General features: G+C 34.1%; 3 protein-coding genes across 3 annotated transcripts; 2 read left to right on the plus strand and 1 right to left on the minus strand.

The window, feature by feature from the left end:
- Positions 1-7,929: 7,929 nt before the first annotated feature.
- Positions 7,930-8,805, minus strand: LOC111390237 (uncharacterized mitochondrial protein AtMg00810-like). Its single transcript, XM_023015243.1, has 3 exons — positions 8,713-8,805; positions 8,412-8,586; positions 7,930-8,219 (listed from the first exon to the last, which is right to left on the minus strand). The coding sequence occupies exons 1-3, from the start codon at positions 8,803-8,805 to the stop codon at positions 7,930-7,932; spliced, it is 558 nt and encodes a 185-aa protein (XP_022871011.1).
- Positions 8,806-19,928: 11,123 nt separating this feature from the next.
- On the plus strand, positions 19,929-20,623 carry LOC111390241 (non-specific lipid-transfer protein 2P-like). Its single transcript, XM_023015254.1, has one exon. The coding sequence runs from the start codon at positions 19,954-19,956 to the stop codon at positions 20,317-20,319; it is 366 nt and encodes a 121-aa protein (XP_022871022.1). The 5' UTR covers positions 19,929-19,953; the 3' UTR covers positions 20,320-20,623.
- Positions 20,624-55,555: 34,932 nt separating this feature from the next.
- LOC111390243 (non-specific lipid-transfer protein 2-like) lies at positions 55,556-56,150 on the plus strand. The gene has a single exon (XM_023015256.1). It carries the CDS (start codon positions 55,601-55,603, stop codon positions 55,880-55,882), a length of 282 nt encoding a protein of 93 aa, XP_022871024.1. The 5' UTR covers positions 55,556-55,600; the 3' UTR covers positions 55,883-56,150.
- Positions 56,151-72,089: the final 15,939 nt, after the last annotated feature.

The raw sequence follows: 72,089 nt of genomic DNA on the forward strand, positions 1-72,089 counted from the left end.
ATGTCATGACATGCCAACAGCAAGTCATTCACAAAAAGGAGTAGATAAAGAGAATTTTCTCCACCATTTCGTTTGTAGTAAAAATAGGTATAAAAGATACTTCTCTTAAAACCAAGTCCAAGTACAAAAGTATCAAATCTTTTGTACCATTCCCTTGGAGCTTGTTTTAAGCAATATAGGGATTTTTTAAGAACGCATATTAAGTCAGCTTTCTGGTTTATTTCAAAGCCTTTAGGTCGTTTCATGTAAGTGGATTCATCAAGATCATGATTTGAAAAGTTTGTTTTAACATCCATTGATTTCGTTCTTAATTAAATTGTGTAGCCAAGGCATTATCCTAACAGTTGTAAATTTTACAACTGGAGAATAGATTTCATTGAAATCAACTTCTTCTTTTTGAGTAAAGCTGTTCGCCACAAATCTGGCTTTATATCTGATGTTATTTTCACTTTATTCTCTTCTTTTAATTTTGAAAATTCATTTACAATCAACAACCCTTTTTCCCTCAAGTCTTTTAACTAGAACTCATTAAGGGATTGCATTTCATCTTGCATTACTACAGGCCAATGATTAGAGTCGTTACTACTCATGGGTTCTTCATAGGACTCAGGCTCATTTTTAACCATACTTTGATAAAATAGCAATGGGACATCTTTATCAAACCTTACATGAGGTCTTATTTGTCTTCTTTGCCTATCTCTAGCAAGTTGATAGTCATCTAAAGATTTATTTATTTCTGAATCAACTTCTAGTTCATCAATAGGAGCTCCATCATCAGGAGTTTCCTCATTTCTCTCAATGGGGTGTGCATCAGTCTAATGAATTTCATCATCAGCTCTACCTCAATTTCAATCCATTTCTACACATTTTCAGTCTAACTAAAGAGTTCTATTTGTTTTTCAATTTTAAGGTAGGGTAGATCATCTTAATTAAATACAACATTTCTAATAATTATGATCTTATAACCTTTGGTTTTCCTTACCTATAATCTATACCCCTTAACTCTATCTCCATAATCTAAGAATACACACTTAAGGGCCCTACGTTCTCATTTTCTTTTAGATTGATATGCAAAGGCTGTACATCCAAAACTCTCAAGTTATTGAAGTCAACAGGTTTTCCATTCCACACCTCTTCAAGAGTTTTAAAGTGTATAGTAATAGCAGGGCTTTTATTAATAAGACATCTTGCAGTTTTAATAGCTTTACCCCAAAATATCTTAGGCAGGATAGAACTTAAAAGCATGCATCTCGCTTTTTTAAGAATAGTTCTATTCATTCTTTCAGCCAAACCATTTTGTTGTGGAGTGTGTGTCACAGTTCTGTGTCTTAAAAATTAGAGGATTTGCACAACTTATCAAATTCAAGATTGTAGAATTCCAAACCATTATCGGTTCTTAAAACTTTAATCCTTTTATCAGTTTGGTTTCAATCATAGTTTTCCATTCTTTGAAAAAATTGAAAGTCTCTGACTTTGATTTTAGAAGAAATGTCCAATTTTTCTAGAAAAATCATCAATATTGACAAAAAGTATTTAAAGCCGGTATGAGTTGGGACAATAACTGGTCTCCAAAGATCAGTATGCAAATATTCAAGTATAGACACAGATTTATGCATTCTAGGCCAGAAATGTAATCTATTACGCTTTCCTAGAATATAATAATCAATAAAACTAAGTTTCTATAAGTAATCTTTTCCAAAGGCACGCTATATTTTAAAATCTATAACCCTTTGTCACTAATATAACCCAATCTTTTGTGCCATATTTGTGACTTATCATTCTGAGATGAGATTTCAGCTGAAGTAGAATCACAATGTATAGTTTTATCTCTTGGGGCTTCAACAACCAGTTTTGAGTCCTTCAAGATTTTAGTGTATCCCTTTTTAATCTATATGTTATGGTTTAGGTCATCTAAAACCCCTAGGAAAATAAGATTTCTTTGTAAATCAGGGGCATATCTAGTTTTCTCCAAAACAAGTCCATTATTAGCCTTTGCCTTTAAAGTGATAGTTCCTATTCCCTTTACCTGACATGTCATATGATTGCCCATTAAAACTCGACCACCACATTTTCAAACTCAGTAAACCACTCTCTATTTGGACATATGTGAAATATGCAGCCTGAGTTAAGAATCTATTCTTGACTAGGTAGATTGTTTATAGCAACATAAACTTCATCAATGTTGGCTTCATTATTCTATGCCAAGGTCGCAACACCATCAATTTTGGACTTATAACTCATATCATTAAGACTTTTGGGACAATCTTTGACAAAATGGTCCTCTCCTTGACAGTAAGTACATCTTTTCCTTTTGTTTTTCCTTTCATTTTATCTTTAAGATTTCCCTTTTTCTTGTGTCATAATTTCTTATTGAAGTTAATACTCTTGGGATTAAATTTGGATTTTTAGCCATCAAGTTTTCCCCCACTAATAGATTCTTTCCATTCAGACCTTACCTCTAATTCTTTGTTTCTCAAGGCATTGTTTATCACATTAGTAATTAGAGTTTCCCTTCCATATTCAATAGCATTTTTAACATCTTTATATTTATTACCAATTAAATTCAATAAAACCAGAACCAACTGATCTTTTTAGAGTTTCTCATCATATTTGCTAGGTCATGGGTCAATCTGTTGAATCTATCAATATTAACTTCAAGATCAAGAGATGGGTCTAGTTTAAAACCAAAAAAAATAAAAAATAAAACAAATAAAATAGAATAAATTGTTTTAGAAGATACACTTTATTTGGAATGATTTTATTCAAGTATGTATTTTCTAAATTTTTCCACAGTTTTGCAGCAGTCTTTGTTTCTCCAATTTCTCAAACTACATTGTTGGACAAATGTTTAAATAATAATAATAATAATAATAATAAATTGAGCTCCATGCAGTTTCATCAAGTTCATTTTTCTTGTTTTCTTCTAATTCATCTAGCCATGTCTCATCAATAGCCTTCGCACATTTTTGTTGAAGTAAAATTGTTCTCATTTTCTGCCTCCGGAGGCTAAAATTTCCCTTACCATTAAAGATATCCAATTCAAATCATTGATACTACAAGATTATATACAACTTGTATAAACAATGGTACATTAATGTCACGGCAATTTATTCCAAAAAAGAGTTCGGTCAGTAAAGAGTATATATCACAAAGAACAAGTACAAGTCACTGTATGTTATACACAATAATCAAGAACACATGTAGAGGATTTAAGTCTAGATCTTTGATCAGGACAACCATAAGATTCCAGACAACTTGAGGGTTTCTAGACAAAGAAATTGCCAAGAATCTCTCAGATCTAGCATTTTAAACATGTTTGCAAAGGGATTCAAGTATAAGCACGTCTTTTGTACTGTAAATCTTAAAATAAGAATTCAAAGAACAAGTACAAGTCACTGTATGTTATACACAATAATCAAGAACACATGTAGAGGATTTAAGTCTAGATCTTTGATCAGGACAACCATAAGATTCCAGACAACTTGAGGGTTTCTAGACAAAGAAATTGCCAAGAATGTCTCAGATCTAGCATTTTAAACATGTTTGCAAAGGGATTCAAGTATAAGCACGTCTTTTGTACTGTAAATCTTAAAATAAGAATGCTCTCTCCAGATCCCTTTATTAGGGTTTCAGGAAATAGCAGAAACACTATTGAACAAGTATCAAACTTTTAGATCTATCGTAATCGGGACCAAGAACCACCGTCTAACTGCTCTGATACCACTGTTAAGATTAGTTTCAATCAATTAGCCAACTTTACCTACGAATACATAAATTAAAACCTGCAAGAAAATTAAAAATTGAAAAATATAAAAGATTTTTCACCCTAAGACAAAAGGTTCAGAACAAATCGAAAGAAACCGTTGGATTAAAATGGAACCAAAGAAACAGTCCAAAGTTACACTTTTAGAGCACTTTAAATGAATCACTCAAGATTACATCACATAAGTCCCTTGATCTATACATTTGTTCACTCAAGAACACATTATTCTACTGATCACTCAAGATGTACATTCAATTGAGAACGGTTACAAAAATTTTCTTTCCAGAAAAAAAGAAAAAGACGAGAGAACTTCAAGAGTCAATCAAAAAAATGAAAAATGGATTCAAATATTCAAGACCTTAGGCAAATGAACGGTCAAATAAGAAATCACCAGAATGTCAGCCATCCAACTGTTGTTAGGGTTGACACTTGGCATCATCTTATACATCAAGCTCATTAAGAAAATCGCAATTCATAAAACACATTTTTGTAAAGATGTAAATGTTGTCAACTACAAACCAACTATTTGATCAAAATTTCAACCAACAATCCAGTCGGCAGCCTAATGATCATTGTGCACATTTCTCCGCACTCTTGTAATAGTTCCAACTTCCAAATCGTTAAAGTGAATAGTGACTCTTAGATAATCTCTAGCGAATTCAAATATATGACTATTTTGTCTGAGGAATTCAACATTTTGTACAACAAGTCACAAGACACTGTGCCAATCCCAAGTCAACACAAATTATGTACAATATACTTTGGTTAAATAATCAAACAACGTTGGGATGCAGTGACATCTTTCAATTATGTATTGACGACTAGTTTGTAGGTTCAAGAGGCCAAATTACACTGGAAGAATGATAGATCAATATCATTAGTAGTATGTTATCCCGCCTCATTCAAAAATATTTAATTTTAAATTAAGTGTTGGTTCTATCACATTAAAGGCTTGTGGAAGCTTGTATTTTATTCCTCATTCATTACAATCAATAAACTATAAAACATATACATCTTACAATGGTGAATTACGATAATAATCGCCAAAGGAAAGCAAATAAAATCTCAATCAAATCCTTTATATAAAGGGATTATAGATTTGTAAATATACAGCAAGGATTATTTCTAAAGTTAAGTTGTTGTAATCTTGGCCAATCTTAACACTCCCCCTCAAGTTGGAACATGTATATCCAACATGTTCAACTTGCTTCTTAGTTCCTTAAATGCATTTCCTCCAAGGACTTTCGTAAAAACATCCACCAACTGCAAGTATGATGGAACAAATTATGTGATAATTTGACCATCTTGTATCTTTTCTCTTACAACATGATAGTCGGGTTCTATATGCTTGGTGCGCTCATGATATACTGGATTTGCTGCTATGTGAAGTGTGTTGGATGGAAGATGGGTTTACTAACTTGGATTAGCTAAGGCTTTTAAGAGGACAACACTAATAGGAAGAAGGAAGTGAAAAAAGGAAAGTTGTATTTCTCAAATTCAAGACTTTACACACTTTTTGGCTTGTTACAAAATGGAGGGCACTACTCCTTTATGTAGTGTTTACAAGAAGATTCTAGTCCACACATTTTCTAAAGATACCTAGACCACATATCAAGATATTTTCCTAGAATTCTCTAGATATTCTTTATAAAACTACATATCTTACTTCGATATTTATATAGATTTTTCTAGTAGATATTTATATAGATTTTTCTAGATAATGCTTCTAGAAATGCTATGCATGTTGGGCCTTTTAATTGATTTGGGCCTATAAGCAAAATCCTTAAGCCCATATTATTTAGTCCAAAAATCAAGTTTACTACTCAACATCCCCCCTTAAACTTGATTTTGCTACTCCAAGTAGAGTTCTTAACTTGCGGAACACATCATGCTTGAGTGGCTTAGTGAGAATGCCGGCGATCTGTTCCTGGGAGGTCACATATTTTAGCTGCACTTCTTTCTTTGCAATGCTTTCTCTTATGAAGTGATATCTTGTATCAATGTGCTTGCTTCTATCATGGAATACTGGGTTCTTTGCCAATGCCAATGCCGATTTGTTATCAACATGGATTTCGATTGGCTCTTCTTGTGATACTCCAAGCGTCTTCAACAAGTTTCTAAGCCAAATCGCATGGCAGACACTTGATGTAGCTTCAACATATTCAGCTTCACATGTAGATAGTGCTACGATCGATTGTTTCTTTGAGCTCCAAGTGAAAGCTGTGTCGCCCAAGTAAAACACGTACCCAGTCGTACTCTTTCTATCATCACTATCTCCGCCCCAATCGCTGTCACTATATCCAACAAGTTTGAACTCATTAGATGATGAATAGACTAAGCCATAATCAAGCGTACCTTTGATGTAGCGAAGAATTCTCTTTGCAGTTTTCATATGGGTCATAGTAGGTGTCTCCATATAGTGACTGATGAGCCCAACTCTAAAAAGGATATCGGGTCTTGTGCACGTCAAATATCTTAGACTTCCAACAAGACTCTTAAAAAGTGTTGGATTTACTTTTTCACCTTCATCATTCTTCGACAACTTGATTCCGCATTCGACAGGGGTGCATACGGGCTTACAGTCCTCCATATTGAATTTCTTTAGAATTTCTTTCGCATATCCTTCTTGTGAGATGAAAATGCAGTCCTCCATTTGCTTTACCTCTATCCCAAGATAGTAGGCCATATGGCCGATATCCGTCATCTCAAATTCTTGAGCCATGACCTTCTTAAACTCATGAAGTCACATATGAACTTAAACTTTGTCTATAATGTGAAAATATAATACATCATGAATTGTGTTAATTTATTACACGAAATTTAAGCTGGAAGAAATCAAAATAAACTTATAAAAATAGATAAATGCTAAAAAATCCATTTAACAAAATGCGAAAATGAAGGTTCTGCAGATTTGATGGTTCGTTGGAGAAACGAAAATGATTTTAAGTACATAAGAAGCAAGTTCGAACAATTCTGCAGCCAAAAAGTAAAACCGAAAAAGAAAACTTACTTTAAGTGTAGAAAAAAGGAAAAAATACCGAAGTCTATTCTTGTAATGTAGTATTTCTCATGTTAATGGAAAGTATGACAACATACAAAAGTATAGAGATGAATCATGAAAAAGAAGAATGCAAAACTTCATGAACAAAAAAGGAGTTAAAAAGAAAAAGAAAAATGATATTAAAAAAATGAGCAGATCTAAAAAAAATGACAAACAAGAAATTTCATAGCATAGCTTTGGAATTAAACGTCAATCTAAACAAAAGATGTAACTCAAAATTACAGTAATTTAGTTTGCCCTTACATAATATTGTAGAAAACATTAGGAAAATCATTAGTGAGAAAATAAGTAAAAAACCATCATCTGTTGAGGTGCTGATTGATTCTAGAAAGTTTGTTTTGTCCTGTTAAAGAGGATGTTAGATATAGTAATGTAAATGGATTTATAAATATATGTTTGATGTGGATACCAAAGCTTTTCTTTCATCAGTGTGAGTGCGGAGCATTGTAAGAACTTCTCTGGGGTTTTCCTATAATTGTTGCATCAATAGATGCTGATGAATCTTGCGATCGGATAGAAACTCTTGCTCTATGGGAACATAACATACCAGTTTGTTGGATGGAAGATGAGTTTACTAACTTGGATTAGCTAAGGCTTTTAAGAGGACAACACTAATAGGAAGAAGGAAGTGAAAAAAGGAAAGTTGTATTTCTCAAATTCAAGACTTTACAAACTTTTTAGCTTGTTATAAAATGGAGGGCACTACCCCTTTATATAGTGTTTACAAGAAGATTCTAGTCCACACATTTTCTAGAGATACCTAGACCACATATCAAGATATTTTCCTAGAATTCTCTAGATATTCTTTATAAAACTACATATCTTACTTAGATATTTATATAGATTTTTCTAGTAGATATTTATATAGATTTTTCTAGATAATGCTTCTAGAAATGCTATGCATGTTGGGCCTTTTAATTGATTTGGGCCTATAAGCAAAATCCTTAAGCCCATATTATTTAGTCCAAAAATCAAGTTTACTACTCAACAAAGTGCAGCTTGATTATCACAGAGTAGCTTTGCTAGTCCTATTGAAATGTGCATGTCATTTAGCAAAAATGGGAGCTAAGTTAGTTCACAAGTTGGGGCTGCCATGGAGCTGTATTCAGCTTCTGTTGATGATCTTGAGACTGTTTTCTATTTCTTTGCTTTTCCATGAGATCAGTGAATTTCCCAAGAATGCATAATAACCTGTAGTTGATCTTCTAGTCATAAGACAGTTTGCCCAATTTGCATCGCAATAAGCCTTCAAGTTGAAAGAATTTCTTGATGAAAACAATAGGCCCAGACCTAGACTACCTTTAAGATTTTTAATGATGTGAAGAACGGCATCCCAATGAGGCTTTCTTGGCGCATGCATAAATTGACTTAGAATGTTAATTGAGTGTGTAGTATCTGGTCTTGTGATTGTAAGATAGATTAGCTATCCAACTAATCTCCTATGGCGCTCCGGATTATGTAGAAAGCCACCTCGATCATTCTTGAGCTTCAGGTTCACTTCCATTGGGAAATTTGAAGGCTAAGCACCTAAGTAACCAACATAATTTATAATCTCTGAAGTGTATTTTCTTTGAGAGATAACAATACCTGCTTTGGATCTTGTAACTTCCAACCCAAGAAAGAATTTTAGAGGGCCTAGATCCTTGATATAAGATTGTTTGTGTGGAAAATGTTTCAAACTTTGTATAGCAGCATTATCATTGCCCGTTATCACTATGCCATCTACATAGATAAGCACCATAGTTGTGGATGCACCTTTAGTCTTCACAAATAAGGAATAATCTGAATGTGATTGAATAAAGCCAGTCGTGATAGCTTGAGAGAATTTCGCAAACCAGTTTCAATGGTCTTGTTTAAGTCCATAGAGGGACTTATGTAGTCTATATACAAGTCTCTCCCCGTGTTGACAAAGACTCGATGATGGAGTCATGTATACCTCTTCTTCTAAATCACCATGAAGAAAGGCATTTGTTGCATCCATTTGATGCAATGGCCATTATTTGGCTGCAACAACAGCAAGAACACGTTGAATTGTTGTCAACTTGGTAACAGGAGCAAATGTTTCAGTATAATCTAGGCTTCTTGCTGAGAAAATCCTTTAGCAACTAATCGAGCTTTGTAACGTTCGATCGTACCATTAGAATTGTACTTGATATGATATACCCATATCTAACCAATGGGACGATGACTAGAGGGTAATGGAACCAAAGAGCAAGTCTTTTGAGCATTAAATGCATCAAGTTCAAGCCGCATGGCCTCTTGCCATTTAGGATCTGTGGCTGCCTATGTATAAGAAGTAGGTTCTAGAATGCTGAAAATAGTGTTAACGAAATGTTTATGTTGAGATGACAATGAATCATAGGAAATGTAGTTACTTAAAGGATACTGAGTACCTAACTTAGTTGAAGAATCCTAGATTAGAGATGTAGTTAGTGGTGATGTACTAGCATGTCCACAGTGAAAATCTTGAAGGCGAATGGATGCTTTTCTGGTGCATTCACTTCTATGAAGAGGAGCTGTTGCAGATGTCATTGGGGAAAGGAGAATGAGAAATAGGAGTGATCTTAAGTAATGGCGATTTTGTTCCATTGGGAAGAGGAGGTGAATCGATGTGGTATTCAGTTAACTCAGGTTGTGAGATAGTATTTTTTGTTGAGATTTTGGAATCATGGAAAGCAAAAACTTCCTCATGAAAAATGACATCATGGCTGGAAAAAAAATTGGTAATTGTTGAGGTCATATTAATGGTAGGCTTTTTGTTCTATGGGTAACCAACAAAGGTGCATTTTCTTGCATGAGAATCAAATTTATGCGATGGGTACAAATTTGTTGCATAACAAAGACAATCAAAAACTCTTAAATTAGAATAATTTGGTGGTTTGTTATACAACATTTCATATGGAGATTTGTAGTGAAACACTGGAGTGGGAAGACAATTAATCAGGTATGTAGCAATAAGTAAATTCTCTCCCCAAAATTGTAAGGAAAGATTAGCATGAAGTCTTAAGGCCTTGCCAATGTTTAAAAGTTGCCGATGTTTTCGTTCAACCACACCATTTTCTTGAGGTGTAGATGGACAAAAACTTTGGAATAAAATACCAAAACTAGAAAAATATGACTTCATCGATGTGAATTTTGAGCCATTAGCACTTCGAATGCATTTAATTTGGCAATTAACTGAGCGTTAAAAAAAGAGATAAAGGTTTTTAGCAACCCTTACGTTTCAGATTTGAACTTCATTAAAAATATCCAAGTGTAGTGGGTATAATCATCAACGAAAGTTTAAAAATAATGAATGGCAAGTTTCGCAAGAATACTTAGGATCAAATACAATAGATGGAACAACATGACTTAAAAAGTGTAAACGTCTCCTTGATGGATTTCCTAACAGTCGGTGCCATGGAATTTCAGTGGTAGAGTCCACGTGGTAAGTGTTTGGAGGACAATGTAGATGTTACTGGAGGCACAAAATAGTACAAGCCATTAACTTGCTTCCCCAAACCAATCATCTTCTCCAAGGTTAGGTCTTGCAATAGACAAAAAGTATGATAGAAGTGGATTGAACAATTCATGGTAGCTGTGAGTTGACTAACAGACAACAAATTGACATTGAAGGAAGGAGCACAGAGGATGTTTTTAACATGTATGTGATCTGAAAGCTGTGTAAAACCAATGCCAATTATTTTAGAGTGAGCGCCATTAGGCAAGGTCACTTAATAAGAGAAGGAAGAGGTAATAGAGAGAAATGTGGCTATGTGATTAGTGTCACCACTATCCATAATCCAGCGTTCAAAGTTGTCTTTTGTATGATAAAGGAGGAGCAGAAAGGAAAAAGGATACCTGCATAATTTGCTTGAGAAGAGTTTTTACCATTGAGAAGGGCTTTGATTTGAGTGAGTTTTTCACTAGTAAATTGAGGAGCAACATTAATGGAAGCCTTGTAGGGTTCGTAACTGATCTGAGAGCTTGCTTGTTGTGTAGCAAGTCTTCTGCTCTGATCCAACGGCTAAACTTTTTTTTCCATGAAGTTTATGACTAGGTGGAAAACCATTCAGATAATAGCAACGGTCCATAATATGGATAGTGCCTTTATAGTAAGAGAACAATTGTGATTTTCGATCCCTTTGTGACCTTGAATGAGAGGCTGACCATTGTTTCTGTTGGCATGAAGAAGCAGATTGTTTTTCCTTAGAATTATCATAAGTATTGATATTCATGGCATGAATAAGATCGCTGCTCTTTGTTTCAACGAGACCTCGCTGCTTTTCTTCTTCACATAGGAGAGAGTATGCTTTTTTTTTTTTTTTTTTTTTTTTTTTTTTACAGTTGGTAAAGGTTGCATGAGCATGATTTGTCCCCGAATAGCAAAGTATGTTTCATTTAATCCCATAAGGAATTGTCCAAGTCGAATTCTCTCTTCTTCGCCTTTTAAATCTTTTTGTGCTCCATAGGTACAATTAATTGAGGGACTGCAAGTGGCAAGTTCATCCCACAACATTTTCATCTTTGTGTAATAAGAGGAAATTAATTTTTGGTCTTGTTCAGTTCAACAATGGATCTTTGAATTTGATAATTGTGAGAAGAAGAGAAGCTGGGAAGAAAGGGAGGAGAAGGGGCTGGTTCTGCCGGGCGCCCCGACTGTGGAGCCAAGGCAGAATGTTGGCGCCTAGGCGCCACACCCGGCGTGTATATATATATTGCCATTTTTCCCTCTTTCATAATACAAGACCTAGAGAGAAAATTAGAGAGAAAACTTGGTGAGAATTTTACAAGTTGAAGGTTGTTCATCTTGGGTACACATTCTAAGTTATTTTCTTTCTTGGGAATTAACTTGAGGCTTGTTCAAGTAATCCAAACACATTGATCTTCATATATTCCATTGGAAATCATTTCTTCCTCATTTTCTTGTTCTTCAAGTGGATTGGAAATTTTCACATTGTCAACTTGTTTGATCTTTTGGGCTATCTTTGGGAGGTGTTTTCCCAACAATAATGATAAGAAAAATCACCTTGAGAGAATCGCTCTTGAAGTCCAGACTTCTGAAGGCATTTCAGCATATAGCACACTGCTTGTTAGCTCCGGACTTAGAGAGTTGAATATCCAATACAACATATCATTGTAGTGTTGCCATAGAGGATATTTTGGATCTTTTTCATCTGGGATGGGTACAATTCCATTGATGAATCCTAACTTGTTCTTGGCGCTGAGACTTCTCAGCATGGATCTTTTCCACATGGCATAATTTGTTCCATCCAATACTTTGGAATGAGGATCATGCCGAGATGATCATAAGGGTGAAGGAATAATGGATCTCTGGGATCAGTTGTTGGGATAGACATGATCAGAAAGGGCGAAAATTTTCAGCAGTAATGGATCAATGCTTTGATACCATATCAGATTAAAGGCTTGTGGAAGCTTGTATTTTATTCCTCATTCATTACAATCAATAAACTGCAAAATATATACATCTTACAATGGTGAATTACGATAATAATCACCAAAGGAAACAAATAAGATCTCAATCAATTCTCTTAAATAAAGAGAATACAGATTCCTAAATATACAACAATGATTATTTCGAAAGTTGAGTCGCTGTAATCTTGGCAAATCTTAACATGTTCATCCTTGAAGTCATCATTTCGGATTTTGATTTTATTTCTTAAAGAATGATGAACTTGTGAATTATATAGATTGTCATGATAAACTGGCTTAAATACTGTTGAATAAACTCTTAAACTTTAAATTCTTTTCATTCAAATTCCTGAGATCGATTTTGAATTTTTCTGTAATTCAACAGTGCAATATATTAGTTGTACTTTTGATGTTGGATTTCACTTGCTGAAATTAGAATCAACTGGGAATGGAATATTTTGACCTATATTGGTGTCTAATCATAATCATTATTTCCCTGGCTTATGCATATTTCCTGATTAACATAGATATGTTTATTATGTTGAATTTAACATATTTAAGTATGGGGAAAAACTTATGACAGATTCAATAATTGTTGCATTTAATCAAAGTAGTCGAGCATATCAATTTTTTTCGTCATTCTTTCTACCCAAGTGCTTCACTTTTAATTACATAGTAGAATTGAGACTTGATTGGCCATTTGGAAAAGAAGAGTTTTCTATGTACTTTTTACATTTGTTTGAAAAAGTAGACACTGTGGCTTAGTTAGTTGTGTACCAATTTTTTAATATACCCTAAGTTCTTTGTTCTATGTTATTTTTAGTATAAAATTCTAACATTGATCTTTTGACCTAGGGACATGATTTTATATTATTTTTTAATTTTTTCTGAACTCTAATTAGATGAGAAAAGCTTTGATATGATAGTCATATATGCACATGTTGTACATTTCTCTTTGTAAACTCGACATTTTTCAAAGTACAACATTTATACTAGTGAGTAACGTACAATATTTTTTCAAAGTTTAGTGACCAAAACTCGACATTTTAAACGTTTATGAATAATCAAAGAGACGAAGACATGGATCTAAATTCAGTAATCAAAATTCAATATTTTAAATTTTAATGACCAATCATAGACATGGACATAAATTGTGTGACCATTGGAACAACTAATTCCCATTATAATGATGACAAGTATTTTTGTGTTGTAATTAAATTTTATTTTATTTTCTCTTTTTCATAAACCTTCCATTCAAGTTTTTTCTCTTAAAATTCAACTAGCATATCAAATCACAATAAATGATAGCCATATGTGTGTGTGTAGAATCGATTTTGGATAGCCAAACATGTTCTTGTTCTGCACCCAAAGACCAATTGAAGGCAATAAACACAACTTTCTGCATGTAACGAACATTTTAAATTACAGCTCATTTCCTTACTGACCTCCAGCTTTTGGTGTCTTTTCAATCAAAGGAACAATGTATCTACATATATTTTGTTAACAAAGGTCCGTTGATTATGGAGTTGATTTCTAACATTGGTTTAGTTTCTACTTGAAAGCTAACGAGCCTAAGGTCTTCGGTCAGACCATAAATATCTGTCTAGAAACTTCATAAGTTAGAGAAGATGATAATATATCCTTTAAGTGCGACTTGAGTTCGATTTTTGTAAATAATTTTATAAGTGAAATTTTCAGATGAAGGAGGATATTGAGACTTCAACTCGAAATATTTGTGCGTCCTAATAAAATGTCAAACAACTTCATCTAAAAAAATTAATTTATTTTTTTATATATTTTATACGTAGACAATCTAGATTCACTCATATTAAACCTATGATCCTTGTCCAATATATAACAAGTATAACGAAGAATTAAAAATAGAAAATAATATCGTGGATATGAGCACTGTATTACAACCTAAAAGCATCAAAAGCAAGCATGAATACAACCAAGAAGACTTTTAACTGAAACCTCATCAATTTTAACTCCAATATCGTCCAATTAAGAAATGATCCATTAAGAACACAAAAATGCTTTAATGTTTTCATGTATATATTCATAAAAAATCAAATTATTCCCTCAAGTACAATAGATTTGATATATTATTTGTCTGGTACTATAGTTTTTTCGAAAGCTCTTGCAGATGTTGTGAATGAAACATCTAGACGATTTTTAAATATAATCTAATCTTCATTGCACATACCAAACTTGCTAATCACTCGAATATTTGTTTAAAAAATATGGCTATTAATATTCCCATTCAATGTTTGGCATAAATCAAAACGGATCAACAAATTCTTGACTAATATTTATCACAAACTTAAATTATGAAACATAAAATTTCTCCGCATCGAATTTCGTGTATGTTTTGTGTTCTTCTACCTTGGCAAATATGCTTGTGAATAGTACCCACCGAGTTTCGAATAAAGATCTGAGGACTCACAGTAATGTCACTTAAAATCCAACCTTAGACAGATCCATCCTTAAAACCAATCATGATTTATATACAATGATAATTGACAATGTTTGTTGACAGTTATTATCACATTCATCAATTTCAAAAAATTTTAAAAACAATTTTAAAAATCATTCATCCAGATTTTACCACATCAACATTGTCAAGAAAAATATTGTCGACTGTGACTGTACAAGCAGATTCGTACCAAATTCCAATGCACTTTGGGTTTTTCTATCTGTACACCTAGGTGTTAGTTGACAGATAGAAAAAATCCATGCACTTATATGGAATCTGGGCATGTTTCACTCCAATGCTCCCTCAAGGATCCTCTTGCAAAAAATTTCAACAATAACTGAGAACTAAAAACAGCAAAAAAATAAGACAAATGACAACACAAGAATTTACCTAAAAATTTTATGTAAAACCAAGAACATTCTCATGTCCCACGCCTATACGTAAAGTTTAATATTGTAATCTAATCATTCTTTATACTTTTTAGAACATTGCTCATGTCATGTCCCACAAACAATAGATAGTTCGAGAAATAGGCAAAAAAATATCCTATTTACTATCTCTTTCTCCCTTATTCTTGATGCCTCTATTGTTTAGTACACTTTTCAATAGTACAAACACTCTTTATATGGCCCTCTTGTTTTGAACAATGCTAGGTGTATAGAATTTTTACAGATATATACTCGGCAATTTTTTATTTGTTCATGGCAAAAAAAAAAAAAAAAAAAAAAAAAAAAAAAAAAAGCAAAAAAATATCCTATTTACTATCTCTTTCTCCCTTATTCTTGATGCCTCTATTGTTTAGTACACTTTTCAATAGTACAAACACTCTTTATATGGCCCTCTTGTTTTGAACAATGCTAGGTGTATAGAATTTTTACAGATATATACTCGGCAATTTTTTATTTGTTCATGGCAAAAAAAAAAAAAAAAAAAAAAAAAAAAAAAAAAAAAACAAAAAAAAAAACTAGGTCAAAATACGTGTGAAATTGACATAAAGAGAAAATACCGAACAACACTGTCACTTGAGCGGCTTCTAGTGCCAAGCGAGTGATCGTCCTGTCGCTCAAGCGAGAGCTTGGCGACAAGCGGACAACAGCTCTCTACTCCCAAAGATCGCTTACTACTCAAGCGATAGGCTAGCGAAAATGCTGCAACTTTTCTTTCCAGTCCAAAATTTTGATCTCTTTAATATCACTTCAACTAAAACTCCAATATTCAAAAGATTTACATCAAACTGCAACAAAATTTCACCTTGAACCAAATTTCGATGCAATGAATGAAGTTCCAAAATTTCTCCACCTGAAAAAAAAAGTTTGACCGAGATGAAACAATTGAACTTTTCAACTTGAACCAAACTTCTCCAATCACACAAAAAATACTCTTTCTCTTCCACATTATCCAATACAGATACACGAACCCAAACATCGGGTTCAAAAAAATTCACAAAGAACTAGAAATTACCAAACAGGATTGAAACATACCCTATAGTAGAATCAAATCTCAATGCTTTCACTGTAAACTCTTTGCTAGTTTTGACGCCTTCAAAAATCCCAAAAGCATTTGCAACAAAATTGGCATTCTCGTACCTATCTCCAATGTGTCTATTCCTAGTAGTTGAATACGATGGAACCGCTGATAATGGTGGCAAAGCGAAATTATCTATATCCTCTAAACCCATCTTAGTAGTATTCTTCAATATAGACCTAGAGCCAAATCCCAAAGGTACTATACCAAATTGAATATCCACCACGACACTAAACATGTGTTGACTTTTCTTCTCCAATTCTGTTCGACCTTGCAAAATGTATGACCAGGACCTCTTCCGCCCTTCTAGTACAACACGGATACCCTTCCAGAGCTTCAAGACTCAATCTGCGCTAGAGAACATGTACTCCTTCAAATCAAAAGTACTCAACAAAATGAGATTCGTCTTCAAAACTAGAATATGTCAAATGTGATCAAGTGTTCTACTTGTTCAATCTACCAGCTTCAATCTAACTCTCCCACTACTAGTTACCTGACTAGATTCGTTGTTACCCATGATAAGGACACCTTGCATCACCATTTTATATGTTTCAAACAAACACTGATTGGGACACAAATGAACATATAAGCTGTATCAAAGATCCACTCCTCATCGGGTTTGGATTCCATGTTAGAAATCGTAAAGAGATTTCCATCATTGAAAATAGTCCTAAGCTATGTTGGCCTCATCCAAAGTGTTTGATTGCTTCCCATAATTTGCCGTCGAATTACCCTTGGTCCGCAACTTCTCGCAATCTTTCTTGAAGTATCATTTCTTCATGCAATAAAAAAAACCTGAATCCTAAAACTCGACCTCGGCTTATCCCTTCGCTAATCATCATGAACTACAAGACCTTCTTCATCTTTGGACTCTGATCCAACCAGATGTTTCATCTTTTCCTCCGAGAAATGGGCATCATACACGTCTTTAATGGTGAGGGCATCACGATTATGCATAATTGTGTCCCTAAATAAAGCAGGCAGCAACACAACACGATTAAGGCCAAATCTTCTTCATCATACTTTACCTCTAATGTCTCCAAATTAGCGACGATCAACTTGTGAATTACCCTTGGTCCGCAACTTCTCGCAATCTTTCTTGAAGTATCATTTCTTCATGCAATAAAAAAAACCTGAATCCTAAAACTCGACCTCGGCTTATCCCTTCGCTAATCATCATGAACTACAAGACCTTTTTCATCTTTGGACTCTGATCCAACCAGATGTTTCATCTTTTCCTCCGAGAAATGGGCATCATACACGTCTTTAATGGTGAGGGCATCACGATTATGCATAATTGTGTCCCTAAATAAAGCAGGCAGCAACACAACACGATTAAGGCCAAATCTTCTTCATCATACTTTACCTCTAATGTCTCCAAATTAGCGACGATCAACTTGAACATAGCCAGATGATTTTCCAAAGATCCATCCTTTTACCATACGATGAGAATACAACATTTGCTTCAGATGCAATTTACTTGTCAGACTTTTAGTCATGCATAATTACACCAGCTTCAACCATGACAAAGCTTCTGTCTTCTCTTTCAAAACATCTTTCAGAATATTGTTAGAGAGATGAAGATAAATCTGTAAAAGTGTATTCCAATGCTTCCATTATTTCTCCTTTGTTCTCTACATTGTGGGCATCTTGTCAAATCCAAACAACGCACCATTCAAATCCATCAGCACCAATACAACTAGCATCTTCACTCGCCATAATGACAATCGAGTATTGCAATCCAAAAGCGAAATTTTATACTTCAGGGCTATCATCGATAACACGAAATCTCAAACAAAATCACAACTTGTTTTGATACAATTGTTAGACATAAACAAGTTACTAGAATAGCTTGGATACCACTTGTTACGAAATGGGGAGGCGAATATGATACAATATGAAGTATATGATCGCACACAGAAAATAGGATTGAAAACAAGAAATAGATTGGCAGAGGTACCGAGTATTTTATCTGACAATCAATGGAGAAAATAATATTGTTACAGCAATCTCAACAATTCTTAAATTGAATGAAGAGTTTATTATTTATAGAGGACATGTCAAATCCCTAGAAGTAACCTGTCAAATCACCAGAAGTAAACAAAAAATAGAAACTATATCAAAATACTCGTGAAATCGACATAAAGAGAAAATCCCGGACAGCGCTGTCGCTTGAGCGACATCTAGTGCCAGGCAAGCAATCGTCCTGTCACTTGAGTTAGAGGTTGGCGACAGGCAGACAACACATCTCTGCTCCTAATGTTCGCCTACTACTCAAGCAATAGGCTAGCAAAAATGCGGCGATTTTTCTTTCCGATTCATAATTTTGAGTTCTTTAAGACCACTTTAGCTAAAAGTCCAATACTCACTAGATTTGGATCAAACTACAACAGCTAGATACAAGTGCAATTGGTAAACTTAACGAAGAGGTCGACCTAAAAATTACAACCGACGTAATTGATCATTGGTCTGAAACTTCATGGGTAATTTGGAAATGATCTTTTACAGAGTGAGGATTAAACAGATCCGATTTAACCGATTCTAGACAAGTATAAGATAAAGATATGCTAAATATGAGTTACTTTATTTAAGCTCAAGAAAAGTTTATATTGTTAGGAAAATTTTGGCCTGGGTTCCCAAATTATAAACCCTTCACATTCGAATTTTCATAATTTTTAAATCCTAAAATTTTGATTTATGGGGAGGTTTTCGATGAAACTGTTAAAAATACGTTACCTATCATGTGAAATGTACATTTAAAGGATATTAGTTCATCACCTCTATTTCTTTGGAGGAGGAGGAGAAGACAAAGACAACAATAAAAGAAAGGAGAATGAAAACAGGAAAAATAATAATAAGAAAAACAGAAAAATAAAATAAAATTCTCCTGACAAATAAATATTTATTTAAGATCGCTGGTAAAAAAGGATGTTTAACCAAATAAAAAATTGTTATAACAAAGTAGTGTCAAGGTTCCTTGGAATCGATATTTAGTTGGCATATCTCTAGGAAAAGAATACATTTGTCTCATGAAAAATTAAAAATTAAAAAGAACTCGCATTTTGGCCTTGCATTAAACTGAGGTTCCTTAGCAATGATATTCAAGAAGTTACAATTGCTATTTAGTTGATTAATCTATTCAACTTTTATTTTTATTTTTAATTTCATATGAGTGAATATCATTTTCCACAGTTTCAAAGTTATTAACAAAAATAAAGAGTAAATAAGAAAATTAATTTTTCTAATGGATATGAATTAAAGATAATTAACACTTAGGCAAACAGTTGGATCGTTAGAAAATTTTTGAAAAATTATATTAACATAATTTAATCTCTAATTGCCAGTTAATAAGTATTATTAAAGTTAATCCTGAAATTAAGTTAACTTTTACTTAGAAAAATATAATTATGTTAATTTTTAATTGAAAACCCACAACAAAGATCGCGGATCAAGTGTAATTCTTAATCATAATTTTTTAAAATATTATGGTGGACTTTTTGAAAGGTATTCCAGAGTTTTTTCAAAGTTTCTTAATTTTATTAAAAGTCAAATTAAAAAAACATTTTTTTGAGTTTCCAAAATGTTTCCTTTCAATTTAGAGACACGTTTTAAACGAAAACATTAGCATTCTAGAAGTCTTTTTAAACAGTCTAGTTTAGGGTTTAGGGAGTGGGAGGGTTGGCAGCCAAACTTTAGCTTATTAACATTCTAATTTAAATGTTTAGGCTTTTTCTCCTCTATAAATTGAGACCAAGCCCCAGCAACGCATCAAGCATCTCCGACAATCTCTTCCTTTTAAAGGTGAAGACATCAGGTATTGCACTGTACGTTGTTCTTCTACTAGCCGTAGCCGAGCCACTTTTTTTCGCGGCAGAAGGATGTGTTATTAGTGAACTGCAACCTTGCGCATCTGCCATCGCGTCCGGTACTCCACCTTCTGTAGAGTGCTGCACTAATTTAAAGCAACAGCAGCCTTGCTTTTGCGAGTACCTCAAAGACCCAAGCGTAGGAGGGTATGTTAAATCTCCCAACGCCAAGAAGGTTGCTCGTGCTTGTGGAGTGTCCATTCCCACTAATTGTTAACTATCTATGCTTCTGTAGACTACTTAGGGAGTACTATTCCCAGTAAAAGTAATATGGTAGCTAGCTTTAATCAGAATAATGATGCACTTGTGTCCATCTTTTTAATAATGGAAAATAAATAACTCTTGGACCACCTATCTTTTTAACCTATTAGCATGGGATGTGTAAAGGTTGTTGGACAGGTCCACAAGTATTATTTATAATTGTTTCTCACTATATGAATATGTATTTATAATAGAGATAATCGGAAAACTATATGTGAGAATGATGTGTTGGAATTCTGAAACCACCTATTATTATCTTATTTCAAATCTCTATCCACGTTATCTAGTGTAATTTGTGTATCATTGACAACCGTTACTTCAATTATATTTAACTCTATCTCCCAATGTGAAGTAACCAAACCTATTTCTAAGAATGACACGAGAATATCCCTGTATTGAATTCATATTAAAAATAATCCATTCATCTACACAATTACCTCTCATTAACAAATCAAGCAACTAATAATCTATATGGTAATTAAACATTTAAATAATAAATTAAGCATGAAGTATCAATCAAGAACAGAAATGAACTAAATAACTAATTTTGAATTAAAAATAATCAAGCAATAAGTTTCACCTTCATCCCGACATTAAATAATTTATCCTAGCATAATCATAATAAAATTACTGCAAGAAGTTTGGAAATTCATAAAATACAAGATAAAGATGTAAAATCAATTTCTCGAGTCTTCAATTCCAAGCCTCGAATCTTAAATTTCTTGATGTTAATTGCCTTCAATTGTTTGCTAGATTTGTTCTCCACAATAGATTACAATAGAATGTTGAAAGTATAAGCTTGAGGTAGGTTAAATCGCGAAAGCTACTAGTTCAACTTATACTATAAGTTAAAGTAGCTTACCTCTAGCTTATTCCAGTGTGTAAAAGCAGATTCTTATGCTCGTGTGAAAAGCCCTGAAGAAAAATTTGCGCCATGCTATAGCACAGTGGACATCACTTAGCATCAGTTCCTTTTAAATGGGCATTGCGATCAAATGCCTTCTACTTTTAGCCTTGATCAATTCAGTCCCTGGTCTTCTTCTTTTAATTGGCTAAAGTTCAAGTAATTTGCAATTAAATCCTTGATTTCCAATTCATATCCAATTGGTCCTCATCTCCAAATTAAGTAAATATAACTCATTTTATCTCGATTTCATTCTTTTTTACCCAAGATCATCTATAACATCGAGAGTTTCACCTAAACAAACAATATTTACATGAGATTAAACTATAATTCCCTTAAAGTACTCCTAGATATCCATGTGTTTACCTCTAAATGATGATCAAACAAATTACTCTCAACTATCAAATATTTTTTGCTCATAAACTTACTATTCTACTATTCAATAGGGAGTAAGAAGAGAAATGAATATTTGAGAAAAACTATTTCAAATTCAACATATCATTCTTCATCCCAAGCATGCCTATTTATAGATTTATATTTAGTCGTTGGAGCTAAATGAGTATTTTTAATAGGCGAGATGTGGTAGTTGTTGGTTAAGTGACTTCTAACTAATTTTGTTTTCTTTTCACATTCACCCACTAGCTTAATCCTTAAGATTTTGCTTAAGTATATTGGCTCGCATCATGTGATTAAGGTCGCATATGATATTTCTCCCTCATAAGTGCTTTTAGCTCATTTTGAGTTTGCATATTTTTTTACCACTTCAGAGTATTCACTTAGATACTCTGGATGAATATTTCATATATAAGACTATGTTTAAGCATATTAATCCTTGAGGACTTCATAATGGTATTAAGATCTCGATATGGTTACTCTCGTTGACCCTCTGAAGTTATAATATCTTTCACTATTGATTGTGAAGCAATTCTATCCACCTCATACAGCAATACAGACAGACCTGATAAGTTAATATGAAACCTAGAGGCAAATGCCTAGACAAAAGCGTGAACAAATGATAGAAAACTAGATGTCTGATGAGTTCACTAGCAGAATTAGCTTAAACTCTTGGTAAATAAATGGCGAAAAGTTTCAACTCCTCCTAAGATTGGAATCTATTTTTGCAGCACATACAATGATGCGCTCATATTAGCAATGCTAAATGGGAAGTGGGATAGAATTGGAGCATGCCACATGCTATTTTAGTGTGATGCATTTAAGTACGTATAGAAATATTTGAAAATTTTGGAGTGAGTGAGACGTAAAGAATATGCGATGAACTATTTAAGGGCTACAATGAAGCCGATTTGGGGCCATTCTGATGCATCATGCATCCTATGGATAGTGTGTGGGTAAACATAGCATAGTAATACATGGATCAAGCCTATGAGATGTGCATGCAATATAAGGTTCAATTAATGTCTTGTTGGAAAATGAATGAAAGGTACGATGAACCAAAAACTAGATTCAAACTATCAAGTAACTAGATTGGAACCACGTCATAGCAGGAGATTGAAGTTTAATATTGTCGTTGAGGTTCAAAAACACTAGGGCGTTGTTAATTTATGGGATGTGATGCAAGTCAAGAATTGGGTGGTGGCGGGCATCCAATCCAAGAGGATATCAGGGTTTCTGCAGCTACTGATGGTGAGGCCATTGCATTTCAAGAATGGCTATTTTTGCATGAGATTAGGGCTACCAATGACCTATAACAGTGTATGAATCCTTTCATGTCATCACCAAGCTTCAGTCCGAGTTTGATTGTGATCCCTATCATGGATAGTCCCTAACGAGCAACCAATTTGGAACTATTTTTTCCCACCCCATCAACACCCCTGATTCCTCCCCAATCATAGCCACCCTCTCCAACTGATAAACACTTAATTGTCCTCAGCATTTCTGCTCAAATTAATGAAAAGCTAACACCCTTTTCCACAATGGCGTGCCCAATTTGAAGCCCTTTTTATTCAGTATGACCTCCTTGACTATATCACCGGAGACCATCCACGCCCCATTCCTAATGGTTCCACTGCTTTTACTCTCCAAAAGACACACTAGGTTCGTCAAGATAAGCTCATCCTTGATGCTGTTCTGGCCTCTACCACTATGGCCATTACCTTCCTTACCTTTGCTACCAAAGGTCCCAAGAGGCATGGAAGAAATTAAATACCATGTATGCGAGTAAATCATGAACCTAATCGATGTAACTAAATGAGAAACTTACCTTGATTCATCGGGACAATCATTCCATACCCGATTATCTACATACGTTGAAAGGCCTTGCAGATGATATTTCCCTCATTGATCATCCCGTATATAGTGATGATCTTAGCTTTTACATTCTTCACAGTTTGGTCTCGATTTCAGGAGATTTTCATCTCTATTCGTGCTCGAGCGAACTCGCTGACCTTTGAAGAACGCTATAATCTCCTTGTTAACCATGAAAGCTAGTTTTGTCACCTTGAAGCAATCGTTCAGCACCTAGTTGCCACAGCCAATTCCACCTATTGATACTCTAATTTGCATGATGCAACTAGAAGTGAAAGCCCCTAGCAATGTGGGTCTTATAAGGCCAATGGATCTTTAGAGTCTTCAGCCTATCTCACCCCTAACAACATCGTGACAATAGGAGGCCCCAAAACTCCACCTGTCGATTTAATTCAGGCAAGAGCCATTATCAGTCGAAATGCCAGTTTCGTAATCTATTGTGATTACTGCTCAAAAAAATGTCCACCATTACATTCTTTCGATATCACCGTGAATTGTTCCTCCATTTCTCAACTAAAGAAAATAAATGGCTCATTGATTCTGGGGCATCTCACAACATTACTGATGATTTAGCAAATTTGTCCATCCATTTTGAATATTATTAAACATATGAGTTCGTAATTGATGATGAATCAAGTTTGTATGTCACCCGTGTTGGCTCTTCGGAATTTCAAACACCCATCATACTTCCCATTTGGATAAAGAACCTTGAGTTCCTAGCATCTGCAAAAAATTGATATCTATCAATACTATCACCTATCTTATAAATCATCGACCCACACCCTTGTTAAGGAACAAATCTCTCTATGAAATCTTACTTGGCCAACTTTCTATTCACTAGGCCTTACGACACCCATAAACTTCAGTTAAAATTCATTCTGTGCTTATTCGTTGGCTATTCTCAAACCTAAAATGTATACAAGTGTCTCAATCTTAAATCTAACAGCTTGTATATCTCTTGACATGTTCTATTTGATGAGAGCCAAAGCCCAATCTAATTGCAAATCACACAGAGTAAGTGCCACTCATCTATTCGGATTGCATCACATTCGTTACCGTGTCATAGCTTCAGACTATGTTGATATTGCTTCCACATCACCTTTGGGTAACTCTCGCCTTCCTTTTTAAGTCAATCTACCTCACATACACCCTATACTAATTTAACCAGCACCACCGTAAGGTCATCTATCAGGTTTATCACCTGCACCGCTTTTTCTTATCCTCATCCCATTGATCACTCGCACTCCTATCTAGATAAAGCTATCCCTGCCCCACCATGAAGAACTCACGTAATAGTTACTCGATCCCAAAACCATATATATAAACCCAAACAATTTAGTTCAATCACAAAACATCCTTTCCAACCCACCAAGGCACCAATTGTGTAAGTCAACCATGTTGTGATCCCCCCAATGGAGCTTTGCTATGTCGGATGAGCTCACTTCCATCATGAGGAATTTTATATTAGAGTTCGTTCCATTTTCTAAAGAATGTAATCCAATAGATGTTTCAGGATAAGAGAAAGGTGGATAGGTCTAGTGATCAATTTAATTCTCGACTTGTGAAACTAGCTACTATCAGAACTATTTTGACAATTGCTATGATATAAGGGTGGTTATTAAGATATCTTGATGTGAATAATACATTTTTGCAAGGTGAGTTGACTGGGAATGTGTATATGGTTCAGCCTCCAGGATTTAAGGATACGTCCAACCCCGATCACATTTGTAGATTGAGCAATGCCATTTATGATCACAAACAGGCTTCTCGAGTGTGGTACTCGACTCTAAAATGTGCCTTGATTAAGCTTGGTTTTCAAAATTTAAAACTGATTCATCCTTGTTTATCTATTGAAATAGTTCCATTATATGATATTTTGTGGTTTACGTGGAGAGTCATGCTACTTGTACAAAATTAGTTGACAAAGTTGGTTTACAAAACGACATTTACACCAATCATTTAAAAAACTCTTTTTAAAATCATTTCAAATCAAAGGCCAAGTTTTGCCAACACTTGTTTTGTCAACCATTTTCGTCAACTTGTTTTTGTACAACTAGATTAATTGTTACGTGGATGACCTTGTTATCGCAATTGGTGACCCTAAGTTTGTCACTTCACCTATTTATGGTCTTGGTACACAATTTTTTCTCAAAGACATAGGAGACCTCCATTTTTTAGGTGTGGAGGTCATCTACACCACAGCAAGCTTATTCTTGTCTCAGTACAAATACATCTATAATCTACCATCTAATACCAATATGCTTGGTGTCAAAGATGTCTATACTCCATTGTCCACCGGAATTTCTCTGAAATTAATTAATGGTACCTCAATTGTTAAGAGCACATAATTTCATCGTGTGATCGGGGCTCTTTAATACCTCTCTCTCACACAGCCCGATATCTTCTTTGTCAACAACAAAATGTCGTTGTTTATACATAAGCCAAATATCGCCCACTAGGCCACCACAAAGCGACTCTTTCACTACCTGAAGCAAACAATCTTCCATGGCATTCAGTTCCTCAAGAATGTAAACTCTGTTCTCACCACATACTCAAATGCTAATTGGATGAGCAATCTTGATGACCATACATCTATCGTAGCTTATATATCAGTTTTCTTAGCTCCAATCCCATCTCTTGGAGCTCCAAAAGATTGCGGTTGGTCACCTGCTTATCTACTGAGATCGAATATATGGCCTTTACCAATGCTGCCTCTGACATATTGTGGTTGCTTGTGTTGTTCAATGAGTTAGGATTTCCACTCAAGAATTTGCCAGCATTGTTATGTGATAATCTTTGTACAACGCATTTAAGCTTTAATCTGGTGCTACACTCATTGATGAAGTACATGTAGATTGACTTACACTTTGTTCAAATATTGTTCAGCGAAGTATAATCCATGTTTGACATGTCAACACCTGAGATCCATTGGCGATCTTCTAAACAAACCGTTGTCGAGACGACGTACGGAAGTTCTTTGGAACAAGTTGGTCTAGCCGATAGCCACTCCATCTTGTGAGATTGTATTAAGGATAATCCCTCAAATCAAACCAAAAACGAAAATGATTATTCTTAGGCTTAAATCAAGGATAATCATAGAATGTAAATGTTAGGAAATTGTAGTCACAGAATTAGTCTAGTTGTTTAAAATAGATTTTGTATGATGTGTATAAAGGTTGTACGATCATGTAAATCAAAAGCGTGGAAAAATCTTATTGATCAAGTATTACAAAAACTAATTCTACCCTATAATTTCTATCAATCCCATAGCTGGAATATATTCTGATATTTCATCTTTGCTTTCCATGTAAATTATGGGTCTTGTCATTTAACCTTCCTTGAAGGAAATGAAGTGGTCGACAGTGTTGCTACATTTTTTTTTATGCTGATTGGCTTTGTAGGCAGGGATGAACTGGTTGCACCTCATATTTTCTATCATCACCTATTTAGGACAATATGATTTAGTTCCTGTTTGACAGAATTTTTTTAAAAGAATGGGTGTTTGAATAGTAAATTTTTGGAGAATGTATGCTTAAAAATTAAAAAAAAAACGTTGAATTTAAGTAAATAATATTTTATTGTGAGAATGCATGGGTTAAAAAAGGTATTAAAAAAAAAATTTGAAAGAACTGCTTCAAGCTTCAAAAAAATATTTTGTGTTATTAATCAAGAAATTTTAATTTAATTTAAGTCATGGTCCCAGTCCCATCACATAGTATTCTTGACTTCAAGCTGTGGTCAAGTAACCATATAATATTTTGACTGAAGAAACCAAACTGAAACGTAGAACATAGACCAGGGTCACTACATATACAATGAAACTATCTAATGGGCATAGGTGTTTAGATTATATTAAGTATCGATAATATGACATATCAATAGGTTGGTGAATATGTTAATGGTAGGTCCCATGAATTTAATGATTCACCAATTCATATATATATGCCTTATTCGAAAGGGATTAAAATCTAGATTTTAATTTAAATTGAAGTTAATAATGAATTTTAATTATATATTTCATGGGTCCTATAAATTTTTAATCAAATATTTTACCAATTTTTATCAAAATCAACTAAAAATTTGATTTTAATCACTACCAAACAGAGATTTAATAATTTTCACTGTGAAATATCTATATCATTATCAAAACAATTAGAACAAGTAATCTCTCATACTTAGTTACTTATCTTGTAACACAAACTAACCAAATATCAAAATAATTACTGAAAGAAACTCGCACATATTGTTTAGCCTGTATAATCTAACTCAAAGTCAATAATTGTTTTTAACTATATATAGAATTTACAATTTTTCAACCACATGTTTCATCATCTTTTATCAAAAATTGTTAATCAGAATTCGAAATGAAGAGGAGAAGGATGATAATATTCTGAAGTGAATAGGTCTTTCAACCATTAGTAAGAAACTGATTTACAAGAGATATAAAAAAGATGTTCTAGCACATCTTTCTACCAACTACCTGCTACATCCTTATTTAAGGACACATTACATTATTACATAAAGACATGCTGGTGCAGGCTATACATCAGAAAAAATGTAAAGGACTGCTCCCTATAATCATTACAAAATACATAGGGCTTGACAACAAAATAAACATAGCTTAGCCTTATACTTGATACTTAAGGACTCGACAATTGTGACAACAAAAGTGGCAACAACATCAATACTCCTCCTTGACACTTTTGTTGGAAACACCAAGACTCTTTCTAAGTGTTTCAAATCTTCCCTTGGACAAGGACTTGGTTAGAATGTCGGCATATTGATCTTCACCTTTGCAATGTACCAGCTTTACCTCACAATTTTCTTGTGCTTCTCTAATTGCATGGTACTTGATTTTAATGTGTTTCGATCTTCCATGGAACACTGGATTTTTTACCATAGCTATAGCTGATTGATTATCACAAAAAATTATAGTTGCCTCAGTTTGTTTAACATCCAAATCCTCCAGCATTTTCCTCAGCCAATGTGCCTGATTTGTTGCTTCTACTACTGCTACATACTCTGCTTCTGCTGTTGATTGAGCAATAGTTTTCTGCTTCATTGAGTTCCAGCAAACAATGTTTGTTCCAAGATAAAATGCATATCCAGATGTGCTCTTCATATCATCAAGAGATCCAGCCCAGTCACTGTCTGTGTATCCAATTAAATTCTAGGATTTTGACCTCTTAAACCAGATTCCCAAATCAACACTTCCTTTGATATATCTCAAAACTCTTTTGGCCGCCTAGAAATGCAATTCACTTGGTTCCTCCATGAACCTCGAAAGCAAATTAGTAGCATAAGTGAGGTCAGGTCTTGTGATTGTCAAATATAATAAACAACCAACCAAGCTCCTATACAACTTCCCATCAATCTTCTTACTACCATCGTCTTTCACCATTTTCACATTTTGAACCAAATGAGTTACTACTGGTTTACAGTTGTCCATGTTGAATTTCTTTAATATCTCAATGGCATATCTTCTTTGACACACAAAAATGCCTTCTTGTGTCTAGTAGATTTCCATTCCAAGGAAGTACTTCATCTTTCCTAAATCAGTCATTTCAAATGACTTCATCATTTCTGCCTTAGTTCTGTCTATCAGTTCCTTATTGCTGCTGGTTATTAGAAGATCATCAACATATAAGGAAAATGATGATTGACTCTTCTTCAATTTTCTTCATGTACAAGGTCTGTTCATTGACACTTCTCACAAACCCAAGGCTGCTCATGTGTTCATCAATTCGGCTGTACCAGGCTCTTGGAGCTTGCTTCAGCCCATACAATGCCTTCTTCAGCTGATACATTTGTCCTCTTCTCTAGCTACTTGAAAGCCATCAGGTTGATCGACATAAATCTCCTCATTTAACCAGCCATGTAGGAAAGCTGATTTAACATCCAGCTGATGAATTTCCCAGCCTCTTTGAGCAGCTATAGCCAGCAACAATCTTATAGTTTCATACCTTACCACTGGTGCAAACCTGTTTGAGTAATCAATACCATATTGCTGTGCATACCCTTTCACAACAAGTCTGGCCTTAAGCTTGTTAATAGATCCATCTGAGTTCATCTTGGTCTTGAACACCCATTTGACTCCAATAACATTTTTGTTCATTGGCCTATCTACCAGCTTCCAAGTTCCATTCTTTTCAATCATCTTAAGTTCCTCCTCCATTGCTGCCAACCATTCAGATGAATTTACAGCTTCAGCAGCATTTGTTGGCTCTAATATTACTGAATTGCACCTTGCATATACATCAGCCAATGACCTGGTTTTTAGTATTGGATTCTCAGTATCTGATCCACTATCAGCTTCCAAAGGATCAGCTTCCAATACTTCAAGTTGGTTTTCATCAGGATCTTCTTCTTCATTGATTACAGCCTCATCTCTTTGTGGAACTATTCCTTGATCATGTGATCGAATTAATGTGTTTGACTCCCTATTCTATGAGGATTCTTCATCTATCTTGATATCCCTGCTGGATATTATCTTCTTGGTTCGAGGATTGAAAACCTTATATCCTTTAGCATTGCTGCAATACCCAATCAAGATGCCAGATTTAGCCTTTTGACTTAGCTTATCTCTTTTAGGGTCTGGAATGTTGAGTAACAAATACTACCAAACACCCTTAGATGAGCAACATCAGACTTGATTCCATACCAAGCCTCATATGGTGTTTTCATATTCAAAGCTTTTATGGGGAGTCTATTAAGAAGATATGAGGCAGTACTCACAGCTGCTGCCCAGAACTCTTTTGGAATTGATTTCTCAATCATCAAACACCTTGCCATCTCCATCACGGTCTTATTCTTTCTTTCACACACTCCATTTTGCTGGCGTGTGTATGGAATGGTCAACTGATGTTTAATTCCAGCTGTCTCACAGAATTTATCAAGCTAATTACACTTGTATTCAATTCCATTGTCTGTTCTGATGGTCTTAATTCTGGAATTGTACTCATTTTCCACCTATGTTTTGTACTTCTGAAACACCCCTGCAACTTCAGACTTCAACCTCAGGAAGTATACCTAACTTATCCTTGTTAGATCATCAATGAAGAGTACAAAATACCTGCTGCCATTCAATGTCTGAGTTCTCATAGGACCACATACATCTGAGTGGATTAACTCAAGTTTTGTTGCAGCTCTTCTGGATTGACCTTTTGAAAATGGAAGTTTGGTTTGCTTCCCACGTTGACATACCTCACACACACAGGTATCAACACATACATCAGGCATATTTTCAGCAAGCTTATGCAGGTGCTTAAGTGATGTATAGTTTATGTGTCCAAACCTCCTATACCAAAGTGTGGACTCATCAACTGAGCTTGTGAATGCATGTGAAGTTACCTTTTTCCACTCTAAAGGAAAACTTCTTTGTTTCATCTCCACAGACATCAGTTCATTATTACTTAGATCTAATATAGTACAGTCATTGCCTTTGAAAATCAGTGTGAATTTCTTCTCAATCAACTGGCCTACACTAATTAGATTTTGATCTATATTAGGCACATAAAGGACATCAGAAATAAGCTTGGTACCTGTTGGAGTTTGTACAGAAACTACTCCAATTCCTTTCACCTCCACTTGATCTCCATTGCCAACTTTAACTCTTGATCTGTAGTTGTCACTCAATTCAACAAAGATGCTGAGGTCCGAAGTTATGTGATGGGTGCATCCACTATCCAGTAACCAGCCTCCAATATTGCTAGACATTTTGTAGTTTGCAACAGCAAAGAGATGCTCTTCCAGCTGATCTAGTTGCTGACTTTCAACAATTTTAGCTTGCTGCTCAATCTGCTTCCCTTTCTTATTTCTACAAACCCTTTGAACATGTCCAAACTCCTTACATGACTTGTATTGCGCCCCTGGTTTGAACCAGCACCAATTTGGAGAATGTACAATCTTTTGATAATGTGGACATGGAGGATTAGCAGAGTTTTTATCAGCACCCTTGCTGCCTTCGAATCTTCTCTTGTCTTGCTGATTTTTCCTTGGCCTAAAGCTAGTCTGTGCCTTATGCTTTCCTTTAACAAACAAGGCACCTTCTACTTGATCTTCTTGCCTCATTAACCTCCTTTGCTCAGTGGTTTGCAAGGCATTAACCAGCTCAGATAAGGTGATGGATGATAGATCTAGAGTCTTCAAGAGTTGAGATTTTAGCTTCAAACTTTTCTGGTAAGCTAATCAGCACCTTTTCAATGACCCTTCTATCAGGTAAATCATCTCCCAAAAGCCTTATCTTGTTCACTACCTTAATCAACCTATCAGCATAATCTTTGACAGATTCAGAATCCTTCATCTTCAGGCCCTTATATTTTCTTCTCAAGTTCAAGACTTGCATTTGTCTTGTTCTTGCATTGCCTCTGAACTCCTCTTGCAACCTGTCCTAGGCCTCCTTTGCAATTTCACAGGTTATTATTCTGGTAAAAATTGCATCAGTCACAGCTGACTGGATGTAAAACAAGGCTTTAAACTTTTTTGCAACCTCCTCACTATGTTGCTTCAATTGAGCAATTGTAGGATTTGCTCTTAAGGCTGGTGGTTCAACACTTGATTCTGTGATTTCCCACTGATCATAAGCCTTTAAATAAGCCTTCATCTTTGCTGTTCAGAAGTCGTAATTCTCACCTGTGAAAGCAGAAGGTAAAGGTGCTGAGAATCCAGCTGAAGCCATTGGATTTTGATCCTATGTCTCGACTAATATGGTGAAGGTTTTTAGTGTAGGTTCCTTGTTTTCTCTCTTTTTTGGTCTCACAGATCCCTCCTTCAAAGATCATTCAAGCTCTGATACCACTGTCAATCAGAATTCAAAATGAAGAGGAGAAGGATGATAATTTTCTGAAGTGAATAGGTTTTTCAACCATTAGTAAGAAACTGATTTACAAGAGATATAAAAAAGATGTTCTAGCACATCTTTCTACCAACTACCTACTACATCCTTATTTAAGGACACACATTACATCATTACATAAAGATATGCTGGTGCAGGCTATACATCAGAAAAAATGCAAAGGATTGCTCGCTATAATCATTACAAAATACATAGGGCTTGACAACAAAATAAACATAGCTCAGCCTTATACTCGATACTTAAGGACTCGACAATTGTGACAACAAAAGTGGCAACGAACATCAATAAAAATAACAAAATCTTATTTTAATTGCCACCAAATAGGGACTCAATTTCCTTCCGTATGAACTAAGCCTTTTAGCGAGAAAGAAAATAGTTGAACATTTATTAAGGAATACCATATTGTTATATGGCTCATAAAAGAGAAGAAAATCAAAGGATAAATGTACTATAACATTGAAAACTAAAGCAAGCATGTCTACATATCTCGAATTTGCTGTCAAAGATATCAAGTGTAGATGATCAATATTTGTGTTCACATCTTGATGATCAAGTTTAAGCATTGTTGGATACATCCACTGCAATATTGACAATTTGATTTTTTTATAACATTCCATACTTATTAGTAAGTTTACTTATTGTTACTTTTTTTATTTACAAGATTAGATAATATATAATCCTCATTATAAAGAAACGTAAGTGTGGTGATGACGAAATAAGTGATGGAATGGTTGAGTAAGATTAAAATAACATGATCCAATCAAATTGTCTAGGAAAATGAGAACAAATATTTTAAGGATTCTTACATTGTAGCTTGGTCTTCACTTCGCGGAATCGATAACAATACGATAGGCATTGCAGTTCGTCTGTAACTTCATAACCCAATGGTGGGACCTTGACTATCACATAGTCCACCATATTATAATTTCAAGAAAAAGAGGTAAAAATATTGGATATTTAATCCCGTCCAAAAGTTTAAATTTTAAGTAAGAGGACACTAGGACACTATATAATGCAATTAAATATTATTTTTAACACAAAAGATTAATTTTTTATTTTAAATGATTGACGATTAACTTATACTTAAATATTCACCTTAAGTATTTAGAGAACAAAGAAATTGATAATTTAAATATGGGCTAAAACAATGTTAATAATCAACTTATGGCGAAGTTTTACACTAGTTATATACCTTTATTTTGTTTCAAAGTTATTATTGAAGTTTATTTTTGTTTCAGTTTATTTGGTCTATTAACATATGTTAGCTTTTCTAGTAGGATGTATGACTTTACTGATGATAAGCTGATGTATTGTCGACATGGACGTCTTCCACGTCACACGTTCTATTAGAAAAACCGACGAAATTTTACTAAAATAAGTAGTGAAGTTGTGACTATTTCGAAACAAAAGAAACTCAGTGGCTAAAATGACACTTAACTGCAAGTTGAGTGACTATCTGGGTTTTCCCCCATTTAAATATTGTTTTAAAAAAGTTGAAAACCTTTTTTAACGTGGGTTGGTACTTCGTAGAATTTAAAGATGGTTTGGGGAGGACTTCAGAGTTTTAGCAAGTTTTATTGGAGACTTGTAATAGTGGTGCTAGTGATGGGCAGACAACCTTGTTGTAGTGACAACCTTGAAGTATAAAAAGGGGGCCGTGGACGACAGACAAAGACAAGAAACTCATTAGTTTTATACTCAGCAACGGCCCATGTTGTTGGCGGGCCGTGCCAAAGCTGGTGGGGCTGTGGCGGTGCAGCAAGAGCTGCCGGCTGTGGTGGACCAATTATCTCCGCCCTGATTTGAAGAGAGGCCTTCTTAATGAAGCTAAGGAGCAATTGGTTATTGATCTTCAAGCCAGTCCTGGCAACAGGTATATCAAATTTGTGTAATATATTTGAATTATTCGAGTATTGTTAAGACTAGCTTTCTTTCGTTCTTCCGGTGCACTCGATGCACATTAGCCTTTAACTCAGAACAATTTTCAAAGGTACGAAGTCATTTTTGAAGGAAAAATTATGCATTTCCAGAGGTGTTATATGTTGAGTTTTAGCATACCTATTATTGATCAGTGGCTTTGCTTGTTTTTCCATTTTTCTTTGTGTTTTGTATACAAGAACCACCTCGATCAATAATTTTAATTATTTAAATTTGATTTCCAATATTTATGTGATCATATGTGCAAAAGTTTCATAAATAGAGGGAGAAAACTTGAATTCAAGATGTTTGCTTTATATATTGTTGAACTATTTTATCTAAATATATATTTAAGAGGTGTCACATTTATCTAGTTTTCGAAAGATATATAATGTTATATTCAGTATGTTGAATCTACGCAAACAAATATGAAAATTAGCAAACTTTATTTTTCACATGTCTTTTTTAAATATTATTTAATCATGTTCAATCAAGCGTCGCAAATTCAATCAAGCGTCATTCTGGAAAGAAAGGTTTATTTAATCTATGTGTTCTCAATTATTTAATCTATTTGATAACTTTTGCAAACTAGAAGGTATCAAGAGACAGTTCACAATGACATACACTACATAGCAAAATGAAGTGGCAGAGCATTGCTAGAAAGAACAAGAGCAATGTTGAGATCTGTGGGGGCAAGCCAAATCATTCTGGGCAGAAGCTATCAAAACTCCCTATTTTGTGATCAATCGGTCACCACCAACCATAAATGATTTGAAGACGCCTATGGAAATATGAACTGGTAAGCCAGTTTGTTATTCTCACTTACATGTATTTGAAAATCCTGTGCAAGTTATGTACAACACTTAAGAATTATCAAAGCTGAATCCAAAATCCAAAAATGTATTTATTTGAAGTTTGACCATCGAAATTCGTGTACATATTGCTTAGTATAGTGCACATATTTGATTCGACAAATCTGAACCAAGCAATAAATGACACACCCCGCCTCGTGTAACACCACTAGATCCGGACGTGGCATGCGCCGAATGATAGATACCAACTAAAAGTCGGACCCACCATCAAGGCTATTACAAATACAATATATCACTTTTTATACATCATTTTTTTAACAGAATTTCGGTATTATCTCCTCTGTAAACAAGACTAACCAACCTGTGATCAATTTCACACAAATCCCAAACTATAGCACAGCACAATAAAGATAAGCCGAAATCTTACTTTTACCAAGAAATAAACATATGGATACATAATGCATAGTGAGTCTCATAACTATTTACAAGTGATGCAAAATCACATCTAGACATGAACATGCATCCCAAAACACTTACTACATGTTCTATGAAATGAGTCATACTAACAAACTCTGTCATGTGGCTTTGATTCCAAAATCAAGGCTCAACTCCAAAAGATACCCAGATTCTCAACTAGTGCCTCATAAGGAAAAACGTGAAAAAATATAGGAGTTGATAGGTCAGTGAGTGGAATTATAGCCAAAAAGTGAAATATTCACATAAGGTTATAAAAATATCATCTTAAAATCACGATATAACATCAGCTGATAACCATGCTATGATCTCATCACATCAAACATGTTGAAAAATTCACCAAAAATGTATTCTCTAACTGAAATATGTAATCCGCCTCTCGTGTTAAGAACTTTCGCAACGAGCCTTTGGCCCCCTCCGTGAACGAAAGTCGGTCTCAAAGACCTCTCATAATCAATTCTAGAACACAGCTAAGGCCCCTTTGTGAACTATAGGTACACGATCAAGACCAATGTCAGGTCAAGACCCTCCGTGTAGAATAGAACACGACCAATGCCTCTCTGTGAACTAGAAGAAGTATATAATCATGGATATTTTTCTGGCCGATCTCAATATTGCATGTCTCACATACCAAACAAATCTCAATATCACATGTCTTACATAACAAGTCACAAATATGTCATAAATTATCTTTGATATTTCACATGTATAATAATAAAAGAGATTTCCATCATAACCATATAATTCGAACACATAATTGCACACACTTTGACAATATACTTAATTTATAAATATTTTTAAAATATTTATATTTTTCCACTCACAGAACTAATTACGCTAAAATCAACTCGATTGGTACGCTGTCTCGATATCTGTATCGCCGCCTGAAATATGATATCATTTTTAAATCAATAATTAACTAATTTAAGTAATTTCAATAATTAAACAGGCAATACCCGAACATAATTATTTCACATTTAGGCAATTTCTAAAGTCTCTTTAATTACTAAAATTAAATTTTCTTTCATTTTACTCAATTTCATAGTTTATTACACTTAATCCCTTCAATAAAATTAAATTTAATCTAACAATCTAACAACTATAAAATCAAACATAACTTAACAGTAAGTAACTTTTTACTTACCTTTCAAAATTGAGAAATTCAAGCCTAACAGAATAGATCACTTAATTCCTAATATATTGGCAAATTTTTCCCTTTTTTTTTTCTTCTTTTTCTTCCTCTTTTCCCTTTTTTCCCCCCTCTTTTTTTCCTTTCTCTTTTTCTATCTTCTTCTTCTCTGCACCATTGTTCTTGAGTGTGTATTATGTCTGTGTGTTATTAATTAATGGTTTGGATAGATTTATAAGGGATTGTGCCCCCTTTTTTTTGTTTGATGTTTGACTTTTAAAAAAAAAAAGTTAATGTATTATAAAAACCACAGGAAAAATGAATGCAGAGACCCTTCTTTTGAGAAGGAACGAATTAAATGGGCAGTAATGGAAATTATAAGGTAGAAAATTGTAGCTCGGATATGGATGCAAAGTAATCTACAAGTGTGACATAAAGAATTGAACAAAACTAGGGGTGAAGGGTACACTGATATATATTACATGTTTTTCTCCTGTATATGTTTCTAAACTAGCTTTTGGTGAAGGTGATGGGGGCAAGGGAGAATGTAGAATTGAAACAATAATGATAATATAAGGAAAATGTGAACATAAGGACAGTACAAAATCATAAGTATTCTAGTATCTCGTGGTGTTTCCAACAAATCTTTTGATCATTAATAGTGCGCGAATGCCATTGGACATGTTCATTTGAAAGTCAATGTGGGACTGTGGGCAGTACTATTCACGAGTGCAATAGTGCCCTCAATGTGAGATGGCTTGATCTTTGTGTTTCTATGTCTAAGGTTTATGCTTTGTACCTTAGACTACACATAATTACAGATAAAAAAATAATGTGAGAAATTAGTTATTTTTCTATCCCATCTTGTCTTATCGAGAATATACTCCTCTTCGATATATCTTAAGCTTTAAAATAATGTGGTGTAAAATGTTAAATCTTCTTTTAAAGTTGTTCTATTCGAGATCTAAACTTTACAATATAAGAGTAGGACAACTTAGTTTGTTGGCGAATGTAGTGCATTGATCTTAAGAAGTTTTGATTCGTAAGAGGACGTTATTATAATAATGGGTGAAAGAATAGCGATACAAACTAGCTGAAAATGATTCCATGTGAATAAAATGGATTGAATTTTATTGTATCTTCTATTAAATGTAGCAATGCACCATAGAAGAGGTAGAAAAGAGATCTCAAATATAATTAAGTAAAGAAAAAAAATTAAAGAAAGATATTCACATCACAAATCCTAAATTGCGATGAAATTCAACAGACATAAATGTTACCTATGTTTGTATCAAAATTTCTTTGAAAAGTTAGTAATGGTAGTAATGGATATTGATACAGGTTTTGCGAGGGAACAAACAAGTTCTTCGCAAAACCCTATCCTAAAATTCTTCAAACTTTATTAGAAAATTCTTTGAAATTAGTGATTGATTTTAGCAACATAGTGATTTCTTCATAAATTTGGCATCTTTCATTTTATATCATTCTTTACTTTCGGATGTCCTTGGAAAATCTATTGCCTACAATCACAATTTGGTCATATTTTACTTTTTCTTTAAAATTTCGTGATCCATATTGCGGCAGAGCAAGACAATTGCAAATTCTGTTCATGAAAATCTCAATTTTGGCATTTTTATTTCTACTTTTTAGATTTTGTGGCAGACTTTGGTATATAATTTTGAAAATCGGAATTATTTTTTTACTAACAATCTAAATTCTTTTTCATATTTTTTAACTTTGTGAAGAATTTTGCGAACATATTTCAGGAGGGAATGATTCAAATGGCTTTGATTAATCCAACCAATTTTTAGTGGGAATAAACTACTAATGACAAGACTTTTATGGAAACATAGAACTAAACAAATGGCTATAATTGAATCGAAGAACTTTCAAAGTTTTGGAGCCTTTTGTCATTTGAAATAATATTAATATTTTGTACTATTGAGTTAAGATGAGGTTCCAAAAACTGCTAATTCATACAGAGCCATTAAACCTGCCCAAATAACAACCAACAGATTAGACAACTTTACCAACAAATGTAGAAATTAAAACGTGCAAGAAAATAAAAAATTGAAGAACACAAAAGATTTTTTGCCCTAAGGCAAGAGGTTTAGAACTAAGTTTCTAATCCCCTTTTGTGCTTCTACCACCGGAAAAAATCACTGGATTAAAATGGAACGAAAGAAACCATCCTAAGTTGCACTTCCAGAGCACTCAGAATGAATCACTCAAGATTACATCACATAAGCCCCTCGATTTGTACATTTGCTCACTCAAGATATACATTCGATTGAGAAGGATTGCAAGATTTTTCTCTCCAGAGAAAAAGAAGAAGATGAGAGAACTTCAAGAGTCAGTAAAAAAAAATGAAAAATGGATTCCAATCGTCAAAACCCTAGGCAAATGAACGATCAAATAAGAAGTCATCAGAAGGTTAGCCAACCGACAATTGTTAGGGTTGATACTTGGCATCATCTTATAAATCAAGCCTACTAAGGAAATCGCATTTCATAAAACATGTTTTTGTAAAGATGTAAATGATGTCAACTATAAACCATCTATCCGAACAAAGTTTCAACCAACAATCCAATCAATAGCCTAATCATAATTGTGCCACATTTTCCACGATCTCTACATTGGTACAATGATTTCAGTTTAAACTCACGGTGGTTCCTCCAAGACATGACATCATTTGTTCGGTTACCTGATACACAAATTAGCAAGCGTTAGTATTCAGCTGACTTAAACAATCCTGAAATTTGTTTAAAGGCAACACCTTGGTACCTATATCAACAGGATTAAAATAAGTAGAAATATTTTCAAGTTTCACAATTCCTTGTAAAACTACATCTGTAGTAAAATGAATCTAACATCAAAATGTTTAGATCTATTATACAAAACATGATTTCTACTCAAGTAAATGGCAAATTAACTATCTGAATAAAGAACAACTTCATTAACAAAACTAAATTCATTTAGTAAGCCTTTTAACCATATCTCGTCTTTAATAGCATCTGCAGCAACTATATATTCAGCCTTAGTGATGATAATGCAACAATCTTTTAAAGCTGGGATTTTCAGCTTATACAGGAATTACACAGAGTATACATATAAGCCGAAGTGAATTTTCTATTATCCATGTCACCTTCATAGTCAAAATCAGTATATCCTCTTAAAACAAAACCATAAAGTTGTTTCTTGAACTAAATTCCTAAATGAAAAGTGCCTTTAATATATCTAAGAAGCCATTTCATTTCCTCCTAGTGAGCTTCTCCAGGGTTGCACATATATCTACTTAGAACACTTATAGAATATGCCAAATTAGGTTTGGAACAGACCATTAAGTACATAACAAACCCAACTGCATTGGAGTAAGGCACTTTTTCCATTCTCTTAAATTCTTCTATGGATTTAGGACATTGTTCATTTGAAAGTTTGAAATGCTTTGGAAAAGGTAAACTTACACTTCTAGAATCAAACATAGCAAACGTTTTATACAATTTCAGTATGTATAATTTCTGCCTAAAGTTTAGTGTGCTTTCTCTCCTATTTTTCTTAACTTCAATACCAAAAATCTTTCTGAAAAGACCTAAGTCCTTCATTTCAAATCTGATTTTAGTTTATTTTTTATTTCCTCTCTCTCTCTCTCTCTCTCATGTCATGACTTGCCAGCAGCATGTCATTCACAAAAAGGAGTAGATAAAGAGAAATTTCTCCACCATTTCCTTTGTAGTAAAAACAGGTATAAAAGTTACTTCTCTTAAAACCAAGTCCAAGTACAAAAGTATCAAACCTTTTGTATCATTGCCTTGGAGCTTGTTTTAAGCCATATAGAGATTTTTTAAGAAGGCATATTAAGTCAGCTTTCTGGTTTATTTCAAAGCCTTTAGGCTTTTTCATGTAAGTAGATTCATCAAGATCACGATTTAAAAAAGCTATTTTTAACATCCAATTGATCCCATTCTCAATTAAATTGTGTAGCCAAGGCATTATCCTAATAGTTGTAAATTTTACAATTGGTGAATAGTTTTCATTGAAATCAACTTCTTCTTTTTGAGTAAAGCCCTTCTCCACAAATCTGGCTTTACATCTGATGTCATTTTCACTTTATTCTTCTCTTTTAATTTTGAAAATTCATTTACAATCAACAACCCTTTTTTCCCTCAAGTCTTTTAACTAAAATCCATTAAAGGATTGCATTTTATCTTGCACTACTGCAAGCCAATGGTTAGAGTCATTACTACTCATAGGTTCTTCAAAGGACTCGAGCTCATTTTTAATCATACTTTGATAAGATAGCAATGAGGCATCTTTATCAAACCTAGCAGGAGATCTTATTTATCTTCTTTGCCTATCTCTAGCAAGTTGATAGTCATCTAAAGATTGATTTATTTCTGAATCAACCTTTAGTTCATCAATAGGAGCTCCATCATCAAGAGTTTCCTCATTTCTCTCGATGGGGTGTGCATCAGTCCGATGAGTTTCATCATCAGAATGCTCCACCTCATTGTCAATCCCTTTTTCCACATTTTTAGTCTAACTAAAGAGTTCTATTTGTTTTTCAATTTCAAGGCAGGGCAGATCATCTTCATTAAATAAAACATTTCTAATAATCATGATCTTATAAACTTTGGTTTTCCTTACCTATAATCTATACCCCTTAACTCCATCTCCATAGCATAAAAATACACACTTAAGGGCCCTGGGTTCTAATTTTCCTTCAGATTGATATGCAAAAGATACACATCCAAAACTTTCCAGTTACTGAAGTCAACAGGTTTCCTATTTCACACCTCTTCAGGAGTTTTAAAGTGTATGGCACTAGCAAGGCTTCTACTAATAAGATAACTTGTAGTTTTAACAGCTTTACCCAAAAATATCTTAGGCAGTACAGAACTTAAAAGCGTCCATCTCACTTTTTCAAGAGTAGTTATATTCTTTCTTTCAACCAAACCATTTTGTTGTGAAGTGCGTGTCACAGTCTGTGACTTACTATACTAGAGGATTTGCACAACTCATCAAATTCAAGATTACAGAATTCCAAACCATTATCGGTTCTTAAACCTTTAATCCTTTTATCAGTTTGGTTTCAATCCTATTCCATTCTTTAAAAACATTGAAAGTGTCTGACTTTGATTTTAAAAGAAATGTCCAATTTTTCTAGAAAAATCAACAATAATTGACAAAAACTATTTAAAGCCAGTATGAGTTGGGACAATAGCTGATCCCTAAAGATCAGCATGCAAATATTCAAGCATAGACACAGATTTATGCATTCCAGGCCAGAAATGTAACCTATAACACTTTCCTAGAATATAATAACCACAAAAACTAAGTTTCTCTATTTAATGCCCCGAAAATTTTAGAATAAAAATATATTTGTCTTATATGTTTTAATTTTATATTTTGAAAATTTGAGGACTAAAATGAAATAGCTTCTAGTTTCATATTTTATTTGGGTCAAAAAATTAAGTACCGATAGAAAGAGATTTTATATATATTGATATTATATGCAAGTTGTCCCGTCCTTTCAATATTGTAATTTTTGTTACATGATTTATTTCATGAAATGCTAATTGACCTGCGGGTCCCTATGAAATGAAATGTGAGATCGCCTTCGGGTCTTCTCAAATGTGCTAGAGCTTTCGATTGATCACTGATTGCTCTTGTTGAAATAATGGTATGAAATGTTATAGATTCATGCTTTAAAAGTTATCGTATTGTTTGGACGTACGTATCCTACTAAGTATAAATTACTCATTCCTTCAAAATTTAACATTTCAGATTAGGTCGGCCGACATGGATGGTGGTTGAGCGGTGCGCGGATTGCCAAGCAAAGAAAATAAACATTTTAAAATAACTCTATTAGGATAATATGTGTTTCAATTTAATTCCACTTAATGTTCTATGTTTACATGACATTATGTTTACTTAATTTGGGGCATTACAGAATAGCATCAGAGCCCAGAGTTTTAAAATCGATTTTGCAAACTCAAAAAAATTTGATTTAAAAGTTACTGTTCACGTGATTTTTTCCCTATTTTAAATGATTGAGATTTAATGCATTTGTTTAATGTTATGGTTTAATTAGTCTTCATTTCGTATTGTTCATGGTACAGTCTATATCATTGGTTTCTTTTCCATATAAGTCAAGTTATTAGTTAAAATGACAATTAAACATTAAAGTAGTAATTTAATACACTAATGGAAACCAAACGTGATTTTCTACATACTTTTATACACTTAATGTAAATTAAAACCTCTTAGCTATCAATACAAGAGGCATTGTTTTCAAACCAAAATCGATCATACCTTACATGATTAAAATAGTTTCCGTGCCTTGCATAAAGTCAAGCATGTGTTCTAAATCCTAAAGTTTGCCGTTTATTTGTACGTTTCATAATTCAATTCTTACTTATGGTGATAAGGTATGAGGTACCTTTTTATATTGTTGTATTCTTGTTTTAATGATTTAATTTAGAATTCATGTCATGATTTTGTCATTCCTGCCTTCGGCTGGAAATGTTAATCAATAGAAATGTTAGGAATTTTAATCTACGTTCACGTCCTGTGATTAAATGTATACATAAATATGTTTATATTGTTCCTTCACTTGTTCAAAGCCAAGGACTCATATTTCCAAATCAAGTACTATGCTTTAATGGTTTGTTAATTTTCAATTAAACCATGTTTTGAATGTCAGCTTTTTCTTTTTTAAATAGTAAAAAAGCGGGTAGCTACACACTGCATTAGTTGACTGAATGACGATGTGCCAATTTAGGTGTATATGCATTGATTTCCTATTTCAACTCTGCACCAAAAATAAAAAATAAAAAAAAGTGATGAACAGTGACGGGTCATTGTTCACCCCCATGAACAGTTGACAATAATTTTTTTTTTTTAATTGTTATGTGTATTAAATGCGTATGTAGCTAACCTTAACTTTACATGCTATTTATTATTACTTTCTTTAAGGTATAATTTAAAAGATGTAATGTAAAGTTTTTATTAAAATTCTTAAATATGTAAGAATTTGAAAGATTCATGTCACTTGGCACTCACCATTCAACCACCCTCCAATTAATCTAAAGTATGAAATGAAATGTTATTCTTTTAACATGGTCATGAATTTTCTTACTCCATTCTATTATGAGTACGTTAATCAAATATTTTTAAAATTTTCAAATAGTTAAAGCAATTTCGAGGACGAAATTATTTAAGGGGGGTGGGATTGTAATGCCCCGAAAATTTTAAAATAAAAATATATTTGTCTTATATGTTATAGTTTTATATTTTGAAAATTTGAGGACTAAAATGAAATAGTTTCTAGTTTAATATTTTATTTGGGCCAAATAATTAAGTACCAATAGAAAGAGATTTTATATATCGATATTGGGCTCGTTTAATAGCTCTTATTTAATCTTGTATTTTAGGCTCAAGAAAAAGTTGATTCGGATAAGCTAAACTTAAGATATTGACGTTTAAAGAAATTGGTATTTATTAGTATTTTATTGGTTTTTAACACTTAGCCGTGTCCACATGAATGGAGCTTTTTTCTTTTACAATAGATGTTTTTACTTTTCACCAAATAATAAAATATGTTCAACATGGCACTATGCAAAAATAATCTTGAACGTGATTTTGGATTCGGCCTTTCAAAAAGTGTTTTATCTAACGAGGTAGGATACTATGTGCAAGTTGTCCCGTCCTTTCAATATTGTAATTTTTGTTTAGTGATTTATTTCATGAAATGCTAATTGACCTGCGAGTCCCTATGAAATGAAATGTGAGATCTCCTTCGGGTCTTCTCAAATGTGCTAGAGCTTTCGATTGATCACCAATTGCTCTTGAGGAAATAATGGTATGGAATGTTATAAATTCATGTTTTAAAAGTTATCGTATTGTTTGGACGTACGTATCCTACTGAGTATAAATTACTCATTTCTTCAAATTTTAACATTTCAGGTTAGGTCGATCGATGTGAATGGTGGCTGAGCGGTGCGCGGGTTGCCAAGTAAAGGAATTTTTCTAGAAAACATTTTAAAATAATTCTATTAGGATATTATCTGTTTCAGTTTAATTCCGTTTAATATTCTATGTTTACATGATGTTATGTTTACTTAATTTGGGACGTTACACTCTAAGTTATCTTTTCGAAAGGCACAGTGTTTTTTCAAAATCTGTAACCCTTTTGTCACAAATATGACCCAATATTTTGTGTCATATTTGTGACTTATCATTCTGTGATGAGATTTCTACTGAAGTAGAATCACAAACATTTTAAGTATGTAGAATGTATAGTTTTATCTCTTTGGGCTTCAACAATCAGTTGTGAGTCCTTCAAGATTTTAGTGTATCCCTTTTTAATCTATATGTTATGTACTCTAAGTTATCTTTTCAAAAGGCACAGTGTTTTTTCAAAATCTGTAACCCTTTTGTCACAAATATGACCCAATATTTTGTGTCATATTTGTGACTTATCATTCTGTGATGAGATTTCTACTGAAGTAGAATCACAAACATTTTAAGTATGTAGAATTTATAGTTTTATCTCTTTGGGCTTCAACAATCAGTTGTGAGTCCTTCAAGATTTTAGTGTATCCCTTTTTAATCTATATGTTATGGTTTAGGTCATCTAAAACCTCTAGGGAAATGAGATTTCTTTGTAAATCAGGAACATATCTAGTTTTCTCTCAAACTAGTTCATTATTATCCTTTGCCTTTAAAGTGATGGTTCTTATTCCCTTTGCCTCACATGTTATATGATTGCCAATTAAAACTTGACCACCACAATTTCAAACTCCGTAAACTACTCTCTATTTGGACACATAAGAAATGTGTAGCCTGAGTCAAGAATCTTGTCTTGACTAGATGGACTGTTTATAGCAACATAAACTTCATTGTTATATGCCAAGGCCACAACACCATCAATTTTGGACTTATTTCTCATATCATTAAGACTGTTAGGACAATCTTTGATAAAATGGTCCCCTCCTTGATAGTAAATACATTTTTTCCTTTCATTTTATTTTTAAGATTTCCCTTCTTCTCGTGTCCTGATTTCTTATTGAAGCTAACATTCTTAGGATTAAATTTGGATTTTTAGCCATCAAGTCTTCCCCACTAATAGATTCTTTCCATTCAGACCTTAACTCTAATTCTTTGTTTCTCAAGGCATTGATTATCACATCAGTAATTAGAGTTTCCCTCCCATATTCAATAGCATTCTTAACATTTTTATATTTATCACCAATTAAGTTCAATAAAACCATGACCAACTGATCTTTTTAGAGTTTCTTATCATATTTGCTAGGTCATGGGATAATCTGTTGAATCTATCAATGTTAACCTCAAGATCAAGATATGTATCTAGTTTAAAACCAAAAAATATGTTTTAGAATATACACTTTATTTGGAATGGTTTTATTCAACTATGTATTTTCTAACTTTTTCCACAGTTTTGCAGTAGTCTTTGTTTATCCAATTTCTCAAACTACATTGCTGGACAAATGTAAAAAAATTGAGCTCCATGCAGTTTCATCAAGTTCATTTTTTCTTATTTTCTTCTAAATCATCTAGCCATGTCTCATCAATAGCATTCACACATTTTGTTGAAGTAAAATTGCTCTCATTTTCGGCCATCAGAGACTAAAGTTTCCCTTACCATTAAAGATATTCAATTCAAATTTTGAAGAAATCATGATCAAAAAATTTGAGTGTCAACAATGTAAGCAAATCACCCTGACACTTTAAGAGTATATACAACTTGTATAAACAATAGTACATTAATGTCACAGCAATTTATTCCAAAAAAAGTTCGGTTAGCAAAGAGTGCTATATTACAAAGAACAAGTACAAGTCACAGTATGCTATACACAATAATCAAGAACACATGCACAGGATTTAAATCTAGATCTTTAATTAGGGCAACTCTTAGATTCCAGACAACTCGAAGGGTTTCTAGACAAAGGAATTGCCAAAAATGTCTCAGATATAGCATTTTAAACATGTCTGCAAAGGGACTTCAAGTATAAGCAAGTGTTTTGTACCGTAAATCTTAAAATAAGAATGATCTCACCAGATCCCTTTATTAGGGTTTCAGGAAATAGCAGAAACTCTATTGAACAAGTATCATACTTTTAGATCTATGGTGAACCACCATCTAACTGCTCTGATACCACTGTTAAGATTAGGTTCAATCGATTTAGCCCACTTTACACAAATACGTAAATTAAAACGTGCACGAAAATAAAAAATTGAAGAATACAAAAGATTTTCCCCCTAAGGCAAAAGGTTTGAACAAATCGAAAGAAATCGCTGGATTAAAATGGAACCAAAGAAACCGTCCAAAGTTACACTTTCAGAGCATTCAGAATGAATCACCCAAGATTACATCATATAAGTTCCTTGATCTATACATTTGTTCACTCAAGAACTCATTACTCAACCAATATACTGATCACTCAAGATCTACATTCGATTGAGAGCGGTTACACGATTTTTCTTTACAGAGAATAAGAAGAAGACGGGAGAACTTCAAGAGTCAGTAAAAAAAATGAAAAATGATTCAAATCTTCAAGACCCTAGGAAAATGAATGATCAAATAAGAAATCACCAGAATGTCAGCCATCCAACTATTGTTAAGGTTGACATTTGGCATCATCTTATGCATCAAGCTCACTAAGGAAATCGCATTTCATAAAACACATTTTTGTAAAGATATAAATGATGTCAACTATAAACCATCTATCTGGTCAAAGTTTCAACCAACAATCCAATTAGTAGCCTAATCATCATTGTGCCTCATTTCTCTGCACTCTTGTAATATTTCCAACTTCCAAATCATTAAAGTGAATAGTGGCTCTTAAATGATCTCTAGCGAATTCAAATATATGACTATTTTGTCTGAGGAATTCAACATTTTGTAAAACAAGTCCCAAGACACTGTGCCAATCCCAAGTCAACACAAATTATGTACAATGTACTTTGGTTAAATAATTGAACAACATTGGGAGGCAGTGACATCTTGCAATTATTTATTGATGACTAGTCTGTAGGTTCAATAGGCCAAATTACAGTGCAAGAATGATAGATCAATATCGTAAGTAGTATGTTATCCTACCTTATTCAGAAAATGTTTAATTTTAAATTAGGTGTTGGTTCTATTAGATTAAAGGCTTGTGGAAGCTTGTATTTTATTCCTCATTCATTACAATCAATAAAATGCAAAATATATACATCTTACAATGGTGAATTATGGTAATAATCACCAAAGGAAAGCAAACAAAATCTCAATCAATTCCCTTATATAAAGGGATTACAGATTCCTAAATATACAGCAAGGATTATTTCCAAAGTTGAGTTGCTGTAATCTTGGCCAATTTTAACACTCCCCCCCCCCCAAGTTGAAGCATGTATATCCAACATGTTCAACTTGCTTCTTAGTTCCTTAAATGCATTTCCTCCTAGAGCTTTCGTAAAAACATCTACCAACTGCAAGTATGATAGAACAAATTTTGTTATAATCTGACCACCTTGTATCTTTTCTCTTACAACATGATAGTCGAGTTCTATATGCTTGGTACACTCATGATATACTAGATTTACTACTATGTGAAGTACAGCTTGATTAGCACACAGTAGCTTTGCTGGTCCTGTTGACATGTGTATGTCATTTAGCAAAAATTTGAGCCAAGTTAGTCCACAAGTTGCGGCTGCAATGGACCCATATTTAGCTTCTGAGGATGATCTTGAAACTATTTTTTGTTTCTTTGTTTTCCATGAGATCAGTGAATTTTCCAAGAATACACAATAACCTGTAGTTGATCTTCTAGTCATAGGAGAGTTTGCCCAATTTGCATCGCAATAAGCCTTCAAGTTGAAATAATTTCTTGATGAAAACAATAGGCCCAGACCTAGACAACCTTTAAGATATTTAATGGCAGTCGAGTTCTATATGCTTGGTACACTCATGATAAACTAGATTTACTACTATGTGAAGTACAGCTTGATTAGCACACAGTAGCTTTGCTGGTCCTGTTGACATGTGTATGTCATTTAGCAAAAATTTGAGCCAAGTTAGTCCACAAGTTGCGGCTGCAATGGACCCGTATTTAGCTTCTGATGATGATCTTGAAACTATTTTTTGTTTCTTTGTTTTCCATGAGATCAGTGAATTTTCCAAGAATACACAATAACCTGTAGTTGATCTTCTAGTCATAGGAGAGTTTGCCCAATTTACATCGCAATAAGCCTTCAAGTTGAAATAATTTCTTGATGAAAACAATAGGCCCAGACCTAGACAACCTTTAAGATATTTAATGGTGTGAAGAATGGCATCCCAATGAGGCTTTCTTGGCACATGCATAAATTGACTTAGAATGTTAACTGAGTATGCAATATCTGGTCTTGTGATTGTGAGATAGATTAGCTGTCCAACTAATCTCATATGGTGCTCTGGATCATGTAGCAAGTCACCTTGATCATTCGTGAGCTTCAGGTTCATTTCCACTGGGAAATTTGAAGGCTGAGCACCTAAGTAACCAATATAATTTATAATCTCTAAAGTGTATTTTTTATTAGAGATAACAATACCTACTTTGGATCTTGCAACTTCCTACCCAAGAAAGAATTTTAGAGGGCCTAGATCCTTTATGTAAAATTGTTTGTTAGAAAATGTTTCAGACTTTGTATAGTAGCATTATTATTGCTCGTTATCACTATGTCATCTATATAGATAAGCACCATAGTTGTGGATGCACCTTTAGTCTTCACAAATAAGGAATAGTTTGAATGTGATTGAATAAAGCCAGTTTTGATAGCTTGATAGAATTTGCAAACCAGTTTCGATGGGCTCATTTAAGTCCATAGAGGGACTTATAGAGTCATGTATACATCTTCTTCTAAATCACCATGGAGAAAGGCATTTGTTACATCCATTTGATACAATGGCCATTGTGTGGCTACAACAACGGCAAGAACATATTGAATTGTTGTCAACTTGGCAATAGGAGCAGATGTTTTATAATCCAAGCCTTCTTGCTGAGAAAATCCTTTAGCAACTAATTGAGCTTTGTAGCCTTTGATCATACCTTTGGAATTGTACTTGATATGATATACCCATTTACAACCAATGGGATGATGACCAGAGGATAATGGAACCAGAGACCATGTCTTTTGAGCATTAAGTACATCAAGTTCAAGCCGTATGGCCTCTTGCCATTTAGGATCTGTGGCTGTCTATGTATAAGAAGTGGGTTCTAGAATGCTGTAAATAGTGTTAACGAAATGTTTATGTTGAGATGACAAGGAATCATAGGAAATCTAGTTACTTAAAGGATATCAAGTACCTAACTTAGTTGAAGAATCTTGGATTAGAGATGCAGTTAGTGGTGATGTACTAGCATGTCCACAGTGAAAATCTTGAAGGTGAATGGATAGTTTTTTGGTGCGTTCACTTCTACGAAGAAAAGGTGTTGCAGATGTCATTGGCGAAGGAGAATGAGGGATAGGAGTGATCTCAAGTAATGGCGATTCTGTTGCATTGGGAAGAGGAAGTGAATTGATATGGTATTCAGTTAACTTAGGTTGTGAGACAGAATTTTCTATTGAGATTTCGGAATCATGGAAAGTGAAAACTTCCTCATGAAAAATGACATCACGGCCGGAGAAAAATTGGTGATTGTTGTGGTCATATAAACGATAGGCTTTTTTTCTATGGGTAACCAACAAAGGTGCATTTTCTTGCAGGAGAATCAAATTTATGCGATGGGTGCAAATTTGTTGCATAACAAGGACATCCAAAAACTCTTAAATTAGAATAATTTGGTGGCTTGTTATACAACATTTCATATGGAGATTTGTAGTGAAGTACTGGAGTGGGAAGATGATTAATCAGGTATGTGGCAGTAAGTAAACTCTCTCCCCAAAATTTTAAGGGGAGATTAGCATGAAGTCTTAAGGCCTTGCCAATGTTTAAAAGGTGCTGATGTTTTCATTCAACCACACCATTTTGTTGAGATATAGATGGACAAAAACTTTGGAATAAAATACCAAGACTGGAAAATATGACTTCATGGATGTGAATTACGAGTCATTATCACTTCGAATACATTTAATTTGGCAATTAAACTGAGCTTTAACAAAAGAGACAAGTTTTTAGCAACCGTTACGTTTCAGATTTGAACTTTATTAAAAATATCTCAGTGTAGTGAGTATAATCATCAACGAGAGTTAAAAAATAATGAGCTCCTATATGAGTTGCAATACAAAGAGGTCCCCAAATGTTACAATGAATAAGATCGAATGAATGTGAAGTTTGAATTAAACTAGAATGAAAAGGAAATCTTGTTTGCTTAGCTAAATGACAAGTTTCGCAAAAGTACTTAGGATCAAATACTATAGATGGAAAAACATGACTTAAAAACTGTAAAGGTCTCCTTGATGGATGTCCTAACCACTGGTGCCATGGAATTTTAGTTGTGGAGTCCACGTGGAGTCCACGAAATAGTAAAAGCCATTAAGTTGGTTCCCCAAGGCAATCATTTTCTTCGAAGTTATGTCCTACAATACACAAAAAGTAGGATAGAAGTAGATTGAACAATTCATGGTAGTTGTGAGTTGACTAACTGACAACAAATTGACATTGAAAGAAGGAGCACAGAGGTTGTTTTTAACATGTATGTGATCTGAAAGTTGTGTAGAACCAACGATAATTATTTCAGAGTGAGCACCATTAGGCAAGGTCACTTGAGAAGAGAAGTGAGAGGTAATAGAGACAGATGTGGCTATGTGATTAGTATCACCACTATCGATAATCCAGTGGTTCAAAGTTGTCTTTTGTGTGATAAAGGAGAAGCGGAAAGGAAAAGGGATACCTGCATAATTTGCTTGAGAAAAGTTTTTACCATTGAGAAGGGCTTTAATTTGAGTGAGTTCTTCAGGAGTGAATTGAAAAGCAGCATTCATGGAAGCCATGTGGGGTTGGTGACTGATCTGATTGCTTGCTTGGTGAGCAGTAGGTTTTCTGCTCCAATTCGACGGCTGAACTTCTTTTCCATGAAGTTTATGACCAGGTGGAAAACCATTTAGATAATAGCAACGGTCCAGAGTATGGGTAGTGCCTTCATAGTAAGAACACAATTGTGATTTTCGATCCCTTTGTGACCTTGAATGAGAGGCTGACCATTGTTTCTTTTGGCGTGAAGAAGCAGATTGTGTTTCCCTAGAATTGTCATAAGTATTGATATTCATGACATGAATAAGATCACTACTCTTTGTTTCAATGAGACCTTGCTGCTTTTCTTCTTCACATAGGAGGGAGTATGCTTTTTTTTACAGTTGGTAAAGGCTACATGAGCATGATTTTTCCCTGAACAACATAGTATGTTTCATTTAATCCCATAAGGAATTGTTGAAGTCGAATTCTTTCTTCTTTGCCTTTTAAATCTTTTAGTGCTCCATAGGTATAATTGATTAAGGGACTGCAAGTGGCAAGTTCATCCCACAGCATTTTCATCTTTGTGTAATAAGAGAAAATTGATTCTTGGTCTTGTTTTAGTTCAACAATGGATTTCTGAATTTGATAATGATGAGAAAAATCACCGTGAGAGAATTGCTCTTGAAGATCTGTCCAGACTTCTGAAGGCATTTCAGCATATAGTACATTATTTGTTAGCTTTAAACTTAGAGAAATGAATATCCAATAAGCACCATATCATTGCATCGTTGCCATAGAGGATATTTTGGATCTTTTTCATCTGAGATATATACAATTCCTTTGATGAATCCTAACTTGTTCTTGGCACTAAGACTTATCAGCATGAATCTTTTCCACATGGCATAATTTGTTCCATCCAATACCTTTGGAATGAAGATCATGCCAGGATGATTGGAAGGGTGAAGGAATAATAGATCTATGGGATCAATTGTTGGGATAGACATGATCAGAAAGGTCGAAAATTTTCAATAGTAATGGATCAATGCTCTGATACCATAATAGATTAAAGGCTTGTGGAAGCTTGTTTTTTATTCCTCATTCATTACAATCAATAAACTGCAAAATATATACATCTTACAATGGTGAATAACAGTAATAATCACCAAAGGAAAGCAAATAAAATCTGATTCAATTCTCTTATATAAAGGGACTACAGATTCCTAAATATATAGTAAGGATTATTTCCAAAGTTGAGTTGCTATAATCGTGGCAAATCTTAATAGGTTCATCCTTGAAGTCATCATTTCGAATTTTGATTTTAATTCTTAAAGAATGATAAACTTGTGAATTATACATATTGTGATGATAAACTGGCTTTAATACTGGTTGAGTAAACTCTTAAACTTAAAAATTTTTTTTTTCATTCAAATTCTTGAGATGGATTTTGAATTTTTCTGTAATTCAACATTGCAATAAATTAGTTGTACTTTTGATGTTGGATTTCACTTGCTGAACTTAGAAGCAACCAGGAAAGAAATATTTTGACCTATATTGGTGTCTAATCATAATCAGTACTTCGTAAGCTTATTAATATTTCATGATTAACATAGATATGTTAATTATGTTGAATTTAACATATTTAAGAATGGGGAAAAACATATGATAGATTCAATAATTGTTGTAACACAGCCAGATAATTTTCCAAAGATGCACCCTTATACCATGCGATGAGAATACAACCTTTGCTTCAGATGCAATTTACTCGTCGAACTTTTAGTCATGCATAATTGCACCAGCTTCAACCACAACAAAGCTTCTGTCTTCTCTTTTAAAACATCCTTAAGAATATTGTTACAGAGGTGAAGATAAATCTGTGAAAGTGCATTCCAATCCTTCCATCATTTCTCCTCTATTGTCTAAATTGTGGGCATCTTGTTAAATCCAAACAGCGCATCATCCAAATCCATCTGCACCAATACAATTAGCACCTTCACTTGCCACAATGAAAATCAAGTATTACAATCCAAAAGCGAAATTTTATATTTCAGGGCTGTCATCGATAACAGAAAATCTCAAACAAAATCACAACTTTGCTCTGATACAATTGTTAGAAATAAACAAGTTATCAGAATAGCTCTAATACCACTTGTTATGATATACAATATGAAGTATATGATCGCACACAGAAAATAAGACATAGATTGGCAGAGGTACCGAGTATTTTATCTGACAATCAATGGAGAAAATAATATTGTTGCAGCAATCTCAACAATTTTTAAACTAAATGAAGAGTCTATTATTTATAGAGTACATGTCAAATCCCTATAGGTAACCTGTCAAATCACCAGAAGTAACCAAAAAATGGAAACTAGATCAAAATACGCGTGAAACCAACATAAAGAGAAAATCCTGGACAGTGTTGTCACTTGAGCGACATCTAGTGCCAAGTGAGTGATTGTCCTTTCACTCGAGTGAGAGGTCGGCGATAGGCAAACAACAGGTCTCTGCTCCTAATGTTCGTAGTAAAAATGCGGCGATTTTTCTTTCCGATTCACAATTTTGAGTTCTTTAAGACCACTTTAACAAAAAGTCCAATAATCACTAGATTTGGATCAAACTACAACAGCTAAGTGCAATTGGTAAATTTTTAACAAAGAGATCGACCTAAAAATCACAACGAGGTAATTGAACATCAGTCTTAAACTTCATGGGTAATTTGGAAATGATCTTTTACGGAGTGAGGATTAAACAGATCCGATTTAATCGATTCTAGACAAGTATAAGATAAAGATATGCTAAATATGAGTTACTTTACATTTATTGTTAAGCTCAAGAAAAGTTTATATTGTCAGGAAAATTTTGGCCTGGATTCCCAAACTATAACCCCTTCACATTCGAATTTTCATAGTTTTTAAATCCTAAAATTTTGATTTATTTGGGGGTGGGGGGTTTCGATGAAACTGTTAAAAATATGTTACCAATCATTTGAAATATTCATTTAAAGGAATTTTAGTTCATCACCTCTATTTCTTTGGAGGAGGAGGAGGAGGAGAAAGATGACGAGGATGACGACGACAAACAATAAAAGAAAGGAGAATGAAAACAGGAAAAAAAATATGAAAAACGGAAAAATAAAATAAAATTCTCCTGACAGATAAATATTTATTTAAGATCACTAGTATAAAAGGATGTTTAACTAAATAAAAAATTGTTATAACAAAGTAGTGTCAAGGTTCCTTGGAATCGATATTTAGTTGGCATCTCTCTAGGAAAAGAATAGTACATTAGTCTAATTAAAAAATAAATAAATAAATAAACTCGCATTTTGGCCTTGCATTAAACCGAGGTTCCTTAGCAATGATATTCAAGAAGTTACAATTGCTATTTAGTTGAGTAATCTATTCAACTTTTATTTTTATTTTTAATTTCATATGAGTGAATATCATTTTTCACAGTTTCAAAGTTATTAACAAAAATAACGAGTAAATAATACAATTAATTTTTCTAATGGATATGAATTAAAGATAATTAACACTTTGGCAAACAGTTGGATCATTAGAAAAAATTTGAAAAATTATATTAACATAATTTAATCTCTAATTGCCAGTTAATAAATATTATGGTGGACTTTTTGAAAGGTATTCCACGGAGTTTTCTTCAAAGTTGCTTAATTTTATTAAAAATCTAATTTAAAAAAAAAAAAAAAAAATTTTGAGCTTCCAAAATGTTTCCTTTCAATTTTAGAGACACGTTTTAAACGAAAGCATTAGCATTCTAGACGTCTTTAAACAGTCTAGTATAGGGTTCAGGGAGTGGGAGGGTTGGCAGCCGAACTTTGGCTTATTAACATACTAATTTAAATGCTTAGGCATTTTCTCCTCTATAAATTGAGACCAAGCCCCAGCAATGCATCAAGCATCTCCGACAATCTCTTCCTTTTAAAGATGAAGGCATCAGGTATTGCACTCTACGTTGTTCTCCTACTAGCCGTAGCCGAGCCACTTGTTTTCGCGGCAGGAGGATGTGTTATGAGTGAACTGCTACCTTGCGCATCTGCCATCGCGTCTGGTACTCCACCTTCAGTAGAGTGCTGCACTAATTTAAAGCAACAGCAGCCTTGCTTTTGCCAGTACCTCAAAGACCCAAGCTCAAAACAGTATGTTAACTCTCCCAACGCCATGAAGGTTGCTCGTGCTTGTGGAGTGTCTATTCCCACTAATTGTTAACTATCTATGCTTATGCCAAGAGAGTACTTAGGAAGTACTATTCCTAGTAAAAGTAATATGGTAGCTAGCTTTAATCAGAATAATGATGCACTTGTATCCATCTTTTTAATAATGGAAAATAAATAACTCTTGGACCGACTATCTTGTTAACTTATTAGCATGGGATGTGTAAAGGTTGTTGAACAGGTCCACATGTACTATTTATAAGAGAGATAATCGGAATTGTATCTCACTATATGAATATATATTTCATATGTAATATTTATAATTGTATCTCACTATATGAATATGTATTTATAATAGAGATTACCAGAAAACTATATGTGAGAATGATGTGTTGGAATTCTGAAACCACCTATTATTATCTTATTTCAAATCTCTATCCACGTCATCTAATGTAATTTGTGTATCATTGACCACCGTTACTTCAATTATATTTAACTATGTCTCCCAAGATAAAGTAACCAAACCTATTTCTAAGAATGACCCGAGAATATCCCTATCTTAAATTCATATGCAAGATAATCCATTCATCTTCACAATTACCTCTCATAAAGAAATAAAGCAACTAATAATCTATATGATAATCAAACATTTAAATAATAAATTAAGCGTGAAATATCAATCAAGAACAGAAATGAACTAAAATAACTAATTTTGAATTAAAAATAATCAAACAATAAGTTTTTTCTTCATCCCAGCATTAAATAATTTATCATAGCATAATTATAATAAAATTATTACAAGAAGTTTGGAAATTCATAACCCCAAATGTATAAATACAAGATAAAGACGTAAAATCAATTTATCGAGTCTTCAATTCCAAGCCTCGAATCTTAAATTTCTTGATGTTAATTGCCTTCAATTGTTTGCTAGATTTGTTCCCCCACAATAGATTACAATAGAATGTTGAAAGTATAAGCTCAAGGTAGATTAAATCGCAAAAGCTACTAGTTCAACTTATATTATAAGTTAAAGTAGCTTACCTCTAGCTTATTCCAGTGTGTAAAAGCAGATATTTCTGCTGCGAAAAGCCCAGAAGAAATCAAATGCCTTCTAGTTTTAGCCTTGATCAATTCAGCCCCTGGTCTTTTTCTTTTAATTGGCTGAAGTTCAAGTAATTTGCAGTTAAAGCCCTTGACTTCCAATTCAGATCCAATTGGTCCTCATCTCAAAATTAAGTAAATATACCTCATTTTAGCTCGATTTTCATTCTTTTTATCCAATATCATCCATAACATCGAGAGTTTCACCTAAATAAACAATATTTACATGAGTTTAAACTATAATTCCCTTAAATTACTTCTAGATATCCATGTTTTTACCTCTAGATGATGATCGACAAATTACTCTCAACTATCAAGTATTTTTTACTCATAAACTTACTATTCTACTATTCAATAGGGAGTAAGAAAAGAAATGAATATTTGAGAGAAAACTATTTCAAATTCAACATGTCATTCTTCATCCCAAGCATGCCTATTTATAGATTTATATTTAGTCATTGGAGCTAAATGAGTATTTTTAGTTGAGGAGATGTGGTACTCGCTGGTTAAGTGACTTCTAGCTAATTCTGTTTTCTTTTCACATTTATTCACTAGCTTAATCCTTAAGATTTTGTTTTAAGTATATTGGCTCGCATCATGTGATTAAGCGCATATGATATTTCTCCTTTTTAAGTGCTTTTAGCTCATTTTGAGTTTGCATATTTTTTGACCACTTCAGAGTATTCACTTAGATACTCTGGATGAATATTTCATATATAACACCATGTTTAAGCATATTAATCCTTGAGAACTTCGTAATGGTATTAAGATCTCAATATGGCAACTCTTCTTGACCATTTGAAGTTATAATTTCTTTCACTATAGATTGTGCAGCAATTCTATCCATCTCACAAAGCAATACAGACAGACCTTGTAAGTTAATCTGAAACCTAGAGGCAAATGCCTAGACAAAAGTGAGCACAAATGATTGACAGAAAACTAAATGTATGATGAGTTCGCCAGCAGAACTAGCTTAAACTCTTGGTGAATAAATTGTGTAAAATTTGGACTCCTCCTAAGATGGGAATCTTCTTCTGGAGAACATACAATGATGCGCTCATATTAGCAATGCTAAAAAAGGTGTGGAATAGAATGGGAGAGCATGCCACAAGTTATTTTAGTGTGATGCATCTAAGTACGTATAGAAATATTTGAAAATTTTGGAGTGAGTGGGATGTAAAGAATATGCGATGAACTATTTAAGGGCTACAATGAAGTAGATTTGGGGCTATTCTGATGCATCATGCATCCTATGGATATTGTGTGGGCGAACGTAGCATAGTAATACACGAATCAAGCCTATGAGATGTGCATTCAAAATCAAGCTCGATTAATGTCTTGTTGGAAAATTAATGAAAGGTATGATTAACCAAAAACTAGATTAAAACTACCAAGTAACTATATTGGAACCAACTCTTAGCAGGAGACTAAAGTTTAATATTGACGTTGAGGTTCAAAAACATCAAGGCTTTGTTAATTTAGAGGATGTGATACGAGTCAATAATTGGGTGGTGGTGGGCATACAATCCAAGAGGCTATAAAGGTACCCGCAACTGGTGATGGCGAGGCCATTGCATTTCAAGAAGGGCTATTTATGCACAAGATTAGGGCTACTAACGAGCTGTTACCACGTATGATTCCTTCCATGTCATCACCAAGCTTCAATCCAAGTCTGATTGTGCCTATTACAGATAGTCCCTAATGAGCAACCAATCTCCTCCCTAGAACTAATTTTTCCTACGCCATCAACACTCCTAATTCCTCCCCAATCATAGTGATGCAGGAGGATCCGAGTCAAGTGATGCTGATGTGTCAGATAGCACGATGATGGCGCTGAGATACCATGAGATGGCGGATCGGCGCAAAGATGGAAAGTGAATCACCATTATTTCCTTAATTGGGGGAATTTGACGCGTATTTGGTAATTTGGCCATAACTTTGGCTACGATTATCGGAATCGCTATTATGACCCCAATTCGGAAAGCTCTCTTCGGCGCGCACGTCGTGGCCACCCAGTTATGCTTGGTGGACGTCAATTTCAAGCCCAAAATCCACTGTTTTCCTTTTCAAAATTCAATTTTAAGTTATTTTTTACTATTTATGGTAATATTTTGTTTCCTTTTTTCCATATGATAGGAAACTCGAATTGAGCCAAATTTTTGGAAACTTACTTCTTTTACTTAATATTTTATTTTGGTATAATTTTGGAATTTTGTCATTTTTGGTAATTTTCCTATCATTTCGTATTTCGCAGCTATTTAACCCGACTTGTGGGTTAGTTTTCATCATTCTGCGTTATTAATAATATTGAGTGCATCACATAGCCACCATCTCCAGCTGATAATCACTTAATTACCCTCAACATTTCTGCTCAAAAGAAAAAAGCTAAAACCCTCAATCTTTCCACAATGGCGTGCCCAATTTGAAGCTCTCTTTATTTGCTATGACCTCCTTGACTATATCATCAGAGACCATCCATGCCCCGTTTCTATTGGTTCCATTGCCTTCACTATCCAAAAGACACACTAGGTTCGCCACGATAAGCTCACCTTTGATGCTATTCTGGCCTCCACCACTACAACCATTACTTCCCTCACTTCTGCTACCAAAACATCCCAAGAGGCACGGAAGAAATTAAACACCATGTATGTCAGTAAATCATGAACCTGTTCAATGTAACTAAATGATAAGCTTATATTGATTCAGCGGGGCAATCATTCCATACCCGATTATTTGCATACGTTGAAAGGCCTTGTAGATGATATTGCCCTCATCGATCATCCCGTATATAGTGATGCTCTTAGCTTTTACATTCTTCATGGTTTGATCCCGATTTCAGGAGATTTTCATCTCTATTCATGCTCGAGCAAACTCGCTGAACTTTGAAGAATTCTATAAACTCCTTGTCAACCATGAAAGCTAGTTTTGTCACCTTGAAGCCATCGTTCAATAGCTAGTTGCCACAACCAATTCCACCTACAGATACTCTAATTTGCATGATGTAACTAGAAGTGAAAGGCCCTAGCAATGTGGGTCTTATAAGGCCAATGGGTCTTTACAGTCTTTAGGACCATCTCACCCCTAGCAACATCGTGACAATAGGAGGCCCCAAAACTCCATATGTTGATTTAATTTAGGCATGAGCCATTATCAGCCCAAATGCTAGTTTTGTGATCAATTGGGGTTTTGCTTCAAAAAAATGCCCATCATTGCATTTTTTTGATATCATAGTGAATTGTTTCTCCATTTGTCAACTAAAGAAAATAAATGGCTCATTGATTCTAGGGCATCTACATTACTGCTGATTTGGCAAATTGTCCATCCATTTTTAATATTATTAGACAGATAAGGTTGTAATTGACGATGAATCAAGTTTGTATGTCTCCCGTGTTGGTTCTTTGGAATTTCAAACACCCATCGTACTTTCCATTTGGATAAAAAAAATATTGTGTTCCTAGCATCCGTAAAAATTTGATATCTATCCATACTATTACCAATCTCATCGACCCACATCTTTCTTAAGGAACAAATTTCTCTATGAAATCTTACGGGGCAAACTTCCTAACTATCTCAAATTAAAAAATTTGGTTCCATTTGCTTTCTGTTCACTAGGCCTTACAATACCCATAAACTTCCGTCAAAATTCATTCCGTGCTTATTCAATGTCTATTCTCAAACCTAAAATGCATACAAGTGTCTCAATCTTAAATCCAACAGCTTGTATATCTCTTGACATGTTCTATTTGATGAGAGCTAAAACCCGATCAAATTGCACATCACACAGATTAACTGCCACTCATCTATTCAAGTTGCTTTACATGCATCACCATGTCATAGCTTCGGAATATGTTGCTATTGCTTCCACATCACCTTCGGTAACTCTTATATCCCTTTTTAAGTCAATCTATCTCACATATACCCTATACTAATTTACCCAGCACCACTGCAAGGTCATCTATCAGATGTAACTCTTGCACCACTTTTTCTTATCTCCATCCCAACTGATTGTTCCCACTCCTATCCAGACAACGCTATCCTATCCCCACCATAAAGAACTCACATAATGATTACTCGATCCCAAAACCATATATATAAACCCAAAAAATTTAATGCAATCTCAAAACATCCTCTCCAACTCACCATAGAAACAATTGTGTAAGTCAACCATTTTGTGATCCCCAATGGAGCTATGCTATGTTGGATGAGCTCACTACCCTTATGAGGCATTTTACATAAGAGTTTATTCCATCTTCTAAAGAATGTAATACAATAGGTATTTCAAGATAAGAGAAAGGTGGATAGGTCTGTTGATCAATTTAATGCTCGACTTGTTTCCAAGAGCTATATTTAACGACTCAAGTTAGATTACATAGAGAAATTTAGTCCTATTGTAAAACTAGCTACTATCAAAACTATTTTGACAATTGCCATGATATAAGGATGGTTATTAAGATAGCTTGATGTGAATAATAATTTTTGCAAGGTGAGTTGATTGAGAACGTGTGTGTGGTTCAACCTCCAGGATTTAAGGATATACCCAATGCCGATCACATTCGTAGATTGCGCAATGCCATTTATGATCTCAAACGGGCTTCTCGTGTGTGGTACTCCACTCTAAAACATGCCTTGAGTGAGCTTGATTTTCAAAATTAAAAACAAATTCATCCTTGCTTATCTATTAGAATAGTTCTATTATATGCTATTTTGTGTTTTATATGGAGAGTCATGCTACTTGTATAAAATTAGTTGACAAAATTGGTTTACTAAACAACATCTACACCAATCATTTCAAAAATATTTTTTTAAATCATTTGAAATCAAAGGCCAAGATTTTGCCAACACTTATTTTGTCAACCATTTTCGTCAACTTGTTTTGTACAACTAAATTAATTGTTACATGGATGACCTTGTTATCACAAGTAGTGATCCTAAGTTTTCTACAACGATGGCATACACTCCATAGGAAAATGAAGTGGCAGAGCAGCTGAATGGAGCATTGCTATAAAGAGCAAGAGCAATGTTGAGATATGTGGAGGCTAGTCAAGTCATTTTGGGCAAAAGCTATCAAAACTGCCTATTTTGTGATCAATCGTGTAGGGTTGATTTCCACCAAACTTCAAGTACAAAACCGGGCTCAGTTTACCAATTTCATCGACACCACAAAGGTTGAGACAACTCCAAGAACCACCACTGCCGCCACCCCACTCCGATTGCTATAGGTTGGAAAGTGAAGTCCAATGATGTGCCCACAAAGGATTAACCACAAAGGTCACAGTGAAGTATATCAAGAAGCCGAGAAAGGAGTCTCACAAAGAGAAGGGAAAAATAGTCACACTCCATGGAGGCCGAGAGGAAGGTAGGATTATATGCCAAGTAAATGTCCAAAATAGGTTAGTTAGGTTAGGGTTAAATTGTGGACCAAAACAAGGCTCAACTCAATTAAAGTGGGCTTCAAAAATAATAATATAGCCTTCCATGGAAACGGGGCGAACCGTGAGCAACACTATTTAAAATAGGTTGCTTCGAATGGTCCATAAAAATGTGGATTGTGTTGTCTCGATAATTATGTCAATGTACTAGTCAATCATATGGCCAAGGCCGATTGATAATAAAAATCGAGGTTACATCATCGCCCGGGGAGGTCGTTTGACAACAAATTGCCTAACAATCTCCACCTTGGTGTCAAAGGACCTGCAAAAGAAAATTGTCTCCCATTAGTGACACCTCTAATAAAAAATAATAAAATTGAAAATCATTTACCTGTACCAATGTTTAGAAGTTCCTTGCAACTCCTAAACTTTGCCAGTGGTAGTACCTTCATTCCCATATCAGATGGGTTGTAGTGGGTATGGACTTTCTCAAGTCTTACCAGAGATACTATATCTCTAATGAAGTGGAATCTAACATCAATGTGTTTAGTGCGCTCGTGAAAAACAGGATTCTTGCATAAATGTATAGATGACTGACTATCAGAATACATTATCACATAATCATTTAGGACACACAGTTTATGAAGTAGACCTCTAAGCCATAGAACTTTTTTAATAGCTTCAGTGGTAGCAATATATTCTGATTCTGCAGTGGATAGTGCAACAATATGTTGTAACTGTGATTTCCAACTTACACATGAATTAGATAAGGTAAACATGTAAGATAAAGTAGATTTCCTACCATCCCGATCTCCCGCATAGTCAGCATCTACAAAACCCTTTAATTTTATGCCTTCTTTATTAGCACTAAACTTTAAGCCCACGTTACTAGTACCCTTCAAGTACTTTAACAGCCACTTTAGCGCTTCCCAATGTTCAGGGCCCAGATTAGCCATATATCTACTGAGAGTACTAACAGCAAAACCTAAATCAGGTCTAGTGCAAACCATCAAATACATTATGGAACCAATCACATTAGAGTAAGGTACTCTGCTCATGTATTCAACTTCACGCTCATTGCAAGGTGATTGTTCATTCGATAAAACAAAATGATTAGCAAGAGGCAATGTGACAGGTTTCCAGTCACTCATATTGAATTTCTTCAGTACTTTAGATATGTATGGAGACTGATGCAAAAATAAAACAAAATTTGACCTATCTCTTTCGATTTCAATACCCAAGATTCTCTTAGCCTTACCTAGGTATTTTATGTCAAATTCACTACTTAGTTTTGTTTTTATGTTATTTATCCACTTAGAGGATGATCCAATCAAAAGCATGTCATCCACATGGAGCAACAAAAACAGATAATTATCATCAGTCTCATTGTGTTGAAAATACAGGCAGTGATCAAATTTACTTCTTTGGAACCCTATAGTGAGTATAAAGGAATCAAACCTCTTGTACCACTATCTAGGAGATTATTTTAATCCATACAACGATCTTCTCAGAAAACACACATAATCAGGTTTTAACTTATCCTTAAAACCTTTAGGTTGATTCATGAAAATTTGTTCATCAAGCTGACCATGTAAGAAAGCAGTTTTTATGTCAAGTTGTTCAAGTTCCCAGTCAAAATGTGCAACTAATGCAAGCATGACCCTAATAGTGGTGTACTTAACAACTGGTGAGAAAATTTCATTATAATCAACGCTCTCCTTCTGTGTGTAGCCTTTAGCCACTAACCTAGCTTTAATCCTTATGGGTTCCAAGCTGCTAGTTCCTTCCTTAACCTTAAAAACCCATTTACAATCAACAATTGATTTATTCTTAGGCATAGGTACTAGCTCCCAAGTATGATTCTTTTCTAGAGAACTCATCTCTTCTTTCATTGCCTTAAGCCATTCATTAGATTTATCACTGCCTATCGCTTCTTCAAAGGTCTTTAGCTCTTTATCAGCTAGTTCTTCATAACTAGCCTGGGCAAAAGCTAATTCAGATTTAAAACCAAACCTTCTTGGTTCTCTTGTCTAGCTCCTCTCTCTATCCCTAACTAAGTTATAGTTAGCTAAAGGATTTTCTTCCTCATAGTGTTCTTCTGTCACTATTTCGTCACTATTCTCCACTTCGGGTTCCTGAGTTTGAGTCTCCACCTCATTTGAAACAGTAGGGGCAGGTGGACTGAGTTTTCCTAACTCCACCTTAAACTGGTCTCTCTCTTCACGAGATTGTACTTCACTCTCAGGTTCAGTTTTCCCTTTAATACACGACATCTCATTTTCGTTAAACGTAACATCTCTACTTATGATGATTTTAACCCCTTTTGAGCTTCTATCCCATAACCTATAACCCTTAATACCCTCGGGGTATCCTAATAAAACATACTTCCTAGCTCTAGGTTCCAACTTACCCTCACTTTGATGTGAAAAAGTTGTACAGCCAAAAGTTCTAAGTATCGAGTAATCACTCAGTTTACCCGACCATCTCTCATGCGAAGTGTCACCATTCAATGCAGCAGAAGGAGTCAGATTAATCAAATAGCAAGCGGTCATAACAGCCTCACCCCAAAATGACTTGGGAACACCCGAACTAATCATCATGCAATGTACTTTATCAAGTATGGTTCTATTCATCCTTTCTACTACCCCATTTTGCTGAGGGGTGTAGGGAACGGTTTTATGTCTAGTTATGCCGCTTTCTTTACACATACTATCAAATTCTTTATTGCAGAATTCTAGGCCATTATCTGTCCTTAAAAATTTGATTTTCTTGCCAGTTTGGTTTTCCACTTGTCTCTTCCAATTATTAAAACTATTGAAGGTCTCAGATTTATCGTTCAAAAGATAGACCCATACTTTCCTAGTGTAGTCATCAATAATAGATAGGAAATACCTATTACCACCCGATGTGGGGTTACTAGTAGGACCCCATAGATCAGAGTGCACATATTCGAGCATGCCTTTAGCTCTATTAACACTCGTGGAGAAAGAAGTTTTGAGATGCTTACCAAATACACAATGATCACAAAATAGCAAATCTGACATACAGTCATTACCAAAAGCACCATTTTCATTAAGTAGCTTAAATCTCTTGACCCCTATATGAGCAAGTCTATTATGCCATGTATGTGAGTGATCAATCTTGGCAAAGGAGATAGAGGAATTCACATCTCTAATCACTTCCCCAGTAGTAATGTATATATCGTTTTTCTTAATTTCCTTAATGGAAACTAAAGCATCCTTGATCATTTTTAGCATACCATTTCCAATTTTACCAGTAAAGTCATTCTTCTCAAGTCTCCCTACTGAAATCAGATTCCTAGACAATTCAGGAATATATCTAACATCATTTAACGTATACACAAAATCTGTGTCAAATTTTACGTTTATGTCACCAATTCCAGCAATAGTATAGGCAAAGTTATCACACAGTACAACATGCCCAACGTTAGATTCATGCAACTTATAAAACCAGTTCTTTTCAGACGTCACATGAAAAGATACACCAGAATCAAGTATCCACTCATGGATGCGGGGATTAGCAGTTAGATTTAATTCAGCAGTGTATGCAACTAGACTTGTCATCATATAGACCTCACCACCATTTATATCGGAAGTAGATGCTAACACATTTACCTCATCTCTCTCCTTAGCCTTTAGCTTACCCCTCTCCTTATGACTATCTTTTATAAAATGCCCTGTGTTTCCACAACCATAACATTTTCTCGCCTTACTCCTAGATTTTGATCTAGACCTACCTTTGCTCTTCTTTTTCCATCCATTACCACTTGACTCGCCACTAGTTTGATATCCTTCATGACTATTTTGCCTAAATTGAGTTCTACCTCGCATCATATGCACCTCACCGTTCCTCTTATCATGTTTTTCAGCCCTAATTTCCATTTCTTTACTTTTAAGGGAATCTATGACAATTTCAGGTGTTAACGTGTCTCTACCATACTTAATGGCGTTCTTAACTTCCTTATAGAAATCAGGGATTGCATTGAGCAAAATTATAGCCTTATAAGTTTCGAACACAGTCTCATCACAATTAACTATGTCTTGCACCAATTTGTTAAACACGTCTAGATTGTTATCAAGATCCTTTGAAGAATCCATTTTGAAATTGAAAAAACGTTCAAGCAGGTAAAGTTTATTCGGTGTAGACTGAAGCAAATACAAGTCTTCTAATTTCTTCCAAAGTTCTTTAGTGGTTTTTAATTTACCCACCTTTCTTAAAACGGCGTCAGACAAGTGTAAAATAATTGAGGTATAAGTAAGCTCATCGGCTTCATCTCTTTGTTCTTGTGAAAAATCAGTTGAAAAATTGCCTTCAATAGCTTTTGAAACCTTTTGTTGGACTAAAATACCCTTCATTTTTTGTTGCCAAATAGCAAAGTCACCCTTTCCATTAAAAATTCCCAAATCAAAACTTGAGTTGTCATCTTCACACAATAGTCAAAAAATGCACAAACCACAATCAAACCACACAAAATAGTCCTAGGGTCACAGACAATATACACCGTTCTAGATTCCCAGGGTTTCGTAAGACTTGTAGTCTTAGATCATGGAAATGTTCGAACGGGTAAAGTCACGGTATTTCTAACAGAATAAGTAAGCAGCGGAAATAATAATGCAACAAAAAATACGTCTAGCAGATAACTAGTCCCACAGTAATTAGATCACTAAGAATTACAAAATTGATTTTCACCAAAAAAACAAATACTCAATCAAAAAAGGATCAATCAAGAGCACGTAACCCTAATTCTAGCACAAGCAATGGTTGCTAAGCAATGACAACCCCCAACCTATTGTCACCCCACACGGTGACGCGCTAATGCTGAAAAATTAATGGGTTAAGCTAATTTACCAGAGCGAATGTGTTTGAGTCCGTATAATCGAGAGAGATGCGAATCTACTGCTTTAGAACCGCAATCTTGGTCTAAAGTAATTCAGTAGATATATGCAGTTTCAAACGTCGATCCACCGGGGGCAAAATTGTCCAACTTTTTCTGTGTAACCTGAAACAGAAAATAAACAGTGTCAGTGCATTCAGGGGATTAAAATGAGCAAACTGCCCGAAGGAAGTTCGCCCGAAATCGCCGCCAAGCACCGCCGTCGGAGTCCCACGCGCCACCATTGTCGATCGCTGTAGCCGCCGCCGCCACGTGCCACACATGAAGGGGTGCCTCAGCCTGCTGGTTCTGAATATGGGATCGGTTTCGCCAAAAAGTGACTGGATTGGCCGGAAAAGAGGATTGCAGTCACAGTTTTATACCAAACTCGCGATTCCACCGCCGAATTTTTGGTGATTTTCAGGCCGAGGAAAGTTACTTCGGCTCTGATACCAGATGTAGGGTTGATTTCTACCAAACTCCAAGTACAAAACCAGGCTCAGTTTACAAATTTCATTGACACCACAAAGGTTAAGACAACTCCAAGAACCACCACTGTCGCCGCTCCACTCCGATTGCTATTGGTTGGAAAGTGAAGTCCAATAATGTGTCCACAAAGGATTAACCACAAAAGTCACAGTAAAGTATATCAAGAAGCCGAGAAGAGAGTCTCACAAAGAGAAGGGAAAAATAGGCACACTCCATGGAGGCCGAGAGGAAGGTAGGATTATATGCCGAGTAAATGTCCAAAATAGGTAAGTTAGGTTAGGGTTAAATTGTGGACCAAAACAAGGCTCGACTCAATTAAAGTGGGCTTCAAAAATAATAATATAGCCTTCCAAGGAAATGGGGCGAACCGTGAGCAACATTATTTAAAATAGGTTGTTTCGAACGGTCCATAAAAATGTGGATTGTGTTGTCTCGATAATTGTGTCGATGTACTAGTCAATCATATGGCCAAGGCCGATTGATAATAAAAATCGAGGTTACATCATTGCCCGGGGAGGTCGTTTGACAACAAATTGCCTAACAAATCGGTCACCACCAACCATAAATGATTTGAAGATGCCTATGGAAATATGGACTGGTAAGCTAGTTGATTATCCTCGCTTACATGTCTTTGGAAATCCTATGCAAATTATGTACAACATTCAAGAAATATCAAAGCTGAATCCAAAATCCGAAAATATATTTATTTGAGTTTGACCATCGAAATTCGTGTACATATTGCTTAGTACAGTGCACGCATTTAATTCAACAAATCTGAACCAGGCAATAAACTAGTCAATAATGTTATCTAACATAACTAATGCTATTGTTGGCTAAAGTAGCCCTTTTTGTTGATTGAAGGTGCCTAAGTAAAATCCCTTTTATTTGTTAAACTAATTCGTGCACGAAGAAAATGCATGCGTAGCATTTAATGCTAATGTGGAAAAATTCTTCTTTTACCTCGTATAGTCGAAATATGTATAGAAAATGCACAGCCAACTTTGCATGTTTTCATTGAAATTTTGGCACTGTAATTAATGAGGTAAGTGGCCAAATTCACTATAAATACTGGATAAAGCCAAAGAAAAGAAATCCAGAGCAGTAGCAAATTGAGAGGAATTGAAAGCACATAATAGAGAGAGAAAATGGTAGAGAGATAGTTAAAATTATAGAGAGAAAAATTTGTTTTCTATTTATTGTTTCCTACTTAGTTTCTCACATTACAAGAGAGATTAATTGTAGTTATCTCCTTATATTTAGAGAGTGTTATTGTAATCTTCTACTATAGTGAAATTCTCCTATTCGTCCATGGACGTAGTTTAAATTGGATGAACCACGTAAATATTTGTATTTATTTTTAACTTCATTTTCTCAATTCCACTTTACTTGCAAGCCAACCTTACCCACATTTTCCCTAACAATTACAACTTCTATTTACATGACATTATACGATATGCTCAATTAAATGTAGAATTAAGTGATTCATTTAATTGTATATCTTATTTAGTGTCAGTTATAAGTACCATTCACCATTGGTATGCTTAAAATCAATTAATTTATTTCATAAAAAATTCCAAAACAAAGTATAAAACTAGAATAGGTATACTGTGTCGATAGTATCCGAGTAGATTAAGGTGAATAATATTTTAAAAGTTTTTTATTCATATTTGCACCATTTCTCTTAAGCTAAAAGGATTAAATAATGCAAGGTAAGGATGTGAGTTGAGGTCGTATAAGAGAGCGCAAATAATTTTCTTTGGAATAAAAAACTTGTAAGAAAGAGAGTGCAAATAATTTCTTTTGAATGAAAAACTCATAAATACGATATAATTTATACTGTCCTAATACTAGTACCATTTTCTCTAATTTTTTGTATAATTTCATATTTTAAGCTGATTTTCCAAACTTAGCCTAAATGTTAACACACTGAACTTTCTTTGATTTTTTTTAATACATGCAAACTTGATTTTGCAAATCAACAAATTGACCCTTTGCTCAATTAATTTGGTAATTTGAAAATTAGTAAAGGATGAATTTAATTTTAAGTTGAGTACTATAGCTCTAGTCATAATGTTCCTTTGAATGACCCCAAAAAATTGGGTGAAATTTAATATTTACTTTAAACGAGCTATTCAATTTCCTTTTAAAGTTGTTCTATTCAAGATCTAAACTTTACAATATAAGAGCAGGACAACTTAGTTTGTTGGAGAATGTAGTGCCTTGATCATAAGTAGTTTTGATTACTATAAGGACGTTATTATAATAATGGGTTAAAGAATAGCTATACAAAATAGCTGAAAATGGTTCCATGTGAATAAAATGGATTGAATTTTATTGCACCTTCTATTAAATGTAGCAATGCACCATAGAAAAGGTAGAAAAAGAGTTCTCAAATAAAATGAAGTAAAGAAAAAAAAATTAAAGAAAGGGATTCACATCACAAATCCTAAATTGCAATAAAATTCAACAAACATAAACATTACATATGTTTGTATCAAAATTTCTTTGAAAAGTTAGTAATGGATATTGGTACAGGTTTTGCGAGGGAACAAACAAGTTCTTTGCAAAACCCGATGCTAAATTTCTTCAAACTTTATTAGAAAATTCTTTAATATTAATGAAGGATTTTAGCAACATACTGATTTCTTCATAAATTTGGCACCTTTCATTTTATATCATTCTTTACTTTTGGACGTCCTTGGAAAATCTATTGCCTACAATCACAATTTGGTCATATTTTACTTTTCTTTAAAATTTCGTGATCCACAATGCGACCGAGCAAGACAATTGCAAATTCTGTTGATGAAAATCTCAATTTTGGAATTTTTATTTCTACTTTTTAGATTTTGTGGCAGACTTTGGTATAAATTTTGAAAATCGAAATTATTTTTTACTAACAATTTAAATTCTTTTTCATATTTTTTTAACTTTGTGAAGAATTTTGCGAACATATTTTCAAGAGGGAATGATTCAAATGGCTTTAATTAATCCAACCAATTTTTAGTGGGAATAAACTACTAATGACAAGACTTTATATAGAAACATAGAACTAAACAAATGGCTGTAATTGAATCGAAGAACTTTCAAAGTCTTGAGAGGTACAGAACTAAGTCCCAAATCCTCTTTTGATTTTGTGCCAACAAAAAAAAAAAAAAACACTAGATTAAAATGGAACGAAAGAAACCATCCTAAGTTGCACTTCCAGAGCACTCAGAATGAATCACTCAAGATTACATCACATAAGCCCCTCGATCTATACATTTGTTCACTCAAGAACACATGACTCAAACAATATATTAATCACTCAAGAAGTACATTCAATTGGAAAGAATTACAAGATTTTTCTCTCTAGAGAAAAAGAAGATGAGAGAACTTCAAGAGTCAGTCAAAAAAATGAAAAATGGATTCCAAGCTTCAAAACCCTAAGCAAATGAACGATCAAATAAAAAGTCATCAGAAGGTCAGCCATCAAACCATTTTTAGGGTTGACACTTGGCATCATCTTATACATCAAGCCTACTATGGAAATCACATTTCATAAAACATGTTTTTTTAAAGATGTAAATGATGTCAACTATAACCATCTATCCGGACAAAGTTTCAACCAACAATCCAATCAGCAGCCTAATCATCATTGTGCCACATCTCTCCACGATCTCTACATTGGTACAATGATTTCAGTTTAAACTCACGGTGGTTCCTCCAAGACATGACACCATTTGTTCGGTTACCTGATACACAAATTAGCAAGCGTTAGTATTCAGCTGACTTAAACAATCCTAAAATTTGTTTAAAGGCAGCACCTTGGTACCTATATCAACAGGATTAAAATAAGTAGAAATATTTTCAAGTTTCACAATTCCTTGTAAAACTACATCTGTAGTAAAATGAATCTAACATCAAAATGTTTAGATCTATTATACAAAACATGATTTCTACTCAAGTAAATGGCAAATTAACTATCTGAATAAAGAACAACTTCATTAACAAAACCAAATTCATTTAGTAAGCTTTTTTACAATATCCCCTCTTTAATAGCATTTGTGGCAACTATATATTCAGCCTCAGTGATGATAATGCAATAATCTTTTAAAGTTGGGATTTCCAGCTTAATAGGAATTACACATAGTATACATATAAGCTGAAGTGGATTTTCTATTATCCATGTCACCTTCATAGTCAGAATCAGTATATCCTCTTAAAACAAAACCATAAAGTTGTTTCTTGAACTAAATTCCTAAATGAAAAGTGCCTTTAATATATCTAAGAAGCCATTTCATTTCCTCCTAGTGAGCTTCTCCAGGGTTGCACATATATCTACTTAGAACACTTATAGAATATGCCAAATTAGGTTTGGAACAGACCATTAAGTACATAACAAACCCAACTGCATTGGAGTAAGGCACTTT

The sequence above is a fragment of the Olea europaea genome, unplaced genomic scaffold (assembly GCF_002742605.1).
Source record: "Olea europaea var. sylvestris unplaced genomic scaffold, O_europaea_v1 scaffold662, whole genome shotgun sequence".
Taxonomy (NCBI): Eukaryota; Viridiplantae; Streptophyta; class Magnoliopsida; order Lamiales; family Oleaceae; genus Olea; species Olea europaea.

Coding starts and splice junctions, on each gene's coding strand:
- LOC111390237 (XM_023015243.1), bottom strand. CDS start 8,805: ATGGATGCAACAAATGCCTTTCTTCATGGTGATTTAGAAGAAGAGGTA. Junction 8,587..8,712: donor GTCAACACGGGGAGAGACTT/GTATATAGACTA, acceptor TTATTTGTGAAG/ACTAAAGGTGCATCCACAAC. Junction 8,220..8,411: donor AGTTACAAGATCCAAAGCAG/GTATTGTTATCT, acceptor TCACAAGACCAG/ATACTACACACTCAATTAAC.
- LOC111390241 (XM_023015254.1), top strand. CDS start 19,954: ATGTTTAGGCTTTTTCTCCTCTATAAATTGAGACCAAGCCCCAGCAAC.
- LOC111390243 (XM_023015256.1), top strand. CDS start 55,601: ATGAAGGCATCAGGTATTGCACTCTACGTTGTTCTCCTACTAGCCGTA.